Source organism: Streptopelia decaocto (assembly GCF_964273445.1).
Source record: "Streptopelia decaocto genome assembly, chromosome: 3".
Classification (NCBI taxonomy): Eukaryota; Metazoa; Chordata; class Aves; order Columbiformes; family Columbidae; genus Streptopelia; species Streptopelia decaocto.
In genome coordinates, this window is record NC_138656.1 from 110,962,956 (window position 1) to 111,035,044 (window position 72,089).

Here is a 72,089-nt window from a genome sequence, read left to right on the forward strand (position 1 = left end):
GCAAAATATGTCGTGTGGTTTCCCTGTGTCATTTCAAATAATACATTCAATTTTTCTGGGCTACATTTCTCTGACATTTTTCTCTTGTATAATAATGATTCATTATATATAATTTATTCAAGGACTGTAATTCACCTCTAAGTGCCTATAAATATTACTGCAGCTAGACATTTGCATTGTAAAACAAATGCATAACACTGGGATTTATGAAGGATCCTTTTATGTTAGTTCCTTGACAGGAAAGATAGATTTTTTCTGAAGCAAAACATTGACCTTAAAATCATCTTAAAAATCTAGCACAGGAAACAATTAATAGATCTCCCTTCTCTATGTTGTTTACATAATTTGACAATTTTAGGGAGGGCTGGGAGGCTAAGTATTCCTTGGCCATTCAAAACATACAGCTATACTGTTGTTACATCAGGGTTACTGGGAATGTTCCCATGGTTATCAAGGTAATATATAATACCTGCCCTCCCGCTGCTTTGCAAAAGCACGAGCCATTTTCAAGTGGGGCTCTTAGAGGCGGTGGAAGGCAGAGAGATGACATTGCTGTGAGGAACGGTAAAAGGAAAACAGAGTCCCAGCTGGAACAAAGGCTGCACATTGTGTCTGCACCAAGTGGTGTCAATGAAAAGGTGAGGAGTGCTGGAATCCTTTGTTGCCCTGGGTACACTGGTATGTGGACACGTAGAAATTCTTCTAAAACCAGGAGAAATCCAATGCAAGATGACAACATTGAACTAGGGTTCACCAAGTCGTGAGAAGCCAGAACCATAGTGATGCCCTGAGCTGTCTTGCTGCCAAACTCACTGGGCAGAGATTTTCCATCTAGAAAATAGAATGAAAGGAACATTTTTGTTCTCTTTCTGTGGTGATGAGAAATAGAAGTAATGAGCTTCAGTTGCAGGAAGGAACAGTGATGCCAAACAGCAGGAAAACATTTATAATAGGATAGCAAAGGGTGAGTGTCACGAGGATGGAGCCAGGCTCTTCTCGATGACAACCAACAATAAGACAAGGGGCAATGGGTTCAAACTGGAACACAGGAGCTTCCACTTAAATATGAGAAGAAACTTCTTCACAGTGAGGGTGAGAGAGCCTGGAACAGGCTGCCCAGGGGGGTTGTGGAGTCTCCTACTCTGGAGACATTCAAACCCACCTGGACGCCTTCCCATGTAACCTCATCTGGGTGTTCCTGCTCTGGTGATGGGGTTGGACTAGATTATCTTTTGAGGTCCCTTCCGATCCCTAACATTCTGTGAAAGACTTGTTATGGCACAGTCAGAAAGCCTCTGACACCTCCAGTGCTGCTCTTCAGACAAACTTTTACGGACAGGTTAGGAAAATGTCTGTGAGAGATAACACCAGCATAATTACTGCCAGGGTGAGAATGATTCAGTGGCCATGCTCAGCCTAACTGTGTTCAGCCTCCATGTCCTGCTCTGGCATCTGCCTTCTCCTTCAGCTGCATCCTCACACCAGTAACACCAGGTCCTGGCCAGTAAGATCTTCCACCAGCAGGACACAGGCCAGATGTTCCTGCTTAGGGCAGAATGAGTGACAAACTGGACTTCCCAGTCTGCTGCCAGCTCTATTCTTCTACGATTTCTCTAATTTACTTCAAGAAATCTTAATCCTTTTCCTTTGTCGATCCTGCACTAAGGGTGAAGATCTGCACTCGGTCTACTGATCATTAAATCCATGGCCCTTGACATGGTAGTTTTAGCAGTGTTGAGGCCATGTGCTGGGCTGCAGGCCAAAAATACTTAAACACACACATTTTCCCCTAGTAGTGCTGAATAAAGTGGAGATCAAAATTCCTCAAGCCTCCGTTAAATACACAGTGGTTGTTCATGGCACCAGGTAGTGCAACAGGAAGCCTGTCCTGAGTTAATTTCTCCTGCCTGCCATCTTCCACCTGATCTTCGATACATCATTTATTTTCTCCTCAGTGCTTTTGTTCTCCTTTTGCAGGATGGGGCAAACAGATTTCCTAGTTGCACCAAGGCACCATGTGAACAGACGGTATCAGGTACTCCCCGTGCCCAAATATAGTTTTACCTTCAGCTGCTCTCAAAGGAAATATGAACACAGCTACATTCTTGGTTTCATAACTATTTACACAGGTTTTTATCTGAGTGTGCACTTTAGCACCATGTAACGCTCCTCATGTCTTAAATGGAATCCATCCTTTAAATTCAATTTGCTGCTACTGTACAACCTAGGGAACAACAACAACACCTGCAGGTTAGCAAAATATTTTATTATACTGAAACATACTGCACATAGATAAGAGCCAATGGTTATGTTTTATCTGTCCCGCTAAACTAAAATACCCTTACCATATTTTTCATTGTCTTAAAAAGGAAATACTAATAGAGATAAATTCATTATAAAAATATATATATAATGCTTTCTATTTATTTTGTTCTATATTAGAAAGGCAAATTTGAGGACAGTGATATGGCTTAAATTTATTAATATTCTCCCTCTGGGGAGCTTGTCTCCACATCTGGATAGAACACATGTGGAATGAGTTCAGGAATCTCTTGATTGACAGTTATGAACCTGTGACAGCAGCTATCAACTCACATTAGATGTAAATTCAGCATGTTCACTCAGAGTGCCTGAGCCAGGGAAGAAGAGAGGTAGTTTGGGATGCCCATTCTACCATGTTTTTTCCTGCATATTAAAATTTCTCTCCTCTTTATTCCTCTGGATAATCCCAGGTTTGTCCTCCCTTGTTTTAACTGTTGCTATAGTAATGACCAGACCGTAATTTTATCAAAAAGCTGTGATGGCTTCTTCTTTAAGTTCAGGGAGAATGGAAGGACAGTGACTTCAGAGAGCAATTCGGAGTTCCTCCATGAGGACACCTGCATGGAATCACCTCCTGGAGAAATCTCTTTCTCTCCACTAACTACAGTGGGAGCCCAGGAAGACTTGGCTGGTAAAAAAATGACACGAGTCCTACAGCATCCAAACCTCTGACACTCTGCAACCTCCACGGATGTCTGGAGCTGCACTCTCGGCTATTTTCAGTCATTTGCTGTTCTCCCCAGGGCCAGAGGTGCACAGTGTCCAGTGTTTGCAGTCCTGCAAGCTGGCATTTGAGCAACAACAAAGCCAGCAGATTGTCAGGCTTAGCTGGAATTTCAGTATCTCTCTGAACTACAGAGGGACTGTTATCTATACTTAACAGTTCCTGGTTATAAATTACTGAAACACCAGTCTGGGAGGAAAGGGCTGCTACAAAAATGCACAGGATAAAAGCAAAATGACCTTTCCAGTGAGCTGAAATACGCTGTCTAAACTGACAGGAACAGCATCTTTTCCTGCCTCAGAGCATTTGTTGGACACTATTTACACCTGCCACGTGTGCAACATGCTTACCATTTGCAATTATGACTAAACTGGCCAAAACTGTAATTTGTTGATACTAAAATAGTAGTAGACAATCTGTAGTGTTGTGTCCTTGTCCACATTCCCTGTATAACCCAGAAAATTTAAGGCAACACTATATTGCAACTGCACTGTTTTGAAAACATCATGTTGAGCCTGTGCCAGTCAAAGCTGCTGCTCACTATATGATGGTATGTACACAAATGAGCACTGTGACTGCAAAGAAATCTGGTCAGTTCTTGCTACCACCACTTGAGCTCACTGGGAATTTGGGCCAAGAAGACATCCTTGCATTTTAAAAATATATATGTTCAAAAAAGACTTGTATCTTGGTTGTTGATAGATTCATTTTCCTGGATATACTGGAGAATGTCCACTTCACTCATTGCCTGAATGCTGTTTTCCTTCGGCTTTGCCAGTGGAGATGGATTAGTGTTCCTGGGGGCAACTGTTGGCTTCTGAGGCAACGGTGGTTTTGATGGTACCTTAGGTTTTGGTTTGGAGGTTAAATTCAAGAGTTTCTCTAAATCATCTTCAACTCTGGAATGAGAAGAAAACATCAGTAACCTTTAGGGAATTTCTGAACTGCTTCTTTTTTTGTGTGTAAGAAAATGTATTCTTGCAAAACCCAAAACTTTCTGCAGCAAAGGATCAACTTTGATGAATTTCTCTTTTAGGAAGAACTTTCCATAAAAGTTGCAATGATGTTACCAAAATAAGAAGTGTCTTTTTATAATGTGATTTTTCAGTTCACTATGCAAGTTAATTAATTTTACAATATGTTTTCAAATGTTTAAATTAAATGCAATTTGCAATTATCAAAATAAAAATAACTTGATTTTAGTTTGGGAAAAAAAAAGCTTTGGATTTGTGACAGGATGGTTTGCTTCCCCTTCATCCCCATCCCCCAAGACTAAGACTGAGCATCGTCCATGCTCACTCATGAGAACCTGGAAAATCTAATGGCTTTAAAAATATTATATTAATATTTGCTTTCAAGAAATCGAAGGAGTTTTACTATCTGTGGACATATACAACAACTATTTTTGGTGGCTATTTCACTAGGAAATCCCAAAACACCTGAAACGCTTCAGTATGTTTTCTACCTGGATTGTTTGACCTTATCAAAAGCTACAGCATGCTGTGTTCAACTCTCTTCCCATCAAAGCTGTTAAAAGATACTGAGAGAGACTTTTAAACTGATAATCTTGTGACTTCAAGAGGTATCTGCCTTTGGGAAGTGAGTATGTGAAGGAAAGGGAAAGAAGGCTGTGACACATCGCATCTCTAAAAGATGTAGTGGAGATGGCAAAGTGAAAGTTACCACAGCTAGAGAAGTCTTTGCAGGCCACAGTAATTTCTGCTCTGAATCAAAATAGCCTCTTGTTTTGGTCCTTTGAGCACAATGGTCAAACAAAGCATCATGAGGAGTAAACGCAGTTGTTAATTTCCTAAAGGTTTGATTGATAAATAATTGTTAAGCAGTCAAAACCCAACCAGCAATCCATGTGTAATGGATTACCAGCAGTCCTGTGTAATGATGAGCTACAGAAGTGAAGCCCCTGATAAAAGGCAAACCTGAAATATGCTTACAAAACACACGGCTTCCAAAGGTGCCACCCCTAACTGTGGCACGCAAAATCAAGAAAGCTAAAGCGTAAGAAGTGCAAGCAAAAACTTTTACATGGGGGACCAGGAGCCAAAGATTAAGATGTAATATGTGGGTATCTCCTTGCCAAACCCCAGCTCTAGTGTGACACACTCTACGACCATAGCATCTTAGGCAGTGAAATGATTTAACTGTTTGTTTACAAGCACTGATACAAGAACTGCTTTTATCAAGCTTCAGTATCAACTGAATCAGCCCATTAGGCTGTAATGGTGCCAGCTGTCCAACTCCCTCTGCCCCAGCCAAAGGGCAGTCTGAGAGGGAACCTACAAATGAACTAGGAGACAAAATTAAGGTGAAGGAGCTATTTCAAAGGGACTGCAATTTTCTTGAGTGCTAAAATTCCCTTCAAAACTTGTAAGGATAAGAAAGTCTGATCAAATGATTCTTAAAAAACCAAAAAGGCACACATAAAGCCCATCCTCTCCCTCTGTCTCTGCTAGAGCACTCCATCCAGAGGTGGGACAGTCCTTCCATGGTGTGAACTGTGGGGTTGTCATCTGCAGGGACAGGAGTTGGAATTGATGATCCTTGTGGGTCCCTTCCAACTCAAGACATTCTGTGATTCTATGACATTCTATAATTCAATCCAGGAGGATGGGCTGGATGCTCTCTGTTGGCCACGGCAGCCAGAACCATCTCGTGGCAAGTGGCAAGGAGCAAATGGAGACGTGACTAAAGGAAGAGACAAGAGCTGTTTCTCTCTGGGAGGATTCTATTAAGCTCCTCATTTGAGTCCCTGGAGACTGGAAGGGGTTTGTTGGAGTGGCTCTCCAGCAGCTCCACTCAATGGAACAGGACAACACACAGGGTGTCTAAGGAAGGTGCCTTCTTAGCTTCTTCTTCTTCTACAAGCCCCATAGGTAGGCAGTCCCCGGAGCATGAATGAGTCTCACCTCATTTCATGTCAGGTATTTTCTGGTCCTTCCACTCATTTGTCTTTTGTAATTCGTATTTTCCTCACTGCCAGACAATGAGGCTGTCTTGGAGGCATTATCCAGACCCCTTCGAGGCCACTGTTGACTACATGAGACTGTGATTTTTCCCTTTCTCTCTTTTTTTACCAGTAGCCTTAAGAAAGATATTGTAAATACTTCAGCCACACTGGCAGAAGAGTTGGTGGGCCCTTCTACAGACAGTTAAACTAGAGTAGGCAGTGAAAGCAAAGCTGAGCTCTTTCATAATTTGGGAAGCAATTGATTAGAGTAACTGGCCAGAAACATGGGGAACATGATCAACAGAAGAATCAGATACTTTATTACTCCATACCTAGTGCACTTTGTTTGAATGTTAAAACCACAGGGACTTGAAGAGCTCCAGCACCCTCAGCTAAGGATCCCACTGTTATTAAGAAAAACTGCATGATTTCAAGGGTTTATTTTTTTATGTTCATCCTTATTAAAAGCTGTGAGGAACTTCTGACTGCACCGTCCAGGCTGAAACAAACTATGCTTACCATGAACTGGCCATACAGTGAACGAGGACTACCCTGGAATTTCTGCCGAACAGATGATCAGAACCCTGCAAAGCCATTCTTGAAGTCAGAACTTTTTGTGACTTCCAAAGAGAAATTAAAAAGGATCAGTTTAAACCACGGGTAATCTTGTAAAATCAACTGACTGAACACTGATATCTACTCCCAGGAAACACCTAAACAGACCAACTGGTGGACAGAGAAGGGTCACTGTTCCAGGGCTCTGCACCTTGAACTCTACCTCGTGGATTTTGTGTTCCTGCAGGCAGCTCCTGCTGTTACCTCAAATTTCATGCCCCAAGTAATTCTGGAAATTATATTCTCTTCCACTTAGATAATAAAATTTCCGATATCTCTTAGTTTCCATGATTCCCTATGTGTGTCATATCCCACTTAACTTACAGAACACCTTGTCAAGTGTATTCCTTTCTCCTGAATTCTTCATCTACATAGAAGAAACGAATTTAATTTAAGCCCAGGCATTTTTATTTGCTGCAAACTCTGATATCCAAGAGATATCACACCTGTGATCACATTGCCAAGACATGTTCTTGTTCTCTTTGCTGCGTAATAAACAAAACATGTTAGGGCTGGTATTTCTGAAGCCTAACTTTCTTTAGCTGATCTGATGCTTCCTTTCTTGGCATAAACAAATACTGAATGAATGAGTGTCCATATCATAAAGTTTTGATCATAAATAACAGAAACAATAATAACCAGATGAATGATACACACAGATCATATGGAGGAAACATGACTTTGAACTAGGTCTGCTGCCCAGAAGGGGCAGCAGAAAACACAGCTCATTAACCTGATGGGATCATAGAGCTTCCCAAATTCTCTACCCCTGTGTGGCTCTATACTAATTTCTGTACTAACCACAGCAACAAAACCGCTCAGCACAGTCATAAACACCCCCAAAAATGCAGTCCACTAGGTTGTAGGGTTTTTTTTGGGGTGGGGTGGGTTTTTATGATAGTGTGCTTTTAGGCCAAAAATTTTACAGATGATTTTTTAAAGTCTGGAAGTTGATCATGTAAACCTCCTTTTTTTTTTTTTTTGTCCTGGATTTTTGAAAGACCTTGGTTAGACAGAAATCCTTTACAGAGAACAGAGCAGATAGCATTTGTTCTTTGTCTTAAAACTCGCTTTTCAGTGCTGCAGTGCTAGGCAAACTGTTTGATCCACTGCCGTTTGATCATGTGAGACACAACTGTCTTTGGAAAACTAAAGAGGTAAAATGCAAAATGCCTCAGGCAGAGATAGAAACAAGGACTTCTGTTTCTTAAGAAGCAAATGAATCATTACAATGTGTAACTACCACCATGTTTAACTCCAGACTTGAAGGAGGAAGAAAAAAAATCAGGCAACTATTCTGAAATAACAAGGAGATTAAAGGAAGAACTTTCCCACCCCCACCCTCCATCTTTTTATAGACAATCAGGCATGGAGTCCACGTAAGTAATCATTCTCTAATTAGTCTCTTTCTTTCTCTGTAAAGGAAAAGCAATGCCACATTGTTTAAAATTCCTGCCATACTGTTGTGCTGATTCAAAAACTCTATTGGTGGAAAATCTCATTGTTTCCAGACACAGAAAGTAATCAAAACCCTTTCTGAAGAAAGGATGTCACAAAGCCCTGTGATATAACTGCTATCATGTGGACTTTGAGAGAGTGAACGAATTCTGACTTGGAGACAGACACAGCTGCCATCAGAACATCAGCATTTTAGATGCTGCTTCTCTGAACTCTGTCCTGTCTATCTGGACAAGATCTTTGGGACAGGAATTACTATGGGCATGCACGGCATCTAGCGTGATGGGGACAGTGACCTCTGCTTGCTGGGAATGCTCTAATGAGGAGAATCAGTAATGAAAGGAAGAGACAAAAGACTCCCATTAATTTGCTGAACTATCCAAAAGGATCATACTTGAAGCCAGGTTATGCAACTCACAGCAGTTCTTGCAGAACAGACTTTTATCCTTCCCTATCTTATTATCAGTGTCTTTATTTTGTCTGGTGTTGATTCCAAGTACAAGAGACACCTTAGTGAAGCCTTGGGGAGAGGTGTAATGTCACATATATGACTTGGGAAAATAGCTGTGTCCAAAACCAGGCAGGAGGCTTTGAAGCATCTGTTGACCATCACTTCTGCTATGGTCATTACAGATAGCGTGATGTCTAAAAGGGCCATAGAAATTACACAGGCTGGAGTTAACCACAGGAGGGTGAAGCGCAGGGGGCTGTGTGGGAGGTATCTCCCCTCCTGTTCCTGCTTTCCCCTGCCATCCATCACAGGTAAATTCATATTGGTACTTTAACAAGTGCTGGGGAATACGTCTGGACACTGGAACATCAGAGTCTGTACTGCTGAAATGCTAGAAGAACCACTGCCACAGCTTTGGTCTGGGACAGATTAGCCCTCCTCAAAAAGCTCCCAGGCACAACACGGAGCTGGTGCAGGACAAGGACATTCCCAGCTGTGCGCAGTCACCAGGCTCATGAGTAGAGGTAAGTCCTACATGCACATGTCCACGAGAAGCTCTCTGAGGGGAACAGTCTACTGGTTAGATCACTCACCCAGGAAATGAGACAATTCAATTTTTACAATTTGAACCAGACAGCTGGTTCCATTTTTCACCAGTCTGAACAATTTCAAGCCTCTGTCTCTTGCTTCTCTAGAAAGTGTAATTTGGAGGGAGTCCAGTGGTGGGCCACAAAGATGATGAGGGGTCTGGAGCATCTTTCTTATGAGGAGAGCTCTTATGAGAGAGCTGGGTCTGCTCAGCCTAGAGAAAAGAAGCTGAGAGAGGATCTCATCAATGCTTATAGAAATCTCAAGGGTGAGTGTCAAGAGGATGGACCAGACTCTTTTCAGTGGTGACCAACGATAGGATGAGGGGCAACAGGCACAGACTGAAGCACAGGAGGTTCCATCGAGTACGAGAATAAACTTCTTTCCTTTGAGGTGCCAGAGCCCTGGAACAGGCTGCCCAGAGAGGCTGTGGAGTCTCCTTCTCTGGAGATATTCAAACTCACCTGGACACATTCCTGTGCGATCTGCTCTGGTGAACCTGCTTTAGCAGGTGGGTTGGATGAGGTAATCTCCAGAGGTCCCTTCCAACCCCAACCACTCTCTGATTCCATTCTGTCCCTCAGTCACCAGGCAAAGGCACGGGTGGGGCAGGGAGGAGCAGGCAGCTGTTACCCCCCAGCTGAAGATGGCTGTCAAAAATGCAGGTAACCTGGGGCATGACAGTTGAAATCTGGTGACTCTCAAGCCTAGCAAATGCATCTCTTGCTACACTAGGAGAGACCAGGACTCTGGGTCACTGCATTATTCTATACAACACATAAGTGTTCCTAGGGGTGGGGCAAAAATTAATGTTTCCTGTCTTGGCAAAATCCTTTCTATTCTGTTGGCCAAGTTTACTTTGTAGCTCTTCCATTGTTTGTAAGTAGCTTCCCTACACATCACAGGACAAATGCAATGAACAAAATAAATTTTTGGAAACCGTCATAGAAAGTGCTCTGGGCAGCAAAGAAAACCCATCAAAAACTGTTAGGAAAAGAAGAACATATTTGTTTACAGAAAGCCACTGCAGCCAAATCAAGGCTCCTTCCCCAAAGTCAGGTCACAGCAAGCAAGAGAAACTGCCCTGGAGTGGTCAGGAAATGTCTGATTCCATTGTTGCAACCTCCCCTGCCACCTGTCCAACACCCAAACTACCCTCTGCCCAGAAGATCTAAAGTTAAACCCCGTGGAGATTCTCAAAGCTCTTCTCCCACCTATGGTGCAGCTCTCACATCCTCAGAACAGCAAATAAAGCATTTGTCATCATTTAGTGCTGGAGATGGTGTCCCATATGACTCCTGGCTAGTCTGAAGATGTAAGTGTTGCTCTCTGAATTCAGCATCCGTTAATGGTCTCTTAAATGAAGAACATACAAACTTTTTCTGCTTCAAGAGTGGAAACACGTTCTCAGTAAACCTGAACCTAACAAATCTTCTCCAGAAGCTGTATGGACTGAACGGTGTTTAGAAATGGCCATTGTCAGGATGCGGTTTCACAAAGAGCTTCAGCTTCTAGTAAGTAACTCCTGAAAGGGTCATCACTTGCATCACTGATGGCGCAGCTTGCAGCTGTAAATACAGATAAACCTGCAAATCCAGGCAAAATTCATCTTTTAAGGGTATGGGCAGGATGATGCAGCTGTAGCACAAAGGTAAGAGCTGGACTGTCCCTTTCAAGACCAGAAGTCTTGTAAGCCTGAGAAAGAACACATCAGGTCTGCCATCACAGGGCAGAACTGGGATCCTGCCGCTGACACTGGTCTCGGGACTGGAAAAAAGACAAATCTTATGCTGACAGCTGCTTCCTTCCCATTCAACTCCCTATTCATTATCAAAGGTGAAGTTAATTAAATCTCTCCTAAAAAGCTGCTCAGACGACTGCGATAATTATTTCAGGCTAGGATGTGTGATGATTTATGTAATTCTGTGGGCCCACAGAGCTGCTGAAACATTCACAGGATCAATTCTAGCATCGGTTCTCCACAAAAGCCTGATCCATCACACCAAGCAGGCACAATTTAGATTAATGAGGCAGAAGAGGTCAACCACAGTCCTGCTGCATGAAAACTTAATTTGCACATCTGTGGCCACTGGGTGGATGGAGATGAGAAAATAAGATGGTATGAGAATGCATGATGAGAGAGTTTGCAGGATAGTGATTTCTGCAGAAGCTGACTTCTGTCTCTAACTTAAATGGGAATCAGACCTGAAGAGAAGCTTTGAGAGTGGGGGTAAATGGCCAAACACATCCAGAAGGCATCTTTATATGGTATGATGTGACCTAGAAAAATGACAGGAGAAAAGAGAAGCTGGTCCCAAGGATAATTCTTTTTAACATCTGGGAAAGGGTTGATCAGCTACCATTTCATCTCACTGCAGCTGGCCACCTTGCACCTTGGAAAAGTCAAAAGCAATGGTACCCAGGACTTCTCAGAAGAGCCTGCGGTTTCTCCATATCCCTGTGGTGAAAAGATAAGCCAAAAAGACTTTGTTATCTATCCTTCCCTTTCTCAAACCACATCCCATGAAGGAAGAGTATGATGTGTTCCTTTCTGTCTGAAAGCAACATGATGGGGCTTGACCTTGCTGGTTCCTACCACAGCAATTGATCTCTTTTCCAGAGGTTCTGGAAGGACATGCAAGTACAGTGCTCTACAGGCATCTCACTCATATATTATGGCAGACCTAGTGGGAGGAAAGAGTGTCTATATCTACAATGCCAGTGGTTAGAGTGAGGTAGCTCACCTAGTTTCTCCATCACCATGACTTAATATTCGTTGGTAGGCCATGAAATTAGTAACCAGTAAAAGGCTGGTCAATGGTCGGGAAGAGGGAAGCTATTTGTTTGAATGGACATGGGCATTTTGCCATAAATCTTTCATTACACTTACAAAGCAATTGGTTCTTCTCAGAGCTCAACACTTGTCAACGTAAAGTAGGTAATTCTATTTAAAATAGTAATTCTCGTTTCATTTAAGCAGGTACCCACAGAGAGCACAGTCTTCAGTTTGAGAACATTTATCATATTCTCTTCTCCCTCATGTTGTGACAAGCACAGCCCACGCACATTTTGCAGACTCATTTGTCTCCATAACAGTCTCTTCCTTGGGAGTTACAAGTCACTGCTGGGGATTCTCTGCTGTGCTGACAGCGCTGTGGTGATGCTGCTGTTACAACCACACAGGTACCATAAAGACCATGAAGGACTTGGTTGCTCCTGTGCTGTGCTCTGCTCTGAACATCACCTTGTCCCATCTCCCCTTTGGAAGGAGAAGGTTCTGCCTTAGGCTGTGTTCTCCTATCCCTGCCCATGATTCACTGGAAAGCACATTTTCCAGTAAGTCAGACGCTTCTCAGATCTACCACATGCATGTGAGCAGAGCATGTGGCTCATGCAGATGCACACTACCTAAGTCAAGAGCTACCACATCTGCATTGCTCAGCTAATCCATCTATGGACAGCAAATATATCTACCTACCACAGACCTGCTGGTGCATCAAAGCTCAGGCCGGTCTTAGGTCTTGACAAAATATGCCCAGGCAATTTACAAACAGGTGAGATGAAACAGTCTACTAGGTTAAAACAGCATTGCCTCTGCTCTTCCTCCTTTTAACAGCTGTTAACGGGACTATCCTTGGGAATAGATTTAGGACCAGGCTGCTCTTTTCTCCTGTCATTTTAACAGTAAAGCCCCCAGTCACCTAGTAATTCAGTCCACGAGCTCTCTACGATGTGCAGATAACACCGTGAACTAGGTTTATTCAGGAGATTTCAGAGGGCATTGGGCACCTGAACAGGCCCATCTGCCTGTACCTCTTGAGCAGCCAGGAGTTGCCTCTGCATTCCCATAGCAACTTTCCCATTGGACTGCTGCCATGATTTTCTGCTTCATTATGTGTGTTCATTTCCAATTGGACCTTGATGACTTGTCAACTACTGAAAGCGCTGGGACAATTCAAGAATAAATGAAAACTACTGGAATTGAAAAGAAATGGAAACTTTTTCTCATGGGTTTCTGTTACCATCTGGGTGTGCTGCTAACACTGATGGCCTCAAACTGATCTAAAAAGATGGTCTATTGGTCTCGGCACAGACTTCAGAGACCTTTCTCTACCACAGTGGAAGAGAAAACATATAATCCGAAGGACATTAACCTGACAGATGGAGAAACTCTCTCCTCTAGTGGATATTAATACAAGGACCGCATTGAAATGGGTGCTTCTCTTCTAGCCATATAAACAATCTGGATCAAGCACTATGTGCTGAGATTGCTAGCAGAGGTAAAAGCAAACCCAAAAATATTGCAAGCGCTTACGTGTTTGTTTGCTCCCAATATACCACAGCCCTAAACCAGGTCATGTCCTGCCTCATCAGCTTCTATAAACATCAGGTGGGCTGTCAGGATGAAATGCGAGATGGCACCCAAACCAATTTAACCTCTGTTTAAATTAAGTTAGGCATTACTGCTGAGACAGCTAGCACTTCTGCATGCACAGAAAGCAATAGCTGCAAAATTACCAGCTTCAGGAGAGGTCTGAAACCACACACAGGTTCTCTCTCCTGGGTTTAGTACCTGCTGCAGAAATCATACATCCTAACAGGACCTGGCTGGCGAGAATTAGCCATGGGAGCAGGTTGGCCTCATCATTCAGATGCCAGCCTGAGATCCAGAAGGTATGAATTTGACTTTTTACTGTAGCACAGATTCGCTGGTGATGCTGGTCTCTCTGGTTGATCTCGTAAGCATTACCAGAGCAGGCAAACTAGCCTTCTGGGAGAGATGTCAGGAATAAAACACATTAAGTGATTATATACTCCAGGGTTACACTAACAAGTAGGTAGGTAAGTGTAAGAACAAGTACATTATGCATTCCTGTAACTGTGAGCTCCAGTCCTCCTTTCCATTAGATTAAAAATTAAATGCAGGGTGATTAATGAGAGTCCTTTACAACAGTAGAGGTGGGCACAGGATTCCTCCTGAAGTGGGCACTGAGGTTTGTGAGCTACCAGCAGAAAATCATTCCTCTTGTTGCAAGAGGCAAGAGCCCCTGATTTCAGCTTTTAAAGCTGAATTCCTCTGTTTCTTTACTTCTCACTTTTCACCATGGAGGTCAGTTTTCACTCCCTGTGGATCACTTGCAGAAAGTCGAAGTGTCATGTTAGAAAACAGGGACTAGATGGCATGCCTTAGGCATTCAAGACCCTTCTTCTGGAGTCACAGAATAATACCTTGCACGCTACTTTTCTCAAAGGGTCCTTCTCATTTCCTTTTTAATGTGTTTGCTTTCCAAGCTTCCTGACACATATCTTACCTCTACTTGTAAATACAATTACTGATTCACAGTTAGCATTCAAGGAATTTAAACTTTGCCCTCAAATTCTTTTGTTTTGAGGTTTAAATGACTCCTCAGATCACCTTCATCCTACAGGACAGATTTGAGATGCGTACCTCAGCAGTTCCTCAGTGTCCTCCTCAGGATCTGTGTTCAGCACGGGCTCCCTGTGCTGACAGGCCGCTGGCAGCAGTAGTGAGTCACCCAGTCTTACCGCTCCACCGAGGTCTGGATCTTCAAATAATTTCAGATCTAGAAAGGGGAACCAGAAAATGCTGTAGTTACATCATGCTATGTAACACAATACCTGCATTAACACCAGCTGGTAAATCTGGCTGCTGGGCTGAAAAAAAGGATCACGTAGACAATTCTTTTTTTTACAAGGAGTTCCAGTCCACGAAGTGCAGGGCTACTCTGCACTCTCAGGACTCGGTAAATCTGCTTTCTTCTTGCACTCAAAAGTAGGTCACGTTATTCTTGTTAGTATGGCATGAGTGACTGTGGGACCACCAGCTCCCAAAGAACTATATCCCAGCCCAAAATCTCAACAGCGAACATCTGTGCAAACTACAGGTCTTAGAGATTCTTTCTGAATGATTTTAGATGATTCTGCCTCAGCTGAAGATTTGCCTTGACATTCCCAAGTCATTACTTAGCTGGTATACTCTGTATCACTACATTTTAAAAGCTCATTTATGCTTTAGAGAAAACTATCTGTATATAAAAATATAAACCGGATTTACTCTCTTTCATCTTCTTCCTGGGACCAACTGATGAGAAATCTTTTTCTGGGCCAAAGAGTCCTTCATCTGGATCTACTTCCTCTTCAAAAATGGTTAATTTGGGTTTTTCTTCCTTGGTTGGAGGAGCAGGAGCAGATACCTTCTTTTTTTTTTTAGTTCTGAAAACATGCGAGACAAGAAAGTCAGCTGCAATTCTTCATTTAACGTGGAAGATTTACGGCTAGAAAGTCTCAAAAGTTGAAAATAGATGGAGGTTGGGAAAGGATTAGAGAAAGGTACATGGACATCTTTTAGCTGCTGGCAGGAACAGGATATTGAGCTGGAGGGACTGTTGGTCTGACATCACCTACCTGTGCTCATGTTTTGTATTCTCAAGAACTATCAGGGAACCCAATGGGACTGGAAGAGCAGGGCTAACAATACTGTGCTGTGCAAACTACCACCCAATCCCATTTATTTTAAGCAGTTCTGCTCCTCCAACACAGAAAGCTTAAAATAAGAAAGAAAAAGCCATTCATAGACAGACAGAAAAGGGACGGCTTGAAAAATAAAGTGCAGGTTGGACCATTGTACTGATCCCTTTGGAAAGGTTTTAAAAAATCTTTTGTTCCTTTATTTTGCCAGCGTCTGCTGCTGTTTTTGACTGCTGCATAGTCCTTACATCAAGGTGTTAGACACTCTCCTCACCGTCCCCAGAGGGACACGATATGAAGACTACATCACCTTTAAGCTGAAGCAAGCAGGGACTGAAAGATACTTGGTTGGACAGACTGCTATTTGCAGAATTTACAAATGTCACTGAGTTCTTTCTTGAGCCAAGGAGAATATTAGCTTCCTCTAAATTTGGTCTTCTCTAAAATTTGACAGTGACAAAGTTAATTTTTAGGCTTCTTCCCAACTCGGTGGAAAAAGACATCTCCACAGGACAATTAATCCCATCTATTTTGAACACTGATATTTGGATGCAATTAATCTCTGAAGATCTCCTCTCCTCCCGGCTGGAGAAGGAAGCTAAAAACTAGCTTGGATTAGAGGCCTCATTTGCACATGGCTTAAACAAGGAGAGACGAATCCCCTTCCAAGAACAGAGTGAAGAGCCTGTGCCTCATGCTCTCATACCGAGGAGTCACGTTCCACCAGCTGAAGCTACAAGGCAGCTCTCGCAGCAGGGCGGCTTAAGTTGTGAGGCAAACCAGATGGCACGAAAAAGAACATTTAAAGAACAGGACAGAACCCTTTGGATGAAAAGTCCAACTCAAACTAAGCTGAAAGAAAAGCATTCCTTAGGACAGCATGTCCTTCCTAGAAATTGCCAAATTTCAGAGATCTTTACTCTTTGCAGTCATGGCCCTGCAATTTCTAAGGCAGCCCCTTTGAGGGCCTCTTACAATACAAGATCTGATTTCCTTTGCAGAGAGCAGGTCAGGTTTCAGCCCAGAGCAAACTCAATTATCAGAACTTAACATGCCATAGTCATCAAAAACTAAGAACAAGGTCAAAAGATTATACATACATTCCAACTACATTAAGGAATCTTGTAAAATCCTCTTCCGATTGCAGCTGCACACAAAAGAGTGGAGTCCAGTTACTTCTAGTTACTTTTACAAGTTTATTATCACCAAAATAGAACTCATGGATGATGTTACCTTGCTACCACCACTTTGTCTCTTAGCAATGGGAAATGCTGCAGTTCAAATGCCAAAGAGGAAGCCTCGTGCAGAAGTTAAATACGGCCTTATTTGGAAATATATCCTATTTGATATACTGCAGTTGTCAGTGACTAATTTACTGTACTATTTATGATACAAACCTTCTTTTTAAAACAGGAGAAACCTTGATGGCTTTCTTTTTTTCACATTTATTTTCATTATGGATGCGACTTCTGAATTTGAGCTACTTTTGAAAGGTCACCTCTAAGGAACTGTCTCAAACTGAAGCATTTGTAAAAGATCCTTCTTCCAAAACCTGACAAAATCTAAAGTTATAATATGTACGTGCCAGGTTGCTTTCACTTAGGATTTCTACATGAACTCAAATTCATTGCTTTATTAACTAAGAAACCTATCACTCAAATGCAGCTAAGTATCAAAAGAAAATTTAAAAAATGAGAGCCGTTATATTTAACAACAGCAACAGAAGAACAGTAAGACTAAATCTTTCACAACAGTCAAATTGTTTAAAAATAGAATTAGCAGACACAACTAAACCCCATCTACTAGGGAAGAAGCAACCTTTATTTGTATATTCATCCCTTGTAAATATTCTTTGAGAAGTGAATGATCATATAGATGAGGATTTGCCAACCTACGGAGTGCCAGAAAGTCTTCGACATGATCCCTCGTCCATCCAGAGAGTTACAACAGCTTTCCTGATGCATAAGAGCCTGTTATGCCACAGGTACTTATATACATGAGCCAATACATTCCCAACAACAGCTCTCCACCCCAGTGAAGTTAACAAGGAGTTACTAATAGTTAGCTAAAGTATTTGCAGCAGAGTATCAGAATGGTGGGAAATACTGAGGAAAGGGAAGAGAACCGTAAAGGGTGTGATAAAGAACAGCCATGTAAAACAAAATTAATTGAACTGAAAGGTCCTGGTAATAACTTTCTGTTTAGTCTACCCACCAAACCAGCCCCCTTACACTGGTTCACTTTCTGTTTTACCAGGAGACTCCATTGGCAGCTACAGGGCACGGGGCCAAACCCCCAGGGCTTGGCTGCTACCAGTAGGAACTTGAAGTTGTTTTTCTGCCTTCAAGTTGTTTCCCCTCACTGCCCTTCTAAGGAAGCCACAGCTATTCTGCCAAGTAATTCCACCAGACCCATACAGGGACTCTGCTGAGGTCGGTCTCCAACTGGGAAAGCGGGTTCCCACGGTTCTGTATTTAGCTGTGCCAGCCCCGGCTGTGCACTGAGCAGAGGTTAATGGGTGAGAAAGGCTGTGCAAGAAGTTTAGGAGCTTGTCTGAGGTTCTGGTTTCCCCATCAGCTTCAGCTGGGCTGTTTGTCTGCCTGCCCGCTCATCCCGTCTGTACTTCTGCCACCTCCCCACGAGCAGGGACCGGGGGCTCAGCTGGAACTGGGCTCATCGTGAAGCCACACGCTGGTAGGTGTGCGGAGGAGAAGCTGCAAGGACAGTTAATTCAATGATCACAATGTGCTAGGATGCAGTAAGACGGTGCAGGGATGCAGAGGCTTTGGGGAAGACAAAAATGAAGGAACACCTAGTCTCCCAAAGCACTACTGTACCCAAGACCTGCACTTCATCAGCATCTTCTTTGTACATCACACTCACAACCTTGGCACTTGACATTTTCAAACTATTGGCATCCAGCTGGCAGAAGATGACTCGTGTCACTGCTATTTCTTTGTTGCTGAAACAAGGGAACCCTGGAAGACCACTCTAGTGAATTTCAAAAATCTTAACAAAAAACAAACCAGCCCTAAAGATGATGTATCCTTTGTTCAGCTGAACATATTTACCCAGTTGAGCTCACTCACTATACGTGAAGCACTATGAGAATGATTCCAAAACACTACCATCTTCTGCTCTGAGTCCAAAAAGGAACCGAACTGCTCATAAATGACTGTAGATAAAGACAAGCCTATGAACTGACATGGACAAAACTGGATGATCAAAAATTACAGTACATGAATCCACCCAGTCAGGCTGCTGGCGCACTTGACAACCCAGCTGGGATCCCTGGCTCCCAAACGATTCTCAAATCACCCCTGAAAATGTCAACAAACCCCTGTATGCAGAAGGCACTTCCAAACTTAACTCATTTGTGAGCGCCACTCTTTCGTGGTTGTTTGCCGACACAATGTAGGTCACTTGTTTGGCAGCCTCCATGTCTCACTGGCCCACCAATAATGCAGATAAACTGTAGAAAACAACCACAAGGATGATTAAGACACTCCAAAGTCAGAACATTTCCAGACCTGCATGTGTGGCAGTTGTATTTTGAAATATTGGACCTCCAGACCTAATGCTTGGTGACACAGAGCTTAAATCAAAGGGCATGTCTACTGTCCTCAATACAGACAGCAATCCTTGATCCTTGCTCAGTACTGGGTTAAAGAGTGTGTGTCGTTATTCAGAATAAGTGTAATCCCAGCGCACAGACAAAAATCTTCAGAATTTATTATTCTGAAAATATGACTGTCTCTTTTTTTTATAGAAATAAGATCATGCTCCATGAAAGGAATGTTGCGGTAATACGAAAAGACTTATTCAGAATGGACATATATTTTAGGTGTCCATGGGATTTTACAAGGAAAGAGCTCACTAATACAAACGGACATCCCACCTCCCGCAAATCTACGTTCAGGCTTCAACAAAAGAACTACTGCTAAAACAGCAGCAATATTAGCACATCTTCTTGAAAACCAATTCTGAAAAAACAAAGAACCCCCACACTAGTCCCTGCAGAAAACAAAATGTCATCTGCTGCTTTCTTTTCATCCAACAGTGCTCATTTTCCAAAGCCGCCTGATAACAACAGACAGGACAAAGGGAGTCATTCTCATCCGCTTTGGGCAAGGAAAGCCAAATAGAAATTCTAAGCCCGTCAGCTCCAGGCGGCCTGACTGCTGAGCGTTCAGCAACCGTGACAAGTGCTGGCCGCGGGGATCTTTTACCTCACACAGTAATCTTTGTCTTGTGGACATCACAGTAACTTACAGTGTTTTAAATGGCTCTGGCATATCCCAAAATAGGATAATGCATAATAGATGGAATAAATCTCCTATTAGAAGTAATTTGGAAGACAAGCAGTCAATTGCAGGCAAAGTTTCTGCTGCTGCAGCCCATGGATTAGCCCAGCCTTGGACTATTGTTCCACCAGATCAACAGATGGAAGAAAGCCTGAAGGAACAGAGTTCAGCTCCCATCGAAGGACCTGCTTTTGTGGAGAGATTTTTCTGAAGGGGTCAGCACTCAGGAGAACCTGTTCTTCCTAAAAGAAGCCAAGCTGTTTTCATAATCTCCTCAAGCTTTCTGATTACATCCTTTTTCAATATAATTTGAAAAGAGATGACAAGACCACAGACGGACAACTTTTGTTTAGTATGCAGCTCATTAGCAATAATCATAGAAACATTTCCTAAAACGTTCTCAGCTAAATAACTAATAAATCAGACAGGCACTCTCATGCCTGGCAAGGGAACGAGGGTTACGCAGTAGATTGCAAAGAAAGAAAATAAACATAAAAGAAATTTATTCATCATTTTCCTTCAGTTTTCTAGACTAAACCAGAATGTGAGACTTGCTGAAAGAAGTTAAGGACAACAAAAACCAAGCTCCAAAATATAATAATGACTAAATTAAACCACAGTAAGGACACAGGTCCAGAACAAGAAAGGCATAATAAAGTTGCCAATAATGATGTGAAAAAGCCAAAAATACTCACTAGTATTTTAGATTTCATCTGCAAAGCAGCAGAATGCTATTTTCAGGCTTTTTGACACCAGTGAAACAGTTCTTATCCTAATACTCCTGTGAATGATGCACATTTTCAAATATGCAATACCAGATAACACGCACTAATGTGTTTTGGAAAAAAGCTGGCCAAGTATCTTTCTGCACCCTGGATGTAACTACTCAACACATTTTAGAACTTCAGGGAGGTTACAGAGGGCTAAAAATAAAGCTGTTTTAGAAATTAGAAAAGCTAGAAAAGTACAACATGAAGTATGGCCTGGTGAGCATCGCCTTGATGCTTGGTAAAGTTAAAGAAAGGCAGATAATTGCATATAATCAGTAAGTAATTAAAAAAGCATTCATTACTAAAGTCCTGCTGGAATCACACTGCTCTTTCCTTTTTATGAGCCTACAGGCTTGGTTAATAATGGTATCTTATCCAAGGGCTGACATTGCAACCCTGAGACTTCCCACTGTTTTCTTCTCCAGCAGGACCAGCCAACGGCAGCTCCTGTGCTCAAGCTCCTGTGGACAGGGATCCCACTGAAGCATCTCAGGTACCTGATGCTCTGGAGAGAAGGAGTCGGAGCTATTAATACCTCTGCTCTAACTCAGGCACTCAGATGCCTCAAGCAAGGAGGGGGCAAAACCAGAACATTCTCTTTTTGGTTTTTCTCTGCAACTTTGGTGGGACGAGGAGGAGAGAATATTATGTCTTGCTGTTCAGCCTATGAATTAATAAAAGAGTTAAAAGGCACGCATGATGATGGCAGCGTCAGGGCTTGAGGCATATCAGCTTTTTTATAGCCCCAATTATCTTTCTATATTTGTATTTTGGTAAGACTTGATTTCAAATTTAAAAAAAATGAGAGAAACATTGATTTTTCCTCTGTTTCCCTCTTCTGGGGCACCTTCTGTTTTCCCTGTGACTAGTCCTTGCAATTTCTGCCCAATATGATCCTGTTTCCCCTTTTCATTCAATCCATCTCTCCAAATTTCTGGTCAGTATCAGGCACTTGTTCCACCTCCAGAATCTGCAGCTTTGCCTTATTCTCCACACTGACAATTATAATAGGTCTCCTCATCATCTTCAGCCCTCTTCTCCTCATCTGCATCATCCTCTTACCCTCCAGAGCTCTATTCTGGACTCTTCTTTTTCTGCTTTAACTCTAAAGATTACTATTGTTGGTCAAATTGTGCTTTTGAAAAAGATCACAGGCTGCAACTGAAGGAGAAACAAGAAACTGCAATGGGAAAGAGGGAAAATGAGGAAGGGAGGGTAAGGAAAAAAAAAGGGATGAAATTAAGCAGAGGTAACAGCAGACAAGTTAGCAAAGAAAGAGAAAGAGATGAGGTTGAAGGTGATTACAAGTGATAACCAGCTATAACTACTGACCACAGAAAATAAACAAGGTTGTTTACCAGTCAGTTGTCAATAAAAAATAAAATTATTGTTAAATGTTAAATAAACATAAAATCTTTCTGGAGAAAGGAAGCTTTACCAGGAAAAAAATAGGATGAACAGTTTGGACTTAACAAACTCTGCCAGACGTTACTCCTTCATCTGTTTTCTTTAAGCTCACTATCCAAGCCTTTGCTATCAGGCCTAGCTTTATGTTTTGACCCTATAAAAATTACACTCTCAAGAAAAAAATCCATTCCTTACACTAATTAATAATTGTTACAGGTCTGTAGCTCCAAAGAAAACAAATTCTTGGGCAAGTACTGTGTTGCATGCCTGTAAAGTGATGTCTACATGCAGTATAACTCAACAATAAAATGTGTGACACAACAAGTATATAAATATGACAACTGAATTAAATCAACCTCCCAACATTGTCCCTTTATGAGACATTCTTCACAAAATGTCCTGAGCAGCTTCACAATCAAAGTCAACCAGGCTGAAACAAACAGGGTGTGAAAAAATCTAGATAGCAAGCATGTTATGAGCCACATGCTCAACAGTTTCAGGAGCAAACACAAAAAAGAACCCTCACAAATAAGGAACTGATGATACTGAAAGTATCCAATGTTATGGTAAGAATTCTTAAAACTGGCAAGTAAAATTGAAGTGACAAATGCAAATAGCAACCACTTTGGAGCAGTGACTGGCTTCTTCAACACTGAAATGGAGAAAAAGTCAAACACACACATGGAACATAGCATTGTAGCTTCTTGCTAAATGTATTTAAATAATTTCTGGAAAAGCATTGAACACATCAATAGCTGATGCCTCATTTCCAAAACTGCTGGGCACTCACACCTCTAAATCACAGAACCAAAGTCACAGAATGGTTTGGTTTGGAAGGGACCTTTGAAGATCATTTAGTCCAACCCCCCTGCCATGGACAGGGACACCTTCCACTATTCCACTAGACCAGGTTGCTCAGAGCCCCGTCCCACCTGGCCTTGAACACTTCCAGGGATGGGGCATCTACAGCTTGTCTGGGCAGCTGTTCCAGTGTCTCACCACCCTTATAATAAAAAATTTCTTCCTTATGTCCAATCTAAATCTACCCTGTTTCAGTCTAAAATTTAAAGTTCTAAAGTTGTCCTGTCACTACTGGCCTTGGTAAAGTCAAATCAGCAGGACCTGCAACTGCTTGGTGCCTCCTCCCAAGGACAGGCAGCCTGACTGTTCCACATCTACTTTATAAAAAGGTTTCATTTTGTGTTACCTAATCTGGCGAGGGGTCTGGAGCACAAGTGTGATGAGGAGCGGCTGAGGGAACTGGGGCTGTTCAGCCTGGAGAAAAGGAGGCTGAGGGGAGACCTTCTCACTCTCTACAACTACCTGAAAAGGAGGTTGTAGCATGGAGGGGGTTGGTCTCTTCTCTCAAGCAGCAAGTGATAAGACGAGAGGAAATGGTCTCAAGTTGCACCAGGGGAGGTTTAGATTGGAGATCAGGAAAAAATTCTTCCTGGAAAGGGTTGTCAGGCACTGGAACAGGCTGCCCAAGGAAGTGGTGGAGTGACCATCCCTGGAGGGTTTAAAAGGCATTTAGACGAGGTTCTTAGGACATGGTTTAGTGCTAGTGTTAGGTTATGGTTGGTCTCGATGACCCTGAGGGTCTCTTCCAACCAAAATGATTCTGTGATTCTATGATCTTTACCTCCTCGCAAACAGAATGCCATCACATCCAGTACCATCTCCTGCCACCTATGTCTGACAGCCTCCCAGCCTCATGTTGTGGTCCTCAGGAGAAGGGCACTTCACCTGTAGTGCCACCTCATGTGAATTCCCGCATCCAAAAGCCGAATGGGCACAAGAACCCAGACTGCCGGTACAACTCTAGTTTTTATCTGCCTGTGAACAGAAAAGGCTCAAATAAGTAACTTGCACCAAAAAACCTCTGGCCTCTCTAATCTAAGAGGCTCCGTGTAAAACCATCTGCAGGGCATCTCTCTTTATTTTTTTGCCCGGTACCTCCACAGACCCACTCCCAACCTACAAAAAAACTCAGCAGACTGCCAATGATGTTCCAGTCTAAAATTTTGCCTGACATACCTGTCACACCACATCTAGAGAGCTTATGAAAAGCCAGAGCAGGGCTGGTTACCAAGGCAGTGAGCAGATTCCAGCAGTAAAGCAGGATTTGCACTGAGAGGCAGAACTGCTTCGGAAGCGCAGGTTCTCAACCGCGCCACGATTCAGCTCGAGGAGGGAAGACAGGGCTAAGCCTGGTTCCCCACTGCTTTCCTTCCCCACATCTCGCTGTTCAGAGAGGCCACTTCTTTTCTCTTGGCTGCGCTGTGGGTAAAACAAACCTCTCACTGCAATACAGATGGCTCTGCGGGAAATAAGATAGAGAAGGACACATTGAGATGATGTCAGAGCTACATGAAACCGCTGCTGCAGACACAGCCCTGCGCTCCGGCTGCTGCCTCTCCTGCTGATCACGAGATCAAAACCTCTTCCATGAAAAGAAAACGTGGCTTTCCTGCCTAGAGGTTTGTTGTTGTTATTTTTTGTAACAGAGGTAAGAAAAAATTGCTCTGGGTGAAATATTCCCCAGGCCACGGATATGCACATTGCACAAAGCGACTCCACTTCTGATGTTGGAGACGTTGCTGGAGGTCAGGCTGTAGGAACAGTCACACCAGGGAGCACCGGAGACATAAAACTCCCCCCTAAGCAAGGCACCGAGGCTCTGCAGCGCCAGCTGCCAAGGGGCTGCTTTCTGCTTCAAGCAGAAAAAAAGCTGACACAGTTCCGCATTTTTTTAATTGGATTCCTATTTATGTTTTTATCGCTAACTATCCTGACTTCTCAGCACACAAGCTCTTGCAACGTAAGTAATTTCAGGGGCTGGGCACTGAGCTTGGGACACACAACAGCTGGCTGTCACATTGAATGGACGGGTTCAGCAGGGTAAGCACTGAGAGCCCCTTGCAGAGCACGGCGAGGTCAGGCGCCGAATCGCAGAAACCTGGTAAATGCAAGGAATCTACGAACACATGACTAAAAGAAGAAGAAATAAGTCGTCTTTACAAGTGTTCTGGCTTATGCATGAAATCCAGCTCAGTGCCCGTGTTATTTAATAGCCACGATAATATTCTAAAATCGTAATCAAAATCATTCCCCTCCTACTGGAAAAAAATCTCAGAGTTCAGCTCACCCAGAGCAACACTTGCTATTCCCACAGCGCTCTTCAGAGATGGCAGATGGATGATCTCAACAAGGCCTCCAACAGCACCTCGTATCCCCAGAGAATTACAACTTGACACAAGTGACATGAGCCTGCAGATTCACCCAACCAACTCACTGCAGACCCTGCTCCTTGCTCCTGCTTACCCACCTGATGATCCACGACCAACAGCCATCCCCCTTGGGGCCGGCTGGATTAGAAACACTGAGCATTCTTGTGCTGCAAGGAATGCAGCCGGGCAAGTGGATCAGGGAACACACAGAAATGCTGGTAAACATTTCAGGCTCCCAAATCCCAGACAAAGTGACACCTCAGGCCTCTCTACGGACAAAAAGCTGCAAGTGGATGCTGCTGTGCTAGCTCAAGGAGAGCTCTCTTCAGGCTTAGCTGCTGTTGACTCATGGTCAAGTAACCTCATTGGGCAAGTAACCTGATCATTTGGGCCAGTCTGCTGACTCACAAATCCTAAATGGACTCAAAGGATATTAAAGTTACACCATTTTATATCAATGGAGAATCTGGTGAAATTAAGACACGTAATAAATCTGAGAGATGAGAGAAATTAACTGAGGTTGGGTAAGGGAAATCTTTTGTTAATAAACAGGGAGAGCAGGAGTTATTATATATCACTAATCTGTGTCAGTGGGGGGGACTAGTGAAAAAATGATGAAATGATGCTGATGACAGCAGGGGAGTAGCAATTACAAGTAACTGCACAATGTTTTAAGCTTCTGCTCCCTGGTGTTAACAGTGGCTGTGGCAGTGTTGGAGGAAAGAATGATGATTTCGCACGGAAAACACACACTCAGGCCATTTCAGGATCTGTAACCACAAGGAGAAATGCTACAGCAGACCTTCCATGTGCCACACGGATAAGGCAGAGAACCAACATCACAGCGCCAGTGTGGTTGTAAACATGCAGTGCATCAAACACAGCCCAAATGCCAGGTGTTGATTCATGGGGCTGCCTTGTGCCCCTCACCAAGCCCGTCCACGCTGCCCACCAAGCTCCTACCTGCAGCTCCTGGTCTCACTTTCATCTCTGTTCATCCTCCTTTGCACCCCCAGGGGAGGACTCTGGTACATGCCTGGGGTGTCTCCAAGGAAGGGAAGGATTCTGAGGCTGCCCAACTTCACACAGCTGGCAGAATTCCACCACAAAGGTGCCATGAGCACAGGAGGCAGCACACACCCCCCTACCCTGCTGAACAAGAGGGCTGGGGCAGGACTGTATCCATACTATGGAACACCTGGCCTTGCTCTTCTCTTGCTCTATATGGTGTCCTGGAGCCACTATTTATTCCGCCTCTGATATTCAGTTCAAAGTGCTTGAAATAATGTGAGGGTTGAGCTAGAGCTCTGCAAAGTCACAGCCTGAAATGGAAGGTGCTTGTGACATGCTTTGGGCACAGAACAAAGGCATGTGGAGGTGTTTGAAGGAGCCAAGTTTGATGAGATCCTGCCAGAGGACTGTGTACGGAGACAAACTTCACAGTATCACAGTATGTTTGGGATTGGAAGGGACCTCAAAAGATCATCTAGTCCAATCCCCCTGCTGGAGCGGGAACGCCTAGGTGAGGTCGCACAGGAACATGTCCAGGCGGGTTTTGAATGTCTCCAGAGAAGGAGACTCCACAACCACCCTGGGCAGCCTGTTCCAGTGTCTGTCACCCTCATTGAGAAGAAGTTTTTTCTCAAATTTAAGGGGAACCTCTTGTGTTCCAGCTTGATCCCATTACCCCTTGTCCTACCATTGTTTGCCACCGAGAAGAGCCTGGCTCCATCCTCATGGCACTCACCCTTTATATATTTATAAACATTAATAAGGTCACCCCTCAGTCTCCTCTTCTCCAAACTAAAGAGCCCCAGCTCCCTCAGCCTTTCCTCTTAAGGGAGGTGCTCCACTCCCTTCATCATCTTCGTTGCCCTGCGCTGGACTCTCTCCAGCAGTTCCCTGTCCTTCTGGAACTGAGGGGCCCAGAACTGGACACAATATTCCAGATGTGGTCTCACCAGGGCGGAGTAGAGGGGAAGGAGGACCTCTCTCGATCTACTAACCACCCCCCTTGTAATACACCCCAGGATGCCTGACTTGATACAGTCTTCTCCATGTCACCTTTTGGAAGTGGTCCCTGCGAGCGGTCCTGGGTACCAGGCCCTCCCAAGGAAGAACAGATAAGCAGAGAGCAGAAAGGAGACTGTCCTTTGCCATGCTGTCCACTTGTCTGCAGGGTTTAAAGATACCTTGGCATCCTTTATAATATCCATCAGTAGCATCTGCCTTGTGGCACAACAGCACCATGATGGCTCCCCTTCCGTGGGCAATGGTGCTGTGCTGCCAACAGCTGGCAAACAGCTGGCAGACCAGGCAAGTTCCTCCATAAGAGTAAGGAATACGACTGGGTTACATCTCCCACCATGTCCCAATGGCCACATAAACAATGCTTATTGCCAACAGACTGAAACTTTTGGATAGACCCCAAACACCCCACAGCCTTTCAGAATTCACTCTCTCCACCTCTACATGGCAGGGCACACTGGAACTCTTCTTTCACAGATCGGGAATGAAACGCGGTTCTGAAAACCAGAAAGTGAGCTGCCTGCAGCCTAAACAGGATGTCTTTGAAACGAAGAATTGAAACTAATTCCCCTGAGGCCTTGGCCAGCAGCTCTGGACCACACGCTTCTCCTTCCCGCTTGAGCACCCTGCATTGTGTGGCACTGCCCTTGTCTCCTGGCAGCACCACTGAACAAATAAAAACAACTCCAGTGAGGTCAGGGTTTGCTGTAACAGCCCCTGAGGGGAAAGTGAGGGTAAGACCTCAGGAGCCTCCTAAGAACCCATTTGCTTTCTTTTTTTTCATATTACAAGAACAGTGGGGGCCATGGCTCTGTCACTCACAGCCAAGACAAGAAAGATGGATGACTCCCAAACAAGTTTCCAGGACGAGACTGTTATACACAGAAACTGCCTACGCTGGCAGATAACCCATCACAGAGATGAAAAATGAGATGTCTTTAGCAAATGGGTCTAGATAATGTTGTAAGGAGGTTTTGAGGGCCTGACACCTTGTTTTGTGTTTAACAATGCCTTGAACAATGCCTCAGATGCTATCACAGACAAAAAGCAATGTAGCAAGGAAGAGCGAAGCTTGGAAATCTTCCACCCAAGCCACTCTGACCAGTTTGTGTACCGTGCCAAATAAGTAGCAGTTATAACAGAAAATCATGGTTCAGAGAGCAGACCTCAGAAAATAACCTATACCAGCAAAAACCCAAGTCAAGACCTTTTCCCAGTCAACTGACGCACCATGGCTCACACCCACATGGCCAAACTCTGTGATATTCCAAAACAGGCTGGCTGCACCCGTCCAGACCTGGGCCCATCACCCAAAAGGGTGCTGGCTGATAGGAGCCACAGCACCGGCTACACACTTACTGCAAAATGCACTTGGTGTTTTATGCTCAGGGAGCATCCTTAAGTGCCAGACATATGCTCAGCACCGTCTGTACCAAGAAAAACCTCATTACAGGGCCCCAATGGCTCCAATCCTGACTCCTAACTGTACAACTTCTTCGAGCTGTCCTGTTGACAACCAAAAGCCAGCATCTATACTAGCAAGTAAACATGGTCAGGGCTTGGGCTGAGATTACAGCACACAATAGCGATCTTGTAGAGGTTTTAGCATGCTTCCTGGCATGAATTCGGCCCAGGCTAATTATTGCTTTCCCAAATGATGCCTAGACATAGTTTAGGGATCAGTGCAAGCTCGGGGCTCTTCCTGTTTTGGACATGGCCAGCTTGCTCTGGGGACCAGAAGGATGTACTGTTGGACAGGAGCTACTTCATCCCAGTTGGCACAGAGCAAGACCACAGCTCCTGTCCAGTTTTATTTACTAGTTTAGCCACAGTCAAATCACTTACCACAGCTGCGTATTTCACTGTGATGATAAATCTTACTTCCCCTTATGATCCGGACATGACTGAGCATCTCAGGCAATATGGAAAGAAAGGTTTGGAGTCTTATCCAAAACTTATGGAAGGTAATAGAAAGCATTTCTTCCACTTCAATGAAAATTGTCATTAACGATGAGCTGAATGCCACATTTCTGTGCAGAGGGAAACTCTTCCCCAGGCAGACCTAAAAAATCAGTTTTATTCTCTTTATTGAAGGGGTAATGGAGAGATCTAACTTTTAAGTACTGCGAGGTGACCAGAGAAATTCAAATGCAGAATGAAGAGCTGCTGAATCCCAGTTGTCTGTCTGTCCTTAAGGATATTCCTCCTTTCGCTGGCACTTCAGATGATCTCAGATCTGGCCAACTGCTGCAAGGGACAGTAGCAAGAGATGTGATCCCCAGGTGTGTTAATTAGTACCAGCCCACAGTTACAATAGCTAATTCATGCATTTTTGGCAAAGTTTTACAGATTGCTTCCAAAAATGGTTTTCTAAAAGCCAGTTCTTTGATCCTTTCAAACAAAGACAAAAACTTCTGCAGCAGATCCATGGGGAAAAGGGAACAATGGTTTTATTAAGTCTGCTGGGTTAGGAACTTGACAGCACCAGATGAAAGGAAAAGTGAGTCTCCCATCTCGATTTAAACTGAGCACGCATTCTGCCCACAGGCAGCTTCTTCTAGAGCAAACAGTTCTGTTATACTTGGTGAACAGAAAAACAACAGGGCAGCTCTGAATCCATCCCTCATTAGCATTCTGCCTCATCTACAAGCCGTTCCCTGTGTCTGTCGATTAAAGATTTCCTGTGCCTCAGTGAAAGGAGTAAGCTAATCGATGAGGTAATGCTTTTTTATTCTGATTAAGGACTTGAGTCATCCTATTATTGTAAAGTCCATGAAACAAAACATGTTTAAATCTGCTCAATTACATAATGTTCAATTCTCTTCCAAAGCAGAAGGGAAAAAAAAAGACACTTTTGATTCTGTGTAGTTGTAAATTTATCCTGTACCCTGTCTAAAGGATCTCCTGCCTCCTATGAATCTGTCTCAGTAAGGACTTGCTTAATATGCCTGCAGAATGGCTCATGGCAGCTTCTGCATGCCTTCATCGCTGTTCAGTTCTGCACTGCTACAAATGACTGCACATCGCTGTTAAACAGGATGGGAAAGAATCAAAAGCTGAGAGTTCACTTGGAGGACTATGGGAATTATTTGAAAGCTGGTGCCAGCTAGTGGCAATGGTATCTCATTCCAGTTCCCTGACATTACTTGGCTCTACAACTCTTCTACATACAGAAAATTGTGTGGTAAGTATTGCTTTAATACATTGTAAACAATCACCAAGGTCTATTAAAAATTCCACAACATCTTTCTTAAAAGCAGATGCATCTACGTCAGTGAGCTGGTCAAATTCCAAGCTGGGTATTTACATTTACAGCGGTGCAATTCCCCCTGCATGTCCAGTTGAATTACCTGTTCTTCACTTAAAATCTAATGCTGCAATGAGGTGTTGCACAGAGCTATGAAGCCCTTTCTGCACTTTACCCCAGGTGTCGTTACATTTGTATTCTGCTTGAAAACATTGCTGGATGGCATACACAGCTGCAACGCTACACAGACTACAGAGCTATTTGCAGTCCTTTGTGTTTAGGATAACGGCATAAACATAAATTTACTATTTATAAAGCCCATTAAAGTATATTAAGTGTTCTAATCAGAAAGAAAATGAAGCACATTAAAATAATTACTTAACTCCCTCCCAAAGGATCCTCATGTTCCAGCTGTGTATGTACTGGAATCGCTCAAGCCAGCCATGACAGAAACTCATCACTAACCAAGGCAACTGCTTCAACATGCAGCATAAAACATGGGGAAATAATGACCGCATAATATTTTGGGACCAAAAATCCAACACTAGACCAGGAAATATGAATGCAGATAAGGACAATGCTGGCACACAGGAGGAGTTTTCCGTAGGTCAGGGAAGTGACTATTTCCGGAATAAAATAAAATAGAGATCACCCAACTTTAGGTCTGGAAATTACACATCCAGTCCTCTCCAAAGCCCTCTGACAGCCCGAGTGTCCCAGCTCTGGTCCCAAGGTGCAGTTCAAGTGGATATAGCGGGAGGTTTGTTGCAATCATCTGTCAAATACGCTCTCCTGAAGGAATGACTATGGATATAACAGATGTCAAATACAAGCCCAGGAGTACCAGAAAATCTCAGTTTTCCTCAGTATGCTTACACAATCACACAGATTCACAGAATGTCAGGGACTGGAAGGAAGGGACCTCAAAAGATCATCCAGTCCAATCCCCCTGCTGGAGCAGGAACACCTACATGAGGTTACACAGGAAGGTGTCCAGGCGGGTTTTGAATGTCTCCGAGTAGGAGACTCCACAACCCCCCTGGGCAGCCTGTTCCAGTGTCTGTCACCCTCACTGAGAAGTAGTTTCTTCTCATATTTAAGTGGAACCTCCTGTGTTCCAGTTTGTACCCACTGCTCCTTGTCCTATCATTGGCTGTCACTGAGAAGAGCCTGGCTCCATCCTCGTGACACTCACCCTTTATATATTTATAAACATTAATGAGGTCACCCCTCAGTCTCCTCCAGGCTAAAGAGCCCCACCTCCCTCAGCCTTTCCTCATAAGGGAGATGCTCCACTCCCTTCATCATCTTCATTAACCTGCGCTGGACTCTCTCAAGCAGTTAGCGCTACAGCAACAAGAGAAGAGGGCTCAGTCCTTCACACATACAGCTTGACTTGACTTGTTGGAAAGTACATCCAGAAAAGGTTCTCAGTTCCATTACGTGGAGCCACCCAGACCTTGATAGAGTTTTCCCAAGGAAAGCACATTCCAAGAGCAATCGCTCAGAACACAACATAGAATTAATATGGATGACTCTGTGAGATCCAATAGCTACACATGGTTTTGATTTCCATTGTTTTCTTTCAGTCACCCTGGGTAACAACAGCAAGATTTGCAGTAAAGAAATGTGGTAAATTGTGCTCAGGGAATGGGACTAGAGGCAAAAAGGAAAGGAAAGCCCATTGCATGGGAAAACGACACTCACAAAGCACCTACGAACATAAAAAAAGTTCAGGACAGTCAAACTGGAGGGATCGAATTTCTGCAAGGAGCATCCCTGCCATCCTGCTTTACTCCCTTGTTAAAACACCTCCAAGGAGAGGCTGTAAGGTCACCCTGGAAAGGGCTGAGAGCAGATAATTTATGAAAAATGAGTCTTATCCTTTACCTGGATGAGTAATACACACTTTTTGCTCCTTTTTCTTCATTTTCCTGTCTTGGATGGGGAAGAATACTACACCAGACTATGTCTGTCGTTTTCAGAAAAATTTCAACCATCAGCAATGTTTCAGTAGGAGACCAACGAGGTTGTTTACTGCGATTTTGCAAGTCGCCAATCTGACAGCAGCTGGACTGGAATTGCAACAAATGCTTGTGTCACTTGGCAAAGTGATGGTCAAGCATGCCTTGCAACCTAAGCTTGTGACTCAACAACTGACAGAAAATAAAGGTCTGCCTGTTTAAATGTCTGAAGGCTTCACAGCTGTGAGCACAGATGTACACACTGCTAGGAAAACAAAGCTCTTTCTTTTCTTGTTCATTGTTTTAACTATCTGAATTTCATTAAAGAAAAAATAACCTGTATCTTCTCTCTTCTTTGATGTTTTGACACCTTTGCTGTCTCTCAGCTTATCAGGACAGACAGACGAGTGCTTCTACTGCTGTGTATGAATCCTACTGGATTCAGAGGGAAATCACAGACACATCTGGCTAGACCAAAAAGTAGTTGTGAATTTATGAGTGGTTGAGGAGCAGCAGGATGCCTGAGGATGGGATCCTGAGGAATGGTGGGAGTACAACCTTGCAGACCAAGGACCAGAAGACACAGAAGCTGAACATACATTTTGACAAGTTTGCTCCAGACCATCTGCCCAGCAGACAGCAGCTGTGTCGTGACACTGCTCCAGACTGCAGAAATTCTCTTCCTTGGAGGTAAAAATCCACTGGCAAGCATATTGCCCTCACCTATTACAGCTCTGAGCACTCTGTCAATAAAACCACTCAGAAAGATGTTAAATGTAGGATGCTCTGTTAAGCCAATTTCTGTCTCTTCGTCAGCCATTCTCAGCAGCACAAGGTTACTGCAAAGGAAGCAAGATCAAACAATACCACTTATTTCTCCCCCAAAGGCAAAAGGCTGAGGGCATCCTAGGCTGTTCTGCCACAATAGGAAAAAAGGAAAGGGGAAGGGGGAAAGGAAAGGAAAGGAACAGCTCAGGAGTTAAACTCTAGCCTAGTTGCCACTAAGGGGCTGGGAGACATGAAAGTGAAGGACACAATCCAGAAACTGCTGGCTTGTGCACCAACCCACCTCCTCCTGCAGCCAGCCTGGCTCTGCGTGGCTCTGGCAAGGCCAGGGCTGCCTGGCTGCTCCTTCCCTGACAATCTGTTGCTCAAAGTCATTGCCCATTTCATCTGCAGCCAGAAGAGGCCCCAAGTCCTTTAATAATCTCCTTATCAACTAAACCCAGCAACAGCAAACCTCTGGCACCGGGACTGGCTGAGCTTGACCTCGGCAGCAACTAGCTACAAGGTTTTAAAAAACTTTTGGCAGAAGGCCCCTAAAAGGTCAGCCCTCACCAGTCCCATCCCTTCCTAACTATTCTCAGGAGTCAGCTGTATCTGTATTTATACACAACAGATGCAAACCTTCCACCTACCCACGTGCCTTTATGCCTCTGGGAAGGCACCAATTTGGATGAGAAGCCACGAGGGGAAATCCGCTGAAACAATAGCAAAGGTGGAGAGCAGAGACAGAAACTCTCCAGGAGACCCAAGGAGATAGAAGAGCTCTTGCCTGGGGAATACCCAAGGAGATAGAAGAGCTCTTGCCTGGGGAATACCCACCTCTGTGCAGTTTGCCAGGAAAAAAACTAGGGCTGAGGGAGGATAAGCTGTCCCTGAAAGATTTAGGGAGGCAGAGGAAAAAGGACGGAAGGGAGGGAACGGCGTGCAGAGGAGAGGCTCCTGCAGGGGCTGCGGAGAACTGATGGAGGCAGAAAGGAAATCACAGGAAAAGGTGGGTTCTCCCAAGCTGGTGAGCAACTCTCAATTGCAGCTGAAGAAATGAATGCACAGGGCTGCTGCATGCTTTAACCCATGAAGCAGCAACACTCCTTCAGGAAAACTGTTGCTGCTTTGTTCAGAGGAGCTGGTTCTGAGTCATTTTAATCAGCTGCCGTCTCAGGTTTATTGGAGTAAACTGAATATGAGTACTAAATACTGCTGGTTTAACTACAAAGTGAGCATAGAGAGATACTAAAGCTCTTGGCTTCAGCCTACAAACAGTAAAACTGCATAGTTCATCCACAGAGGGAGAAGATAAAATCAAATTAAGTTATTGTGATGTAGTTTTTAAACTGTTTTAAGATTCAGAGCTAGAAATGCCTAACTTGGTCCTGCTTGAATCAAGTGAAAAAATCCACAGCCAGTTGCCTGAATTCCCTACAGAAAGCAAAACCCCAGGGAACCCTCAGGACAGACTGAAAGCAAACACGGTGGCAGGTACAAAGCTAACCCTGGGGGCAGAGGAGCTCAGGGCCATACTATTTTTTTTTAGTGACTCCTTCACACCCTTGGGCCTGACCACAGGAGTTTAGTTCCACAATTCAACTGTTAGGACAGTCCTTGGTGCTCCCCTGGCATGGGACAACCTACCTGCTCCTAAACCATCTTAATCACAGAATCACAGAATGGTTGGGGTTGGAAGGGACATCTGAGGATCATACAGTCCAACCCACCTGCTAAAGCAGGTTCACCAGAGCAGATTGCACAGGAATGTGTCCAGGTGGGTCTTGAATATCTCCAGAGAAGGAGACAGCCCAGGCCAGCAGCCATTCCCACTGGGCATTCTGGACATAGTAAACCTAATTTGGAGGACAGGAGAATGTAATGGTGTAGACATGGTCAGATCCTGCCCTGGTATGGCTGAGCTGATCAGCATTGATACTGCTCCGGATTCCTGCTCCATGCTGCTCTCTTCACTCCATGCAAATCCTCTCTCGAGCCACTGGCAAATTACACCTTTTTCCATTGCAGAATTTTCAGCAGTCTCATCAAGAATATCCTAGCCATGGATTAATAGCTCCTCTGCCTTGTGGCCACCTTCCATGCCTTTCCCTTCACAGAACTAACCTCTTTTAGATCTTGTGGTTCTTGATTCTTTCATTCCTGAAGGCATTTCAGCTGGAGAAACCCCTGCAACTGTGACTAGCCACACAGTAATATTTTGCAATTTATGAGGAAAATCTTTTAAGAGACAGCAGTATTAAAAGATACCGCACCTCTAAAAACCCAGCTATATTGTCAAAGCACCGTGGTAGCCTACTAACCACTTAAAAATATGTATCTGCAAATGTTGAGAGAGATATAGAGTGATAAAGAGCAGTATAGCATTCACTTTAAGGAGAACAACAGAGACAAAGATAAGTCAATATACTTAATATTGTCCCTACAATGTGGAGTAAAATACATATCTGACTTCCCACGTGTAAAAGAATTAAAACATTTTAATGAAGGGATATTCTAATGATTGTGGCTTACTAGAAAAATTTTAAAAAAAAGAAAAAGGAAAATAAAAGAGACTCTAAAAAACTTAAAAGAAAATAATAGTTTGGCTATGACAGCTTTGTGACTTACAAGTCACTGTACACTTACACTGCCAAGCAAAATGAAACAGAGCTAGAAATGTGCTATTGCTACAAAATTGAGTACACTATATTCATTCCCTGCTGCACAGCTGATGTCAAAGGACCATCCTACTCTGTATTAGGAGCACTTGTTCTTAGAGGACCTGTACATTTTGTCCAAAGTTGAAAAGATTGCTAGAAATGCCCAGGAAAATTTGCAGAGTAACTGATGACAACACACCGGAATAACAATAGTCCACACTATCAAGAAGGGCAGTGGGTGAAGAGGAGAAAGCGCACACCTAGAAAAACATATTTCAAATGAATTTCAACACTGCACCCCACAAATGTAACCTAATTTTTAGCACCTTTTATTCTAGGAAGAACCAGCTCTGGGGGTAAAAATAAAGGAGGAGGGGGGTTAAAAGCTGAAAACTTAATTGGAAATATGTATTATGGTTTTGGTATGTACCTGATTTAGACAAGAAAAAAACCAAGTCTTTCTGTTGCTAAGAATTCCAGACATGGGCAAAGATGACTCTGCTAACACAGAAAGCAAGCTTTGGGGCATGAGAATCATACAGCAAGGAAACACAGTTTGGAGACCCCCCACTTACATCCGCAAAAGCTGAAGAGCTGAACTGGCAAGTGATTTGCCGACCAGACATGAAAGAGCAACTCAGACACAGTCTTGAATGCGGGGGAGAGAACCAGCACAACTGGGATGTCTCCTCCAGGCAAAAGGAACCAGACCACTGTAAGCTTCCACCTGGATGATCACCAGCAATACAAATCCAGAAAAAAAGACACCCCAGTTGAGCATTTTACCCCTAAGGCCAGTATATTTAACTGGCTATGTGGTGGTTCAGCAGCACAGCAGCAGTGCTGGGCCAAATCCAAGTCACATCCTTCTGGCCTGGGAGGAAAAGTTGTTACCAAATGAAGCGTGATGACAACATATGGAGGCCTGTGCTACTGGAGCGTTTTCATCCTCATCCAGAAAGAAAAAAACCTGTGAGATTATGCCAAACACATTATTCAGCTTAGGTCAGAGCTCTGCTGGCCACTGATGATACTTGGAATGGACAAGCTTGTTTCAGCGCTGACATTACATGTTTTCAAAGGGAAAGGATCATGGATTATTACTTATTTCAACCTGAATTTACTAGGCATTAAGGAGCAGTTTGCTACTAAACATATTTGCCCAGTCTGCATCACCTCCTTTTTTATTCATCCCCAAAGTAACTTCAAGCACATATGAAGAACTAAAGCTGTGAGGCCTGCAAGCTCCCTCTTTAAAGCATGTAAGCACCTTCATGTGCATAGAAGACAGCCAAAAATGGTCACCCAAGAAATGCCCATCCACTGAGAGACAGCTCTTGCCTTTGGCCTCTTAACCAGACACCTATTACTAGATGGAATAAAGCTGGGATACGACGCTTATGTCCAATCTGATCTCCACTGATTTGGATTGAAAATATCTTCCACGGAAGCAGGATGAGTTACAGGACAACAGAGACAATGTAAAATCAGAGTCAGGATTCTCATTTCCACTGTCATGTTTCTGCCTCGACACTGTACATGTGAGATTTACAAAAATAATAATAAATACATATGGAGTTTTTTTTTAATAGATAGCCTACCACTGGTTTAGAGTGAAAAACATATGACTGCATAACATGTCATGCTGCAGGGCCGTATCAGTGAAGATCATACTCCTTATATAAGTGAAGTTATTCTGATTCAGCAAGAATTCTGTCCTCGAAAGGAATGGAAGCAATAAACAAAATGAGGATTAAATACCAGATCTTGTCATCCTTCAATGCATTAAAAGACCAAAATAATACAGACTTTCAAATGCTATGTCAAACTGTGCAGAGCAGAAAAGCAAACTTCTTGCTTGTTTTGGAACGGCAAGTTCTTTACAGCTTATACTCGTTGTAACTCGGAAAATACAACATTGCGTTTGCTAACCCAATATATCATTTTCCTATCCAAAAAAGGACAGCTTCTTTTGTAAACTCACCAACTAAGGACCATTTTGTGGGAAGCACTGCTTCATCTAACTTCTCATTGTAAATAGTTATTTAATTTTTTTAAACTCTTCCTCAGCAAAGGAATAATTTTGATGCTGAGTAATTAAGCACATGCTTTATCAAAAGAATAATATTTAAAGTTTTCTGTTGATATGTAAAGGATTAAACACTTCAAGTAAAAAGGATGATATCTGGACATCAACAATTACATATGATCGTAACAGCAGGAGCAAAGTCCAAATGACGCTTCCAGTATTAATCACTGTAGTTGACCTGACTTAGTGTGAGAGACTCCAGCTTAGAGCCTGGAGCAAATGATCCCCTCGGAAATGATTCAAGGTAATTGGGAAACAGTAAGAGAGGGCTCTGGCCTGTTACTATCAGTTACTGCCTATTGTTGTGAAGAAGCACTGGAAGCACTGAGTCCAAGACAACATTCAGTAGTGGCCAGTGATTGTGGGCGGCTCAAACAATTCAGTTGAGCCAGTCAGTGCTTACTGAAGATCAAGAACAGCTAAGTCTTTCCTACTTGGGCATCTAAAGCCTGAGACACCCTAAAAAAAGTAGTCATGACTCATGATCCCAGCCACTGAGAAACTAAATTTGCTTCCAGGCTTCAGTAGTTAAGAAAGTTTTTGGGAATAAGGCAAGAAATTCTACCCTGAAGTGAAAAAAATGTCTGAAAATTATTGGACTGGTAAGCAAACCCAGATACAAACTTTAGCAAGCTTTGATTCAGTTACTGTTTCTCTAGATGTTTTTGCTTATGCCTCAGCAGCACTTAGCATGTGACACCTTCACATAAGGGCTTCCTGAGGAATGCAGTAAAAAGATGCTACAAAGTCTCTTCCCTCTATCAAGGCACCTTCCTTCATGAACTGCAGAGGCTTCTCCTCCTCTGTGAAATTCAGCTGAAAGTGGTCGACGCTATAAAATGTTGAGATGAGGGGACAGTTTAGAAAACTGGGCTAAAAACGAAATAACAACAGCACTATCAGCCATACCTTATTATACCAAGAGGGTCTAAATCTTCTTCCTCTTCTTCCTCCTCTTCCTTTTCTTTTTCTCCCCCCTTCTTGGCATTTTCCACTGATGAAAGCTGTGAGATTAAGTCAGGTGTCTTCTCCTCTTTGAAAAAATCCAATGCTTCATTTTCTTCATCTTCTTTCTCCTTGTCATCAGGAATGTTTTTACCCTTGAAGTCAATGGCACTAGTAGATTTTGTTCCTGCAAAATACAGTAATGGATGCAAAACCGAGTACACAAGATAACTATGTTTTATTTAATACCTTTCACCTGTTCCTGATGGTTTTGCTTGGGGAATGAAGGACATGATAACTTTTTCTGAAACTCTTTCAATATTCCTGACTGTCCCTTCCAACCACTGATGTGTCATTATGTGCCTGATCTGTTTACTGATTCAAAGTAGTTAAGAAAAGACAGAGGAAATGAACTTTATCGGAGACATAACAGCACATGTCTAAGCTGCTTATTTATGTTCCCTTATAGTCAATAGAAACAATAGAATTTCCACGTGGTGATTCATCCCACCCAAACTAAGTTGTTTGAGAAGGAGTTTCCCTCTGAAGTGCCTATTTCTCTCCACCGGCTACAGAGTGACCGTAAATACTCTGCCTAGATGTAGTTAGATAAGTTTCACATAGCTAGTTGAAATAAAGTCCACTTTTTGTTACTATTTTGACTAATTTCGGCTACAATTAAAGCACAGTGGACAGCATAAAAAGGTTTCCACAGCAGCTCTTCAATTCAGTCTCAAAAATAAAGCCTGAAGTTCTAATTCCCTTCAGTATGCAAGATCCATCCAACTGTGCAAATTCAGCAAACAGACCAAATCTTCTCACCATACTTCTAATGTGCAAAGCCCAGGAGAATGAGGAGAGAACTCTTCCTTGCTGTGGAGTCTCTGGATGCTCAGGAAAGCAGTTTAAACTACTGAGACTAGCTAAAAATATGCTAGTGAAAACCAGAACGAATAGAATTCCTGGTTTCATCCTTTTGACTGTTAAAGTAACATGGCATGAGAGACACATCACACCCAGCTTTTCATGCTTGCATCTGCCAAACCACCCAGGCAGACTTCATCAACTAAATGTGCGTGTCTACACCTAGCAAGTCGTCTTACGCTCCTCTTGCAGGGAAGTGAGTGCTGGTCAGGGTGGGCAGTGGATGTCTGGATGCTGCTTATCCCCACAGTCATCTGGGTTTTACCATGTTGATTCTTCCTAAACACCCCTGAATGTATCAACTGTGTCTGCAGCACCTGTAAGGAAAGTGTACACAACCAGCTTGAGGATCTGCAGTGTCTGTACCGAATTCCACCTGGTTTGGTTGGGTGAGACTTACATTATTCTAAAGCAGATTGCGATGAATGGGTCACTTTACTTTCACTCAAGCTGTCCACAATATAAAAACAGTCCAAACTAATTCAGCTGTAGACATGTTAGGTTAATAAGAATGCAAAGGTTAATCAACACAAATTCTGAATTCTCCGTGCAAGGGGTCTACTTTCAAGAGAACACTGCCAAGGAAAAAATAATAAAAAACCACAAACCACTCCAAAACCCTTCTGAACAAAAGGATTTTGCCAAATATTATGCAATTTTGCCCCCTTTGACTTTAGAAAGCTGCCAGTCTCACTGAAGTTCTAATCTGGCCACACTTGACACTTCAGCAAAATGGGCTGTTCACACATGGTGACTTGCCAGCACCTTGCAACTTCCGTTCCTTAAACTAACGCTACCCTGCGAGTGCTGCAGAGCACCAGGCTGCAGCATTCTCTGCTCAGCAGCTCTCAGCTGAACTAAGAACAGACAGCCCATCTGTTCCATTCATTCAATGACTCCCTGCTATGCATGAGGAACATAAGAAAGGAACTATATGAAACCCTGGAAGAGGCAGCAGGATCTGGACATGAGGCTAAGAAAAATTAAAAAAAAAAAAAAAAAAAGAAAGGCCAGAGAATGGGTTTAGCTAGCAAAGAATCTGCATTTTATTCAAATCTTTCTCAGGGTTGATAATTTGCTTTAGGACCCTCTTCAGCAAGGTCTAGCAATTTCATTAGGAATGAAAACCAGACAAAACGTGGAACAGTTGTTCACTAAAGGAGACCCTGCACTGTCCCTTTACGATCCATCTATCCACTGATAAGAGATAACTATTTAGCCTTTTGAACTTACGTGTTCTGAATCACAGCTTAGGTAGATGCCCAAGGGAAAGCAGAGACAGTGGGACAGATACTTTCAAAGTGAGCACTGTGCTATCACTACTTCTGAATGAAGCATGTGTCCGCTGAGAAGAGGGGAAAACACCAGCAGATATCACCATGCAGCATCATAGATGTACAAGAGGATATTTTCAGTGGCAGCCTTGATTCTGGCATTCTCTAGTTTCTGACTACCTAATTTAAGAACTTAATAACGCTTTTATCAAGCACATTTGTGGGAGAGGGGACACTCACATCTTTTAGTTACCTAAAAATTCCAGTAACTCAGGACTTGTTGCTAGATCCTCATGTTTTGAGATGAATTTCATGATATCATTGAACATCGCTCTTCGTTCACAGATGTCAGATTCCCCCACAAAGAGAAGTTTTCTAGGCAAGAGTGGAAGAGAAGCCTGTGGATACCGTGCTGCCAGTCTCTGGTAGAGCTCCTCAATCTCGCTGTACTTCTTGGAAACCTGCAATGAAACACGCTGCCCGGGTGAGTTTCTTTACAGGGGAGGCATGAGGAGCAGTTTAAGCACTGTGAAACACTAACCCTGGAAACTGAAGTGGGAAAACACGTATTACCAAGGATATATACAGCCTATTAAAGCCTGTTATCTACATAGTGAATCCCCGAGCACTGTTACCAGTCTTCTAATTCTGTTATTAAAATCCTCTCCCTAATGGAACTGAAGTTCATTGCCAGATACCCAATGTTCATTTTTCTGACTCATCAACTAACAAAATACAGGGAAAGTCACTGCTCCAGATACTTTTCTCTGATAGCAAAAATCCTTGTCCACTACAAATGAGCTATATGATGTCCAGCCCTGAGAGACAGAAGGAAAAGAAGCCCAGCCAGGGAGGGACCCGACAGAGAAAGCAGCGTGAATCTTTTCACCATTGAGCCAGAAGACCCCATTTTTCCGATCAGGTGGGCTCCAGTGCCCTTCTGGCTGCTAAAGCCTGAAAAACTGGCACATTTGCTGCCCTGCAGAACAGCTAATGCAGAAATCAAAGGGCAAAGGCCTCAGCTGACCCCTGACTATTCAGTTTATCCATGAGAAAATAAAAACCAACAACTTGGCCATGCCCCACAGGTTCTCATAGAGGGAGAAGACGATGCCAGCAGTGAATGGAGTCATTGCTTCTGCAGACAAAGACAGGAAGCCTGAGGAGAAACAAGGCCCAAGATATTAGAAGGAAAGAGATAACCATGGGAACGGTGGTTAGAAATGGGGTTACTTCTATTCCACTTGAAGTTTTAAATTCAATACCTTACAAAATCAACACAAAAAAAAAATCCCACACAAACAAAACACTGTCTCTAACTGATGTTACAGGTATAATGGAGAGTGACTGTCAGCCTCCGTGACAGTGGTGTTACGCAGACAGTATATTCATCATGGTTCTCCACAGCCCCCTAATCTAATAATGTGTTTCAACAAATACAGAGTCAGATTAAAAAAACACAACCCCAAAAAATAGTGCTAGCGGAGTGTGTATGGGACTGATCATTTACTGGGGTCCAATTCTGATCCTCCTGTGACGCAGGCTGGTGAACTGTAGTGGAGTGAATTCTAATTAATACTGCAACATAAAAGATAGAGAGACTCAAGCATCACATACTGGGATGGGAAAAGTCAGAGTTTTTCTGCCAACACAGTGAAAAAAGAAAGTCAGCCTAACAAAAAGCATAGAAATAGAAGGAAAACAAGGTACAGATTGACCCAGAAGCCATAAGCTGTATCTATACTAGCGAACTAAACAGTATAAGGGCATACTCCCAGGCATTGGAACCTGAGAGTGTCTATTAGTATTATAGAATTTTATAGTTTGGAAAAGACCTTAAGATCAAGTCCAACCGTTAACACAGTCAAGTCCACCTCTAAACCATGTCCTTACAAACCTCATTTACACATCTTTTAAACACCTCCAGGGATGGTGACTCAACCACTTCCCTGGGCAGCCTGTTCCAATGCCTCGGAACATTTTTCATGAAGTTTTTCCTAGTATCCAATCTAAACCTCCTCTGGTGCAACTTGAGGCCATTTCCTCTTGTCCTATCACCTGTTACTTGGGAGAAGAGACCAACAGTGACTACGGGAACCTGACAATGTCTGGCACAGTTTGGACTCTGGGCAGCTGGCACTCCTACAGATATTTTTTCAGCCCAAGATTTATTCCAGTGCAGAGACCACTCAGTAGCCAGTTTGGGTTCTGATGCCCATTGCACGGGGTAAGAAAGTTTCATACCATGGATGTAGCCAGACTGCACCAGCCCGGAGAACAGGTTCTGACATTAAGAGACACACCTCAGCTAGTTTCCTAAATTGGACATAAGCATAAAGAGCAATAACCACCTTGGCTTTCATGCATCCCTGCCTTTTGCAGTAATTATCAACAAAGCGAGCTGGTTCGAAAAATATTTGCAATTCAGTTGTGCGATGTTCAGTATGGGGTCAGTGACCAGTCACAAAAGGCAAGCAGCTCCATAGGAAAGATCTGAAGCACAAAATCAAACCTGAGTCAACAGGAGTATGAAAAACATGAATTTTCAACTCATTTCCTGTAAGCAACACAGGTAAGCATGTGCAACAATGTGCAGGGACTGACATGCAATTCAGCTGCCAAGCACAAAAGTGATGGCAATAAAACAGTGTTCCCAGAATAAGACAATCCTCCCTTTGAGAGATACCCCAAAAAAGAGAGAATAAAGCATTTCTGGAATTTCTGAATTGTACACTTCTAGTTTGCTAGGTTCTAGTAGCAGTCTGAACAGGGTACAACACCAGAGCCTCTCCCAAAAACACTGTGTAAGCACAAATGTAAGGTCAGTGAGGAATTCACTGGTACTTTTTCAAAAGAATAAACAATATTACTCTCCACGCAGGAAAAAAAAAATCAAGTCTGATTTGTGAAAAATGTTCAACATCTAATTAATTTCAATAATAAATAACAAATTAATGTCTAAAGGCATTACAAGACAGCAGTCAATCAACAGGACTATGCCAAAACAGCTTTAAAATACTCCAAAAGTAACAATGAACTGAGATACACAAACTTATTTCTTTACCCACTTAATTTTCATTCCTCCTCTCTCAAGCTCTGTAATTTATTCATGAATCTCAATTTATGTCTAATTACACCATAGAACCTAAAGTAAATGCACACCCTCGCATCATATCGGTAATTGAGCCTTTGTGAATCTGCGTGGACTCTGACCACCAGCAGCAACCCTGCCAGACAACACAGCACACAAGTTGATAATGCTGTGTCCAAAGCACACAAGGTGCTGCCCAACAGTTGCAGCACACCCTGCGAGCTCATCTCCAGCGGTGTGGGGATGCCCTCTGCTGGGATAACCCACCACACAGGCCAGATCTTAAACCTCCAGCCCAAACTTCGCTTACCTAAGCCTGGTGCTGGCCCCTGCAAGCCCCTGACAGCTGTGGGTCTTGTTCTCCTGTCCCTCTGTCTCAAACCTCAGCTGCTGCTGTCTCCTCTACATCTTCATTCATCTTTACCTTGGTTTTGGTGCTTGAAATGCAGCAGTAAGATTGGCTGAATCCATCAGCCTCAGCCTGATGCATTTAGATTCACAGAATAGTTTGGAAGGGACCTCTGAAGATCATCTAGTTCAAGCCCCTGCCATGGATAGGGACATCAACTAGATCAGGTTGCTCAGAGCCCTGTCCAACCTGACCTTGAACACTTCCAGGGATGGGACATCCACAGCTTCTCTGGGCAGCCTGTTTCTGTGTCTCACCACCACCATCATCATAAAAACTTTATTATTTAGGTCTAATCCAAATTTATCCTCTTTCAGTTTAAAAACATTGCACCTTGTCCTGTCACTACAGGCCCTGGTAAAAAGTCTCTCTCCATCTTTCTTAGGAGTCGTCTTTATATATTGAAAAAGGCTGCAGTAACGTCTCCCCAGAGCCTTCTCCAGGCTGGACAACCCCAACTCTCTCAGCCTGTCCTCACAGCAGAGCTGTTCCAGCCCTATGACCATTTTTGTGGCCTCCTCTGGCCCCTCTCCAACAGGTCCATGTCTGGCTTGCACTGGGGTCGCAGGGGTCTCACAGATTGTATTTTCTCGGGTCAAGTCCCATGTGTCACTCAAAGCATTCTCACACCTCACCAGTCAGAAAGCACGGCTTTGCTGTGACAATTTTGTACCTCGTCAATTTTACATCCTCTGTCAATTTTCCAGGACAAAGGAGTATCAGCATGTAGCAAAATTAATTTGTGCTTTTCCTGGTTACCACTCACAGGCATTTGAAAAGAGTTGATGAATCCTATGGCCCAAAATGTCAAGATAAAAAACAAACACTGCTTGAAAAAACATTCCATCAATCCTATTAAGTGTACAAGGTCTCATTTGATTAATATGGAAATATTTTTCTTCTGCTGCCTGTAATCCCTTTAGGTCTTGATCCTGTACTTATCCTCTCCCCCTCTATGTCTCTAACTGAACTCTGTGAACACTGTTCAGCTAAAACCCCAACCACCTGAGTGCACGCACTTCAAGGAGCTCTGTCAAGTCACAATATCAAAGGCTCAATCTACTTCACTTCAAAGGAGTTAATCATGCAAATACAGCAAAGCATGTGCATATTTGCCAGGTCAAGACCCTATCTGCCTGTAACAATTAACATCCAACATAGAACTGAGAGTCAAGGATGGGTTTGAATATTTTTTTACACCAGGAACAAATAAGTAAGTTGAATATGATCAAATATAGCTAGGAGGTTAAGAAAACCACTGGGAAGTTCAAAGTGAAAGCCTGAAGTTTGCTGCTAATCCCTCAAATCTCACACATGTGCCTTGCCCCCTTCTTCAGGAGAAGCTCATGCATGAAAGTACACACACCAGAATGCCTGCAGGATACGAGCCTGCGACTCTCAGATGTGCATAGGAGAATTTGATCTTACTCAGTATTAATGGGATTTAATGCTTCCTTTTTCCCTAGGCTCCTTTTAATGCCCTATTTCTGACCTCAAACTGGCCTTCATGTGCTTTATATTTATTTATCTCAAGGATTTCAGGGAAACTGAGATCTCAGAACTAACCCAAGCCCTTTGGTCAGCCAATGCACACTAGTGAAGAGGACTCTTGATCTTATAGTATTTCACAAAATACTTACGGTTACTGTGACTTTCTTTTACCAAGCCCACTTCTTAACACTGTCACAAAGTGGAGGTACAGCAGCATTGTCCTTTATACAGCCACCAGCTTTGGGTTCGGGAATCAAAAGCACCCCTTCTCATAGAGAGCACAAACCAACCTCTCACTTGTAGACTCCCTGTTCAAGCCACACCAGAACTCATGTTGCTTGGTGACCTCATGGGTTTGCATTTTGGTGGATTTTAATTACACGACCACATGCTGTTCTCCCCACCTGTTTTGCCCAGCAGAAGAGCAAGCACTCTAGTATTTCTTTCTAATTAACATGAATTCTTAGCAGCTCCTGAAACTATCGCTACATTGAGCTGGGATTTTTTTCTTTTCCTTCTCACAACACAGAGGTTATAATGTGAGGGAATTTATCTTTACAACACACTTGTATGTTCAGGAAATAGCAACTCCAACACACAGATTTTGAGGCCCACAGAAAGAAGGACAACATATGCAAACAGGCAATGATGAAAACATAGATGATTACATAACCATGTACTCACACCCCCTCATAATAAGAGAGGAAGACAGTTCTATAGTAAATTCCTCCCAAAAATGTGCTATGTCTGTCAAACATCGGTAGTTACTTCCTCAGCTTTGAATAAGAAAGATCTTGACTAACAAATGCAATTTGTAAAAAAGCAATTAAACTGGGTACATGTAGAAAGGGAAGGCACTATAGACAGGGTGGATTTTGAATAAGGCTAGGAAGAGAGAAGTTAATTGCTGAAAAAGGTAAGGTGTAGCTAGAAAAAATGCATTTAAGATAAATGAAGCCTTTTCTTCTTCTCACAGAAAATACCAGATCTACAGGCAAGAATAATGTCTTCCCTCTGCAGTAGAACCTCTGATGCAGTACCAAAGATAAAACAAATTTCACTGTTTCAATAGGGCAAGAGGATTCTGACCTTTGAAAGAAATTCAGCTTTTTCCTTCAATTATCAAATATAACCTCAAGGTTAAGCAGTTCTACAACCTATTTGCTCTGTTTTACAAATGATTTTTTTTTTAATTAAGAAATCTCTCCAGTTCTTAAGTATATAGATCTGAAATTCATCACAGAAGTTAATTTCTTCTTCTGTTAATGCTTCAGAAGCATTTAAATTAGAAACACCATGATAGTGATTTTGCATAGTCCCATTAAGGATAGGGAACAGGGAAGTCTGGATTGCTCATAGCTACAGTAAAGGCCAGAGGTCAGATGTGAAATCTGGGGGTTGTTCATCTGGTTTTGGTCATAGGCCCTTACCATGTCTTGATCCACTGTGGTCTAAATCGCAGCCCAGAGATCACAGCTAGCTTAGAGGATGCTTCTGTCCTGTTCACTACCTTTTTCCAGGGGATACAGAGAAGTTATTTGAGCAATTAATGCTGCTCGGTCACTTCGCTACTTGTGTTTGCTCACAGCCTAATGCACAGAAAGCCAGTTTCACTGCTGCCACCTAGGGCATCAGCATGAAGGGGAGTCACTTCAACTGGAAACAGGTGGAAGAACAGGTAGACAAGAAAAATCAATTTAGCTGATATTGCAGGGAGAGAAAGAGGGGAAGAAAAATAAAGACAGAGGTTCTCAAAACACAGATCTGGCTCCTGAGGTAGCCAAAATCAAATTAATGTACCCAGAGCCAATGAAGACCCTATGACACCTACTTGTCTTCTCCAACCTATTTGTCATCTGAGCACTGTGACATCAGCTCCTTCCTTCAGCCTCTCAAATTTGGTGAGTTCAACAACAAGTTCCCTCTCCCATTCTGCTCGCATACTTGGGAAGGCAGAACGAGCACACATTGTTCGTTTTCCTCCTTTCAGATGTCTGCTCCCACTCCTCACTACACAAATTTGACATTTGACCTGCTGCCCAGTGTAACCTCATTCTTCTCTGCTGCTTCCTAGTCACCTGTTTCTCTTACAAATCACTTGCAAAGTCTCTGGCGAAGGGCTGTGGTTCTTGCTTGTGCTGGTACAACACCCAGTAGAACAGGGCACTACGCAGACACTACAGGTGCAATTTACCTCCCCTGGCAGCCGCAGGGCTGGGGTTTGCCTCCAGGTTAAGAGAGCTGCAGGAGGGGTCTCAGCTCTCATGACAGTCAGATATAGTCACTACATTTTGGCAAGATGTGACTGGAACTCAAGTCACCTGAGCACAGGCAGCTAGTGGCACCTTGGATGGTGTGCCCTATGTTACCTCGCGCTGTTCCAGGATGGTGCCAAAACTTTCATGTCCTGTGTCACATCTGCCAGCGCCATCTAGGGTAACTTTGGGGTTTCTCAAATGATACCAGCCATGTACATTAAGCAAAGTGGATTCCCCACACCAGAGATGCTCAGCTACACTCTTCTCAACCATACTGCCCTGACTGGGATGGGAGCTTAGAAATTCACAGCAAATGCAGGCATCTGATCATAGAGAGCAGGTTGTTCTGCGTCTCATGCCATCTGAGATGCTTCGTGGTATCACAAGAGGCTTGTGTGGGGCAGGCAAATATCACACAGCACCTATGGGAGACCCACAACCTCCTGAGGACCAGATGGAAAATCCCAGGGCACCTCTGGTGGTATAGACAGTGAGTTGTGTGCAATTCAACTGAGCCTTAAGTATTTTAGCCTGGAGTTGAAGCCCCAGCCGTCTAACATGTAGAATGCTTTCCCTGTACACTCAAAGAAGAGAAGCATTTCCAGAGGATGAGTCAACTCATTTCCTTTCTCCCTGTTGACCATAAAAGCAGGGCCAGACTCAGATTAAAATATCCCACTTACAGAGTCAGGATAAGTCAGGACAGGTGAATCCTTCGGTTCCTTCCAGTAACACAGAAAAGACCCAATGGAATGAATAGATGCAAAGCATCCACCCTCCAGCCTCCCAGCTCGAGGTTTTAAATTACTTTCACACCCCAACTATATAATGCATCAGGCTTAGTCAGCTAAAAAAAAAATGTATCTGATGAGATGTTATTCCGGGCAGACTACTGCAGTTTTCGTCTTCATGAAGAATGAAATGTCAGGAGGCCCGACCAGAAAAGAAATTGCAAAGGTTCATCTCACTTGAGAAGAGCAACTAAGTGCTGAAAATTCTCCTAGAGAGAGCAGACATGAGAACGCACAATCTCAGCAGGCAGGGGGGGCACAGTAGAAAGTCTGTTTCTCCTCTTTACAGAAGAGCTGATTTTATCTATTTTTCCTTAAATGAAGCAAAATGTTAGATGACAATAGGCCAGTTTAACACCTTGGGTTTAGTCTGGTTCTTTCTTGCACAGAGCTGCATGGATATACTATAGGACATAAGCAGGTCTTGCTACAGAAAAAAAAAAGTGATTTCACATCCCCTTCTCTTATCTGCCCATGTCTGGACCTTCCCCTGCCCTAAAACAAACTGTAATGGGGCTGTGCAACTCGCAGGCTCAAGAAACGGGTGTGGATTAGTACTAAATAACAAACCCCTAAATGCTCATTTTTAGCCAGGACTAGTTCCTCAGCCGATGTTACAGAATAGGCACATGACACCAGCACAAAGAAGGAAGCACAGCAGGAGCCAGAGCAAGCAGCCAGGGACAAGAAGGGAGAGCAGACTCTTATGCCAGCATTGCTGCTTTTACCATGAAGTTATATATAGCATAAGGATTGCGACATAATATATGAGATCTCCTCACCATGCACCTCTTCAAAACACTGACAGATGTGGCTTTATCTGCAAATCAGACTGTGTAAACATCCATTTATTCAGGTATCTTCTACAGGGTGTGAATTACACGAGGGCTAATGGTCTACCAGGTAAACATGCGCTCACATCACTCTGACATTACAGTCATCCCGAAAACACCCGTAAAGTGCAAATGTTCATAGCATGCAACAGAATGCATCCCTTGGAGTCCCTTTACAGTCAACTGACAGAGAAGTACATTTCTCGGGACTGGTTCAGCAGGCAGCTAAAGCAGATCAAATGAAATGTACCCTAAAGGCACCTTTTTCCATCAACTCAGTTCCAGGTGAGACAGCTTGAGTGGACATGCATGCATACAGATGACTTAAAAAAGGTGCTATATTTTCAAACCTTTACTGTGCCCCACAGGATTCTCTCTCCATTCATAGACACTATTACATATCTATTTCATGTCTATGTACCAAGTCCCAGTGCTGATACACATATCAGATCAACTAATTTTGTAGGAGAACTTGTAAAAAGTTTAATTGGTTTCTGCTTGTTGACCCACAGTGCAAAATGCCTTAAAGGCAACAAAAACCAGTCAATGTTGCTTTAAGCTCCTGGAATAAAAAAATTCAATTAATACACTGTAATATTCCTATTGTGGGAATGGTACAGACTGTGTTTTTCTATCAAAGACCTTGACCCAGGGAGGCTGTGATGACAAAGTGTCTGCTACATCAGGACCAAAATAATTAAAGCTGATTAAGAAAGAAAAAACCTGATCACTAACACAGTACTGATTAAACATTTACCATAAATTGAACTACATCTTCAGGCTTGTGCTTTGCTGATTTGAAGGCAGCCAGTCGCGTTACAACGACAATGCGATACTCCACATGGCCAGACATCATCTTCCCGTGGATTTCCTGGTATTCTGGCACTGACAAATCCAGCCCCGTGTGCACATTCTGAATTTGCCTAGGGAAGAAAACACAGGCAAAGTTTAGACATTGGCAGGGAGACTTTTAACTGATGCTTCTCAAGGATCCAGTTCAAAGCTCAAGGAAGTCAGTGCAAAGACTCCTGTTTCAACAGGACACCAGACAGACCCTACATGACACTGTTCCTACTCTGCGACAATACAAATTCAGACATGGCCTGTTTCCGATACTCTATCCCAAAGCACCTGCCATGGGCCACTGCAGACAAAATGCCAGGAATACAGCATTTCTGGGAACAGAAGATAGGGATTCATTCAGAACAGGACTTAATCCACAGGAGCTGAAGGTGCTGTCCTACCCAGCAGGGTAGAAGAGAAGATTCCATGATCAATCATCTGGCCTTGTTTTCAAGCAAAGGTTTGTTCACTAGAATTCACCCCAAGCCCTACCCACCTCTCCTTTGTCTGAGGACATGGCAGAGACAGAGGCAGAGACCCAGGAATGGCAGAGACAATAGCTGAAGGAGGCCATGAAAGGAAGAACGAGTTTGCTTGAGTGCAGAGATAAGGTTTCTAAGAGCCAACAAAGGAACTAGATTGAAGCCTGAAATAGAAACAGAAGTTGCTGGAGCAGACTCCTGGGCCAATCACACAGTTTCAGTTTGTGGAGGTCCTTGAGGAAAAGCAAATACCTACTAGGACTGAGCAAGTTAAAAGAGTGAGTACATGATCTCTCTGAACTGCCTTCTGGTCTTGACTGACTGACAGTCTTGTTGCCAAATAGCAGAAAGGGTACACTAGCTAAAGTATCACAGAAAATGCCACTGAAAACAAACCCACCTGTCCTTTCAGAACCAGCTGAATTAGGCAAAGAATCAGAGCATTAACCTCTGAGAGCTGCCAACAGTCAGAACCACCCAAGGCTCCTCTTGCAGGAAAAGACAAGGGAGCTGCTGCTGCGGTTTACTCAACACGTTGTCTTCTCCTGCCAGCTTCAGATCCACTGAATCATGGCATCAACTTCCCCCTGGATTCCAACCCAAGGAATTACTTACAACATTTCTGCAAGAGGAATGCCAGAATCATGTTATAGTGCTCGCGCATCAAGAGTAAGACTGAGCAGCTGTTGTTGGGGCACCAGAGAATGGTATATTTAACAAAATAAACAGTCTGTTTCAATAGACTGGAAACCAAAACTGATGAGCCACCCTTTCCCCAAAGTTACCCCCGTGCCAAGCCATAGTACATTCACTGCTGCTGTCGCTGAAACCAAGTACTCTGAGAGATGCAAAAATTAGTTTATCATCCAGAGCATTGCATACTCTCTGAACACATCTCTGCATGCATCGTTCCTATGTGTGAGTGAACAATTTTAATTAAATCAAAGGGACTGTTAAAAAAATTTCATTAAAAATTTTTCTGCCTTTTTTTTTAACCTCAGCTGTATGGGGAATGTCAAGTCTTCCCTGGACTTCCTGTGGATTGCAGAGGTGTCTTGTGGAATTCTTACCTCTTTCTTTAGGAAGTTTAGATTAATTAACACAGGTGTTCTTCATCTAAGTATGCATGTTGCATACAATCTTAAAATACACTTTAAAGAGGCTTAAGTAATCTAGTTTCAAACAAAGATTCAAAGCTTCTCTCATCATGTAAAAACTTGACCAGTTCTTTTGAAACCTGTGTTTTCCCAGGAAGGCAGCTTCTGAATCTCCAATGCAAAACTGAATAAAAAGCTTTTTAAAGAGTATCTCGAGAGTTCTCTATAAATTGGACAGCAACAAACAAGGGCACAGGCCCAATTTTGTACCCAATCCTCTTTGCAAGTCATGTTCAAAACAGTAGGGCTTTAACAACAGCTCTACTGTCACCAAGATTTTGTACTAGGTACCCAATGCTCCAATTTTGTTCTCATTTTCTGCCAGCAAACCTTTGACTTTACACTAACAGACAAAATTTTGTTCTCGGTTATACGTTGTTGGACTTTGAACATAGAATCAATAGTGCTTATGTATAAATACATAGGTGCCTGACTTTCACCCAGCAGTCTGTTGAACCCGTAAGTAACTGTCACTATCTGGAGCGTTGCCTCCTTCACTGGCAGCCAAAATGCTGATGCAAAGGACACCTGCCAGTAAAATCAGTGGGATCTGGGGTTTTTAAAATATACCTGCATCAGAGGAAATGTTCTCCAGATGTGCAGTCACTCAAATGTTGTGACTGCAGCTACAACAGCAAGAAGGTCTGACAAATGGTACTCAGGAGTGACTGACTTCTGTTAAGACGAGCACAGAGTATAAATGACAAATTAACCTGCTTTTCGTCTCAGAACGTAAATAAAAGGAAAAAACACCACTAAGCCATCCTTCCTGAATGGTCTTATTTGCTTAAAACACCAACCACGTACAGATGTTCTGAAATGACAAGAATTTCACTGCGAGAGCTACTGCATCAAAGAGTGAATTAGTACCTTACCTGCGCCCAGGGTTTTTCATTTAAAGTTGTTAAAAGTCTCAGCTAAAATGACTGTTATGGAAAGCGATTAGAGGGAGGGGGAATAGCTATATTTTTGCTTGTTTGCTTTACACCTTGTGATCACTTTCATTATCATCCCTTACAGTAAACCTTCCACTATTATTTCTTCCATAGCAACAAGACTGTGTGGGTTTTTTAATACAAAAATTATACTAAACTAATAGAAACCTGCAGGGAGGCTGAGACAGGTACAGCGTAATATCCAAAGCTTACTCTAGTTCTTGTAATGCCTTAGTTTCAAAATAAGCAGCCCCAGTGTTTTAATTCATTCAATACTGTTATTGTTGTCACTCAAACGGAAGCAGCACCTACAAATCCCAAGACAAAGTGTAGTTTCATTGCATTTTTCACATCAAACGCAATGATTTTTACACTAGTAACTTTAAAAAAGGAGAAGGGTGGTTGACTAAATGGGACTCAGAGGTTTATTGTTTCTACTCTTTAATCTAGTTTGTGTATCCCTTAAATTACACTTTTGTCTACAATACAGACAGTTCAGGGGAGACTTGGGCGCATGGTTAAGTTTGCTAACATGAATGACTTCACCTGAACACAACAGGACCATTCACACCAGTGACACTGTGCTTGCACAACGGGATCATGTGGGATCCACACGTCGGCTGAACAGAGCAGTTTCCACAGCTCACGGAAGAGCCACAATTTTTCATTCCTGTCTTTTGATTTGCATGTAATGCAAAGGCTTTGTACTTTAGTTCCTCTGCTTTCTGTGCCGAAATGTCAAAACGGGAAAGAAGGGAAAGCAGCCATTGCTAAGCAAGAAAGCAACGTAAGGGATATAAGCACTACAACCAGAGAAACATTATTCCAGTGTCTGTGTGGTCAGGACAGTGGACTCTGCACTTTCTGCTTGGATAAAGTCAGCCCTGTCAGCAGCACCAGCTCCAACAATTCTCCTCCTTCTATGGGTGAACCCAGATAGGACCAAACTCTGACAAGCCAGGTCATAGCAAAAGAAGAAAAAACTTGTACAACTAGTTTATTCATTAAGTGAAGGCAAAATATCAGACACAAATTAGCCAGCAAACTTTTTTGTTTCTCTGTATAGTCTAACTACAAGTATACAAATTATTATTTATTTATAATACCACAGCAACTAGGAATCCTACTCCTAAACCAAAACCAGTACATGTAAAGAGTGAAAAAGGTCACAACTATACAGCTACATAATCTCACAAACTAGAAAATACACTCAGTTGCTAAAGCCTTAATCCTAAACATACATATATATCCAATTTAATCACTGAAAGCATTCCAATACCAGTGGGACAATTTGCAAGTGGTAAAGTCTATTGACTGTAAAATAAATCCAGGTGTTCGGATTTCCATTTCCAAGCTAAACCTAATACAAAGTCAGTCCTATAAAACACGTGTGTGAGTTAAGTCAGATGCGTTTGAAGGTCCAAGGCCACCGCTGCAAAGGAAGTCAGGCCCTAATACAGCCAAATATTTAAGGATTAAAACAATGGCTTTGAAGTTAATGTGATTGAAATAGTTTCTAGTTATGTCCTAGGAGGCAGATGTGTGAGGCAAGACCTTGCTGAATCAACACTTGTTTCTCATGACACACCTGATAGGAAACTGCTTTCACGTGGTCTCAAATATCTCAAAGGGGTAAAAAAAGGAGGTTTTAAAAACTTAAAGCAACTGAAAGCAGTCCCTCTGCACCCACCTAGGGCATGGTTTCCAGAAGGTGGGAAAACAGAATAACCATATTTTGCCCATCCCTGGCCTGACTTCGAACCAGAGGAGCTCCCTGCGGCCTGGTGCACACGGGGGTCGGGGCGCAGGGAGCCGAGGGTCGGCTGAAGCTCTGGTGACACCACATCTCACAAACGTCCCTTTACACCTCAGGCATCATTTTTAAATCCTTCTGACTTGCCTCAAAATATTGGCAAAGAAAAGACGTTTCTGGAAGGTGGGTCCCCAGCAGTGTCAGTGTGGAAGGGAAACGACCCCAAGTTACCACAGAATCACAGAATGTCCTGGGTTGGAAGAGACCCTCCAGGTTCACGGACTCCAACAGCCGGTGTCACAGCACAACTGCGATCGCTCCCGGCTGACAAACGCCACGTAACTCGCGGAACCGCGCAGATCCCAAGTGTCCCAGGGGCAAATCCACACACCAGCCGCCCACTTCGGCCCCTCCTCAGCTCCGCCACCGCCCCCCAGCCTCCCCTCCGCGCCCGCCGCTGCCCCTCGGCGCCCGCCCCGGGCTCCCCGAGCGGCGGCGCCCGCCGCGCTGCTTCCCCGCCCCGGGCGGCTGCGCGGGCCCTGCCCCGCCAAGGGGAGGCCGCGGCGAGCGGCTCCGCAGCTGCAGCGCCCGGGGGTGCTGGAGGAGTTGAGGCGGGCGGCGGGGTCGCTGCCCTGTGCCCTCCCCGGTACCTGGTGGTGACCAGCACGGCGGGCGCCGGGCTGTGCTGCATGGCGCGGGGCGGCGGCGTCGCTCCCGAGCGTTGCCGGGCCGAGAGGAGAGGCCGCGTCCGGCTGTCACGGGGTCCCGCCTCCCTTCCCTCGGGCTGGCAGCGGCCGCCCTGCCGGATGTTTTGCTGGCGGGAGGCTTCGGTGCAAAACGGTCGCTGGGAAGGGAGGGGGGAAGGAAAACGTCCGGGCGGGCGGGAAAAAAGGCACAATTAGACCGTAGTCGGCAGGATTCGAACCTGCGCGGGGAGACCCCAATGGATTTCTAGTCCATCGCCTTAACCACTCGGCCACGACTACACCGATGGATGTATGTTTTGGCACGGAAGCTCCACTAGTTCACCTCCGCGTTTGTTCTTTTTTTCTTTACGGGACAAAAAAAAATTCTCTAAGTCTCAGTGGCATCTGTGTGCCCTCCTCCTAAGGGCAGACAGCTCGCACGCATCTTTCTGCCTTAAAATAACGGGCAGGATGCTGCTGAACAGCGTTAAGTTTAATAAAACCCTGCCCGCTGGCTGGGTGCCTCTTCCACGGCAGCTGTGCCCGCCGCAGGGCGCTGCAAACCCCCGTGCCCCGGCCACGGGACTGCTCAGAGGTGCTGTTTGCTGCAGCCTTGATTTTGGAACGAAAGCAGCAAGCAGCTGCTCCCTCTGCTGCCCTACACCCGCACCCACAGCTTCCTTTGCACGCTTCTGGCTGCACCGGGATGCGCACCTGGGTGCTCGGTGCTTCCCTGAACGGGTGTGAGGAGCTTTTCAGAGAATCACAGAACGTTACGGATCGTAAGGGACCTCGAAAGATCATCCAGTCCAATCCCCCTGCCGGAGCAGGAACACCTAGATGAGGTTACATGGGTATGGTGTATGTGGTGGTGTGAACCGTCACTCCTCTGTCTCCCAGAACAAGATGAACAGAGGGTCCAGCAGATGTTTGCAAGGTGAAAGAGACAGGGCAGATCCCAGTTCTCTGCTGGTCAGCAGTTCAGTTAAGATTTTGTCTCAAAGGCACCATTTGGAGTAACCTAATAGTTGCTTCAGGTGTACCTGGGCTAAACCACATCAAGAGTCGAGGCCATAGTTTGCCCCCTATTGGCACCCTACTCCCTCCCCAGACTTACAACAACCAGAACTGACACCAGGGAAAGACTGGCACTAACTCCTGCAGGAGTAGGACAAACAAATTGGAGGGGTTTATATACAGACACCAGCACTAACCAACAGCTCCCACATGTGTGCCTCTCCAGAATGATAAATTTTTGCAGGGAAGCACCCGGGAAAAAAAGCTTGGCACCGGGCACAGCTTGCTGCTGCCTGCTGCTCACACCTCAATACCACAGCAAAAATCTAAGGACATGCTGGGAAACAGAAACAGAACCAGAGGCTGCAGATACATCAGTGCAGCTGCCCTAAGAACAGGCTCTGCACCCCGAGTGGGTACCCAGCGGGGCCCAGGGCTGCCCCCAGAGAGGAGCAACCCCCAAAGGAGAAGCTGGTGAGCGGACTAGGGCTCTTCATCCTAAAAAGAAAAGCTGCAGGAGCTGGGGATGCGATGGAAGTCTGTAGAAATCAAGAGAGGTCCAAAGGTGACAGATACAAAACGATCTTTTGCTGGTTTTGGTTAAAAAAGGAGTCTGATGAAATTCATGAGTCAAAACAAACAAAAAAGGGAGACTTCATAAGTGGAATTCCTTCCTAAATCCTGGTTGTTTTCTCTCCCTGGTTATTGCCACTGGAAACCTTTTGTTAAGCAGAGTGTAAATATGACCACACGGCTGCAGCCTTCAGCAATTGCCAGAAGTGCTGCAAACCACTGGAAAATGCTTTTGAAATGTGCATTGTTCTCAAATGGCCTCTGAAGGGTTAAAAAGCCCTGAGCAGGAGTTCCTGAAAGCATAAGTATAACCTAAATAGTTATTTGTCTAAATGAATTACTTCTTTAATGGCATTTTTGCCCCCCGTTGGCTTCCTGGATAATTCAATTTATTCAGATAGTGACAAGGAGTAAGCAACTGGCAGTTTGCCACCTGAGACAGCAAAAATAGAGCAGGACCTGAGCTGCCAGCCCTGGCGGAGGCAATGCCTGTGAAGGTGCTTCGAAAACTGGAGCTTTTCTCCACAAACAGGTGTCTACTCAGCCCTAGTGTGCTGCTGGGCTTTGTCTATGGCCTGGAGAGGCTGCGCGCACTCTGTTGGTGTGCACGTGAAGATGTCCAAGCGCTGCTAATTTATCTGATTTCTTAGTAGGTCTCATTGTATGTGGCATTTTTATAACTCCGCAGCCTGTGTTATCGAAAGTATCATGTAGTTGGAAAATAAACCAAATGTCTTGGTGTTGCTAACCTCTGAAGTTGTGGAAAGAGTCAAGTGACTTACCCATAAGGAGTAGGATCTTTCATCAGAGGTTGACTACGCAGAGTGCATTTCTGAGTGAATATTGGCATAAAAGTTGGACAAAACTGAAATCCAGCAGAAGAAATCTGTGATATGCCAATAGAGCTGTCTGCTGGAGCTAAGCAACAATCTTGCTTTTTTCTGAATCAATATCCCAGAATATTTGGGGTTTGGTTCCCATGTTGCCTTGCATGCTACATTAGACAATATCTTCCATAGGACCCTTTTTTGTGTGTTTTTTGTGTGGTTTTTTTTTCTTTTTCTTTTTTTCTTTTTATTTTTTGTTTGTTTGTTTGGTTGGTTTGGTTTTGGGTTTGGGTTTGGTTTGGTTTGGTTTTTTTGTTCTGGCAGAAAAGAGCACATAAATGAACGCCAGCCAGACTGTGGCCATCAGGCACAGTGGCACTGGGACTCAGGGCAGCTGATCGTCACCTGGAGATGTGGAGGGGCAGGCCTGTGGGAGACTGAGCAGCAAACCTGAGAACCAATACCAATATAAGAGTTCTTATAAATCTCATTATTTTGGGGCACCCTTTGAATACTGAGGTTCAGTAATACATTTCCACTGATCTGGGAGCACCTGCTGTGTAACCACCTGATGGCCTATGTCCTGAGCTGACTTCCATGGGATAAAACCCTTCTTGTCTCTTTGAAGTAGTTTAAGTTCCGACTGTGTCTGGTGGGTTATCACTTTGTGCTATGAAACAAGGACTATCTTGCCTTAGAGCAACTGTGTTTGCATTGGCAGGGCTCTCAGAGCAGAGGGCTCCTGGAATGGCTGGTGAGTTTATATAATAATTTTCCCCCACCTTTTCACAAAATGCCTCTTAGGGACCAAAAAATGTTTCTACTCTTTTTCCACAGTACCTATCTGCTTTTCTACCTGATGACTGCACATGTGGGAGCAGGTCCTGCAGATGTTTCCTTCAATAGAAGGAGAAAGACCATGTGACGGGGATGGGGTTGGGATGTCACCCTGCAATTCTGTGCCTGAGCTGTTATCAGAGGCATCCGACGAGGCATACATCCCCCGTGACCCTGCACCACTCCCATATGTGACCCTTCAGGGTCACAGATCAAGAAGACCCTGCTTGGAACCACCCCCCAAAACCCTGCTCCCAGACACCAGCACAGCCCCATGGTGTGTAGATATTACAGACCCAACACCTCAGGCAGCTGTGTGAGGGTGATTTCGGCTCAGGGCGGGTGAGCATCAGCCGTGTTTGCCTCTGGACTAATTTTTGTGTCCACTAGAGAGCACTCAAATACAAGCTGTAGATGAGGGCTGGGCTGCTGGTGATGGCTGGAGTCCCAGTCTCTGTCTCAGCCTTGGGGAGCCAACTGCCCAACTCCTGTCCAGCACCGTTTTCTTGCACAGTCAATCCCATTGACTCCAGTCTCTCCCTCAGCTCATGCCCAAAACCTGACTCTGGGACTAGTTCACTGGCATTTTCTACAGAGCTCAAGCCAGTCAGTGGTATGACCACATTTGCAGTTAGGACTGATATTTGTCTTTATGTTTTATACATAGTTTTACTCCCTGTTGCTAAACTAAGAACCTTTCACTGACTCATAAGCCAGAGGTGTTTTCTCAGCCACCTGCCTCAACATGAAGAGGGTTGTGAGGAACCAAGTGTTGGGTTTGCACTTGGACTCAATGACCTTAAGGGTCTTTTCCAACCTAAACGATTCTGTGAGTCTATGATTCTATTCCAAGTGGGCATGGGATGAAAAAAAGGGAGAAAAAAGAAATGCTAAAGGTTAGAAATCAGCAGCCTACAGCTTGTATTCTTCGTAACTTCTCCTCATACCTGGCACAGGGCATTTCTGACAGAGAACAGATCATTCTTCATCCACTGAGCTGGAGCAGAGCAGACAGATACAGAGAGAAATGATGGAGATACACCAAGCATCCACCTCCCCAGTGCTTAGAAAGGGGCACAAACACATTTGCTGTCCCTTTCCAGACATGACTCAAAAGTTCTCCCCTTGGCCCACCCTGTGGCAACCTAAAAAACCTGTGGAAGAGGTTTAAAAGGACTTGGGCAAGCTCACATGGCCTGGGGGCTGGCAAGCAGCTGGAGAGCTTATGGTCTGACACCTGTGAGTTAGCCAGGTCCTCTGCAGAGCTTATGGTCCAGTGCCTATGAGATAACTGACAGCCAGGTTCTGGCCTCCGTGTGGACCCATTTGGTAAGCAAGCAATGGGAGACACCAGTGGTGAGGAGTGTGTTGAAGGGCAGCTGTAGCAGACAGCCCAGACCTGAGAGGTGAAGGGGGTGGTCCTCCCTGTCCCTTCAGTTCTGGCGGGGACATGGAAAAAGCAGGTTAGCGCCAGGTAGCCTTTCACCACATGTGCTGGAGGACTGCCCACCAGCCATCTTCTGCAGGTCCAGAGTGCCCACAAAGGGTTGAAGTGAGGAAAAAAACTCCTAAAGCCTGTTAAAATATTGAGTGATTTGTGGCTGGGGTCTGTTCACAGTATCACAGTATGTCTGGGATTGGAAGGGACCTCAAAAGATCATCTAGTCCAATCCCCCTGCTGGAGCAGGAACACCTAGGTGAGGTCGCACAGGAACACGTCCAGGCGGGTTTTGAATGTCTCTTCATTCAGCTCAATGCAAACAAACTGCAGCCCTAGAGTTTAATACTTCTCTGTTGCCCATGAGGGTACAAGGGGACTGGGAGTCTCCATCATAGAATAGAATCATTCTGGTTGGAAGAGAACCTCAGGATCATCGAGTCCAACCATAACCTAACTCCAGCACTAAACCATGTCCCTAAGAACCTCGTCTAAATGCCTTTTAAACACCTCCAGGGATGATGACTCCACCACTTCCCTGGGCAGTCTGATCCAATGCCTGACAACCCTTTCCGGGAAGAATTTTTTTCCTAATATCCAGTCTGAACCTCCCCTGGTGCAACTTGAGGCCATTTCATCTCATCCTATCACTTGTTACTTGGGAGAAGAGACAAACCCCCTCCATGCTACAACCTCCTTTCAGGTAGTTGTAGAGAGTGAGAAGGTCTCCTCTCAGCCTCCTTTTCTCCAGGCTGAACAGCCCCAGGTCCCTCAGCCGCTCCTCATCACACTTGTGCTCCAGACCCCTCACCAGATTAGGTAACACAAAATGAAACCTTTTTGTAAAGTAGATGTGGGACAGTCAGGCTGCCTGTCCTTGGGAGGAGGCACCAAGCAGTTGCAGGTCCTGCTGATTTGAGTTTACCAAGGCCAGTAGTGACAGGACAACTTTAAAACTTTAAGTTTTAGACTGAAACGGTAGATTTAGATTGGACATAAGGAAGAAATTTTTTATTATAAGGGTGGCGAGACACTGGAACAGCTGCCCAGACAAGCTGTAGATGCCCCATCCCTGGAAGTGTTCAAGGCCAGGTGGGACGGGGCTCTGAGCAACCTGGTCTAGTGGAATAGTGGAAGGTGTCCCTGTCCATGGCAGGGAGGTTAGATTAAATGATCTCCAAAGGTCCCTTCCAAACCAAACCATTCTGTGACTTTGGTTCTATGATTTAGAGGTGTGAGTGCCCAACACTTCTGGAAATGAGGCATCAGCTATTTGTGTGTTCAATGCTTTTCCAGAAATTATTCAGATACATATAGCAAGAAGCTACCATGCTATGTTCCATGTGTGTGTTTGACTTTTTTCTCCATTTCAGTGTTGAAGAAGCCAGTCACTGCTCCAGCTTCTCCTCATCAGACTTGTGCTCCAGGCCCCTCACCAGCTTTGTTGCCCTTCTCTGAAATCTCTCCAGCACCTCAAGGTCTTTCCTATAGTGAGGGGCCCAAAACTGAACACAGTATCAGGGCCAAGGTGTGATCCCATGAACTCATCCCAGGGCCACATCTGTCTCCTGTCCACCAAGCAGGGACCAGCTCTCGCAGCTCTGCATCCCTGCCTGGGTCTGATTCTTGGCAGTTCATGGATTTGCTTTTCATCTCCTCTAAGACAGCAGGTGAACAACAGTGAGTTTATAAACTTCAGGGGAATTGCCCACCTGTTTTTGAATCACTGGTAGAGGACTCTGCTTGTAATCGTGGATGAGGAGAAATCAGCACTTACGGTATAGTAAATTAAATTGGGGAGAAGAAAACGAGGAAAAACATGACTATTAAAACATAGTTCAAAAGCTGAACATGATTTTTTTTTTTTCAGCCTTGATTCATATTGGGAGAAATACAATATTAATTACCGAAAAAGGCTGCACTGGAGTAATAGGATTCCAGTGAAATGACCAGTCAGTTTATCACTGCTACCAGTATTTGTTTTCAGATGACAATTACAAAACCCAGATGTGAACCACTAGGAGATTTTACATTAGGACTGGTGTTATCTGCGAGTTTCAAAGGTAGCCAAATGGTAGATTTAAAGTTCACTCCTGTTATATGATGTGGTAAGGTTGTTCATAGCCTGTCAAGGCAGTATTTTAATCTACAAACCTCCTAAACTCACTATAGACTTATTCTGTGGAGAAGGGAACAGAGTTGTGTAGCTGTTCTTCATTATGTCTCGTGCTTTCCCCCACCCTTTAAACAGTTAACCTGTAATATGATGAGCCACATGTCAGGAATAATCTAGTAGAAACCATAGGTAATCCCTGCCCAAAGATAAACCTGGCTTTTGAGCTGCTGCAGCCCTGGAATTAAAATTCCACCTCTCTTAAGTTAGGGGGTCATAGGTAAACCATGGATAAATTTCCTAGTAGCCAGTGAGGAAGCAACAATGAGATTTCCTGGTTTGCCTCAGTTTAATAAAACCAAATCTTAAAATACAGGAAATTTTCTATATTATTCAAAAATCACATTTTCAGTAGATGGATACAATAGACTTTTTTCTCTTTCCTTTTTTTTTTTTTTTTTTTTTTTTTTTTTTTTGCAAAAGGAAGGATAGATTTGGGGTAGTTGACTCTTTACATAGGTGCAATGAAAAGAGTATATCCCCAAATCAAGAAAAGGTGAAGGAGCAGTCAGTAACTGCAGAAGTTTCCAGGTAGACTCCCAAATAAGCTGCTAAATTTTTCAAGTACCTCTTTACCACACACCTGACCTAAGCTGTTGTGCAACGACTTTACCTTGGTTTCCCTTACACCAAATAAAGCTCTGGAGGTGTTTATGTCCATGCTCATTCATTTGGTTGGAGATAAAGAGGAATCCAAGGTCTGCTTGGCTTTGGTGCTGACTCCTGGTTGTTCTCAGGAGCCAAGTTTTTGGCTTTCTGTAAGCCAAGGTGAAGCGACTGCCATCTGGTGAGAGAAACAATCAGACTGTGGAGAATGGAAATAAAGACTTCTTGAGAGACCACGTTGTTCTAGGTGGTCCTACAACCAGATTTATCCATGCCCTCTTCACATGACTGGAGACTCTGCTGAAATCAGTTCAAAGCTACGATTACAAACCCAGAGTGATTAATGCTACCCAAGCATTACACAGTCAGGTGAATTGGTCTGGTGGTCTGGGCTGTGCTGAGCTGGGGAGCACAAAGGGAGACTCATGAATCATGGAGAAAATGATCGGATAGAAGGTGCTCTTCCTTCCCCAGTCTCCATCAGGAATGTCCACGCTGACCCTGTGCAAGACTGGAGATTCACCCGTGTATATCCTTTGTCCAATCAGGCAGGGACTTGTTACTACAGAGAGGGAAAAGCTGAGATGGGAGGGAGTGTGGCTGTCCCAAGGCTCTGGCTAGTGCTACCTTAAGTCCATCTTGAGGAGAAAGCACTTCATTGCTCCCACTGCCAACTTCTCAGCTCCCCATCAAACACCAAAAGTCTGGGCCTTTCCTCAAAAGAAGAGCCTCTGTTTGTTGGATAAATATGGCTCACCCTGCTGAAATAGCTTTTGAAAGAATGAAGCTCTTGACAGTGAGACAGGTTTCGAACACACAAGTTTATCAGCTACCCTGCCCTGATCTCCAGGGCCTCCAGAGCTCCATTTACACAAGCAAATTAAATAATGCCAGGGAGCAATGTCAGCACTGTCACATTGTTAAAAGGATCCCTGGTGTATTTTCAGCCTAGGATTCTGCTGAAAGGTTCCTGGGGGCAATTCTGTTGTTAACTCAGGCCAGGGACCATTCTCAACTGACAGCTTGTACATGGCCTTCAGCCTTGGAGGCTAAGGGAGTTTAGCCATGCAGACAGGGGCTGACCCACAGGACTTGACTTGGTGCCAAAGAGTGGTCCTACAAACATTTAATTTGCCTGTATTAGATGTGGTCTAAGTGTCTACTTACACAATTATGTTCACCTGGAGACCTCATGGGATGAGTCTTTACATTGATAACCTGTCTTAAACATACCGTATCCACAAGCCATCACTGTACAGAAGAAAAACTACTGAGTAGATTCAGAGATGGGTTCACTTGTATTTTCCACTTCACTAAATCATCAAGGCCTAGGAAGACCTTTAACTGTCCTTGTGTGTTTGTCTCTTATTTAAACTGTCAGCCCAGACTTCATCCGCATTGCAGAGTGAGGTCCTGCAGAAAGGACAGAGGCAAAATTTAACACCTCCTTGTTCCAAGTGCAAAGTGCTTGTAAGCAAACTGGCAGCTGCCTGCTGGGCAATCATTTTGTTTCATACAGGAGCTAGTCATATAAAATAATATTCACCTTCACTTTCCTTCTGGACACAGAGTGAGGAGCCCAAAATGACATATTTTGACTTACTAACCTGGTGGGATCAATGTGTGAACCACAGAGATAGGCAGAGCTCCCCATACACTGCTGAAGTGACCCACGCACAGTGGTGTGCTCTTCAAGGATTTCTTTAATATTGGAAAGTCCCATCTCATATATTTTTTCTACTAAATTCTGATGATCTTCTCATAAGTGAATGTGCTTTCCTCAGGTGTTACAACAGGCACCTGGGGTCTCTCTGCAGGCTGCCAGGCACCCAAGACATCCACATGGTGCTGGTAGATGAGGTGGGAGGTGTTAGGACAGCCCTTCTCTTTTCTGATGCAGCAGCTGGAGGTCTGGATGTCTCAGGTGGTACCAGATGCTCATGTTTAAGCATCTGAAATGGTCTCAGGTGCCTGAACCTGCACGTGAGCATTTGGGTGGGTAGGAACAGGCAAGGGCAAGGCAAAGCAAGAATGTTGCCTGCATCAGATATTAAAGGCAGAAATCTATGTTACCTAAATACTGATGTCGGCACAGCCCGCACCAGCTTGCAACCTCTGTGGAGAGCTGTGGATAGGCTGTTGTAACATATTAGGAAAGGGTATTGCAGATAGGGTATTTGACATCCCACTCAGTAACATATCAAATGCTTCTCCATGTAGCTGTCACTGCCTGGAGGCCTGCCTTTAACTTTAGTGGGAGCACTAAGTAACTGTGCGGTGACTGAAGGATTTTATACATTGCGTGTGTCTCCTCTTAATATACCTATCTAGGCAAAGTTATGCGGAAAAAAATCTTGCTCTGAGTTCAATAGCAAAACTATGCAAAGGACCCTCAAGTGAGATGTAATTTACACTTTTTATTAACTCAAGGGCTCTCTGAGACAGTCAGAGCCATATAAAATAAAATGGAGCTCCACCTGATGCACCTATAGCAAAAACTCTGCAACAGCTGATCCCGCGACTGACGCTCGGAAGTCCATCTGATAACACAGCACAAAGAAAAAGGGATGCGTCCACATCATGTATTGCTCTCCACAGCCAATTTTCCATCTCGCTTTCTTATATATGGTACATACTTGCACTGAGCTGCTTTATACATGTTTCACAGCCTAAGGGCAAACCAGAGTGAGTGCCGGGCTGCCAGCGCCTTCCACCCTTCATCTGTGTTTCCGAAAAACGCCTCTCACGGCGGTTTGCTGCTATAAATCCCTTGACCGGGAGATGGTGCTCCTGCCCCGGGAGTGAGCGCTGCCCGCTCCCCGTGCTCCCAGCGCCCTGCGGCCGCCGGTCCCGCCGCAGCCGCACAGCTCCGCTGCGGAGGTGCCTCGGGATGGCCCTGTGGGACGGTTTCTACTTCTGTGAGCTTCTCATGATACTCAACAGCTGAAGGAGAAACAGGGTCAAGGCATGAAAAAGGAAAGCAGAAATTATGGGTTTAAAATGCAAAACTGGACAGGAGGCCAGAAGATGCGCGGTGGTAAAAAGTAGTTTATGAGCTGCTCAGTTTGCCTCGTGGGCTATGCTGGTCTTTGTGGGGCTTTTCAGGTAAGAGGCATCTCTCCTAGTTGCTGGGTGCCCAGCCCGAATCACACACATCCCCTCCCTTGTGGAAAGACATACTGCCTTGTCAAGGTCAGAGAGACATCATCTTTGAGATAAGTGATCTGGACCATGCAAAGTTGTGAGCAAACAGGAGTTTGGACCTCATGCTGTTCCCCACCCAGACACCCTCCTCCCTCCACATCTCCTCCTCCTTGCAGTACAGCAGCGGGCGCAGAGGAGTGAAGGGAGGAAGACCATGCTGGAGCACAGGGGGTGGCAGGTCTGCTCTGGCCCTCTGTGTGCCTATGGCTTGTTGATCTTCCCAGAGTAACCATCAAGAAAACCTAAGTTGGTACCTCCAACTACTACCTTGCACTTAGTTGCATTTAGATAGGATGGAGCCACCTGTTGATTCCTGCTCAAGGTGATGTTCCCAAAGGGAGGGAAATCAGTTCTTGAGGACAGAACTTTCTTTGCCAGATCTCTGTCACTGTGCAGAACTATGTGGCTGACCTTAAGGTCTTCAGAGTTTATCTCCATTTGGCTGATCAACAGCAGAAAATAAAAGCAGGGTATTAAGGGCATTGAAATGAATGAGAGAGCAAAAGTAGCTGTGTGGCAAGGAATAAACAATAGCAAAGGATGGGAAGATAATCTGAAGGGGAAAAAAAGAAAAACACCTTCCTTCCATGTTCATGGTGGTGAAAACCTGCATCCAGGCAGTTAGGAGTGAGCCAGAATGGGAGTTATTGGTCAGACTTTGCATTTGGTACAGAGAAATTCTGTCTCAAGTGGCAGAGAAGTGAGAATGACACAACAGCCCTGAGCAGCACTGGCTGGGGAGGGATGGGGAGAGGGCAGAGAAAGGATCTCTTGGGAAGAGCTGGGAACTGGGAAGATGGGGGTGAAGTACTGCGTGCAGTGTTTCCTTTCTGACACTCCCTTGGGTGCCTGCTGGCAGATACTCTCCTTCAGAGCTGCTTTAATATCCCTCAAAACTGAGGAACCTTCACAAAGGGGCTGGGAGCTGGAGGACAAGAAGTTGGGGAGAAATGCAGTGATCTGGGAGGCAGATGGGAGAAAAAGGGACTTAGTGGAGGTCAGAGGGTGAAATATGTAAAACCAAGGAAGCACAGAGCAGAGCTTGAGGAGCGCTGAAGGAGGGCACTTCCCCTGGTGACATCTCACATGGACAGCCAGGGGTAGGGAGATCTTTCTGCACGGGAATACCAAAACCTCTCTAACAACTGTCTCAGATGTACTCTTTTGTTAATGCTGTAGGAATCCCTTTCTGGAGGTACAGCTCTCCCTCCATTAAGTATTAACGGGAGGAAAGCGATTAGCTAGACTGAAAAAGAAACCAAAATGAAGCAAGGTGAACCCCACCCCTTCTGAGCAGACACTAGCCTGGACTACCACCGTTAGGACACTTGGGGTGCGTCATTGCTCCGACCCTGCATCCGTGGCTTGGTGTATTGACAAATTACCTGCTGACTGCTGACTCGGACTCTGCACTTTTCAAAAAGCAAACTGGCTTTTTTTTTTTTTTTTTTTTTTTTTTTTAGTTTTTGGTTGTTTCTCTTTTAGTTCTTTTTTTAGATGACTGAGTGTTCAACTCTGTTTTCACTTACTATCTTCAGGTGGCTTATACCAGACCCTGTTGTCCAGATGCTGCATAGGACAGTTTTCCCTGAGGAGAGTGGAAAATCTAACCCAAGAAGCTTTTATGTTTCCAGGAGGGTTGAACTCTCAGTAAAGCATTTCTGTAAGTCTCCTGTCCCTTAGCTAGAGTAAAATGTTCAAATAGAAAGTGTTGTAAGACAAGCACAGCTTTAGACATCAGATTGCAGTGACATAAGGTCACTGTGAAAGCAGCTCTGTGGCTCTTTGAATCCATCTGATGTTTCATGCATGGAGTTTGTACCTTTATTTGTCTTACCTTCCATGACTATCCCTGCACAGACAATGAGGAAGAATTGCTTGGCTTCGGCTTAAGTAAGTTTTGCAAGGAGTCGCTAGAAGATTTGGAAATAAAATGATGCTAATGCTTGGTTGCTTGCTGAGCTGGCCATGCCATCACATGTGGCCATCTCACTAGAAGACATTTGCTAAGTGAAGCCACTTGTTAAGTGAAGCCACAAGAGGCTTCTTGTGTGGTCACTACATGAAAACATATTCTTCCCAATAACCACTAGAATCAATACTGTGACCACTCTGAACTTGCTCAAGACTTGCAATTTGGTTGAGCCCCACTGGCTTAGCTGATGGAAACAGCCACAAACACCTCCAGTTTCGAAGCGCGCAGGGGGTTTGTCACTGCAGTTTATTTTTGTTCCATCAAAAAGTGCTGATGATGAGAAAAGTGAACATCTGTGGAGGTATAGGGCCCAGGGAATGTGGCTGACACCAGCTACATGGTTATTGCTTGAAGATTTCCTTTCTGCCTCAGTTTCCTCCTTTGAGAAGTGGTCTTCCACAGCTGGTGGGGTTCTGGTTAAACAAAATACCTGCTTCTTTCCTTTGCTGAAGAGTGTCTGTAGGGCAGCCCCTCTCTGGCAGGCAAGAATCCCAGGATGGGACCTTGTCCACAGCTGCAAAAGAGGATGCAGCTGTGGTAGGAGAGTCCACCCTGCCCAGGACTCAACCCCACAGATGGAAACAAATCAATGCTCTACACACAAAGGCCCCCACCACCACAGGTGATGCAGAAAGGCAAACAGGGAGCAGAGGAAAACTGCAATAGATGGGACAAGCTAGAGTGTCAGCCAGGCAAGAATTATTCCTTCTTGATGCTGAAGAAATCAACATCCCAAAAATGTTTAAAAAAAAAAAAAAAATATATATATATATATATATATATATATATATAAAAGACCTTAGTGAGCTGGATGCCCCCTTCTTTCCAAAAACCCACCCAGAAGAGCCTCTTGGTGAACAAAGGGGAAAAACATAGTGGGACACGGTGTAATCGGGAATTGGGATCCCTCCCTGGCATACAATCATTGGCTTCACATTATTCGGGACAGGTTCTTAGGGAAAAGTTAGAGTTTAATATGGCCTCTGTCATGTTTAGATTCTGTCAGACTTGTGGTTCATTTAATAGTGAACAGAGTGATGAGGCAGTCTCAGAACTGCGTTTTTCAGTCTGTGCTGGAGGTACTCAGAGAATTTGTAAGTGTAAGAGCAAGGAGAGATGGAGCAAGTGAGGAGGGCTGGAGCAAGCATCTCCATGTTGGTTGAGGGCCACCACGGGCATGTCACTGTACCCACAGCACTGGGGAGTGCCCTTGAGAGGAAGAAGTCTATTTGCTGGTGAAGCCAAATGGACATAAAATCTCTCTTGGTTATATGGGTGTTTTTTTCTGTATAAACTTGCTAATTGAGTTGTAAAATAGAACTGCAGCCTTTCCTCTCCAATTTCTGCTGCTGCAGCAGCGTGCTAATTTGGTTTTGGAAGGGGGCTGGTAGAGGGTGGCTCTTTGCCAGCGTGAAATTATGTGCGAAAGTTTTGCATCGGGAGAGGAGGGAGCCCGTCCTTGCAGCAGGGAAGGGCTGGGGGCAGGAGCTGCTGCGCAGGGCTGGGGTGGCTTGGGAAGGTCCTGCAGCTGGACTGGGCTGGGCTGATGGAAATTCAAGAAAGCCCAAAAGGGTTTAGGCAAATCTGCAATGGAGAACAGATGGGAAACTTAGTGCTCGTGCACCTCGATAGATGTTGTGTGGTTGAAAGGATGGGCTGCAGGATTTTCATGTCTCCCAGCTGGGCAGGATTTGCTTCTTGGGTCTGTGTACCCTCGTGTGTGTGTGCGCCAGCTGGTATGGACACGTGTGCCCAGCGCGTGCAGACGTGTGTGTGTTGCTCAGGGTTGTGCGGGTATGTGTGTGCCTGTGTTTGGGTCTCCATGCAGATGGTGGGGACAGGGATCTTGCTCTCATCACCCAGCAGCACACGGCTTCACCACAGGGGTGGCTGTGCACTGGGATGAGGATGGTGTGGTGCGAACTGCTGTGGGGGAACTGATCGCTCAGCTGCGCCAGCTTGCACCGAGGGTGTATTTGGCTGCTGCCCACAGTGGGGGCTAAGGACGGACTTGGGGGTGAAAAAGTTGGGAGAAAATAAAATACAGAAGGTACAACCTGGCTACTGTTGCATCAATGTAATTAATTTTTTTAAAACATATGCAGAAAAAAATGCAGTGACAACTCCTGTCCATGGGAATTTGGCAAAGCCTGGGTGCCCTATGGATCGCAGGTACACACACCCCAATATGCAGGAAGGTGTACCTGCATACAGATGCAGGTTGCCTCCAGCAAGGCCCTCACTCACCTTTTTGTACCTTTCACTGTTTCCCACGAAAGTTGCTGCGTGAAAGAAATCCAGGTAGGACACTCCAGAACCCATTGCAAGAAGCCTGAAGGTTTGTGGATGGACTTGTCTGCCCATTTTTTAAAGCTTGGGCAGTCCTTTGCATCACGTCAATCCATCCTTCCATTGACCCCTTTTCTTCTGTGGAGAGTAATGGGAAGGAAGCGCTGCTGGTACCCCAAGGCAGGAGCATGAGGGGAGAAGGGAGTGCCAGTCCAGGGTACGGTTCCAAAGGTGGGATTGGGAGGTGTGGGACAGGACAGTGTTTTTCAGCCTTCCCATCTTCAGGAAGGGCTGTCCTGAGTGCTCAGTGCACTTGCTCCAGTGCTATGGGGTCACCCAGCCAGGTCCCAGCACCCTGCCCAGGGGGGAGTGGGGTGCTGGGGATGGAAAGTCTTGCTGGATGCTTTGTTTTAAAGTGACCTTTAGCACCTGAACAGCATCAGGCTGGTTTTAATAAGGAGCTGACAGAAGAAAAACAGTTAATGAAGTCTTCCTCTGCTGGCCCTTCCTCTGCCCCAGCCCGATGAGCATGGAACCATGCAAGGCCCTGTGCAAACCAAGCAAAGCGTACAGATGCTGTGCAAGCCATGCAAACACTGTGCAAATGCTGTGCAAAGGCTGTTCAAGCACCACATGAACCGTGCAAACCCCACGCAAGGTGCCATGCAAGGTGTGCAAATGGCCTTGGGCCAGGCCATCCCGCACCATGGGGGACAGGGACCTCTCGGGACATTGTCACAGGAGCTGCCTCTGTTGCTTTGTGCTACGTGTACATACATGGCAATTCCGCTGGTTGGCATTAGAAACCTGCTTGCGATACTGCGACGAAGCACCTGTAAAATTACAGCAAAAAGAAATCCGAGAGGCTGTAGTGACAAATGCTTGTGAGAAGCGATTGTTTGGGGTGGGGGGGGGAGAGGAAGAAAAAAGCTGTGTTTATTTTGGCGAAACACCTACATTCCTTCAAATAAATCATCGCAGCACTTGTTTTTGTATTTGCGGAGAAATCGCAACAGACATAACCAGGGACTTAGGAGACTTGAAATAACATCCTAGTAAATATCCCACTTTGTTATTTTAATCGAGACCCAAGGAAACATCTGAATTTTACCAAGGAAACCCTTCGTGCAAGGGAAAACATTAGCTCGCAGCCCGGCCGGGGCTTTGTTTTGCTCGGGTGTCGGTCTCCCGAGGCGGAA

The 72,089-nt window shown here is 44.3% G+C and overlaps 1 protein-coding gene across 1 annotated transcript; it reads right to left on the reverse strand.

Annotated features, from left to right (window-relative positions):
• Positions 1-3,555: 3,555 nt before the first annotated feature.
• Positions 3,556-56,069, reverse strand: HS1BP3 (HCLS1 binding protein 3). Its single transcript, XM_082048846.1, has 7 exons — positions 55,916-56,069; positions 50,853-51,018; positions 41,476-41,683; positions 38,989-39,211; positions 15,200-15,357; positions 14,573-14,708; positions 3,556-3,945 (listed from the first exon to the last, which is right to left on the reverse strand). Exons 1-7 carry the CDS (start codon positions 55,954-55,956, stop codon positions 3,717-3,719), a joined length of 1,161 nt encoding a protein of 386 aa, XP_081904972.1. The 5' UTR covers positions 55,957-56,069; the 3' UTR covers positions 3,556-3,716.
• Between the last annotated feature and the right edge of the window lie 16,020 nt (positions 56,070-72,089).

Coding starts and splice junctions, on each gene's coding strand:
- HS1BP3 (XM_082048846.1), bottom strand. CDS start 55,956: ATGCAGCACAGCCCGGCGCCCGCCGTGCTGGTCACCACCAG. Junction 41,684..50,852: donor AAGATGTAGTTCAATTTATG/GTAAATGTTTAA, acceptor GTTTCATTGCAG/GTTTCCAAGAAGTACAGCGA. Junction 14,709..15,199: donor CAGGAAGAAGATGAAAGAGA/GTAAATCCGGTT, acceptor TCCCCTTTCTAG/ATCTGAAATTATTTGAAGAT.